This window comes from Rhipicephalus microplus, chromosome X (genome assembly GCF_043290135.1).
Source record: "Rhipicephalus microplus isolate Deutch F79 chromosome X, USDA_Rmic, whole genome shotgun sequence".
Lineage (NCBI taxonomy): Eukaryota > Metazoa > Arthropoda > Arachnida > Ixodida > Ixodidae > Rhipicephalus > Rhipicephalus microplus.
Genome location: NC_134710.1, coordinates 165,216,161 through 165,288,249, shown reverse-complemented (window position 1 = coordinate 165,288,249; position 72,089 = coordinate 165,216,161). Strand labels below are relative to the sequence as shown.

The following is a 72,089-nucleotide window of genomic DNA, read 5'->3' as shown; positions in this document are numbered from 1 at the left end:
GGTAAACGACACACACATAATCATGACACGGAAGTTACGTACGGCATCATTTACCTCCACCTCGTAACATTGGGCTGATCTTAAAGTGACATATCAACATTTCTCATTCCTGCTTCGCGTGCCATCGATTCCCACTGTACGTGGGATCTGCCCTTTTTTTCACAACAACTTGACAGAAACTACGAGCCTTTCGTATGGGTGCAATCACAAACGTGAGACATCTCGCGCTAAAAGTAAGGTACTGGGCGAGCGTGACCTTACCAGCACCTGAACGGAAGTAGTGGAAATATATACACGCGAATCCTTCCACCAGGTGAGAAACAAGTGCTAGTGTTTAAGGCGGAACTTTACCAGCCAACATGTATCGTCCCTAAAGTTCCCGTATCTCGCATCCAGGGTCACTGCCCGAACATTGCTTAGCTTGTTGCTTCCTAGCAGTGCAAACTCACCCCCTTGACATGCGCTGCATACACGTATTGCTTGGTGGGTCGTGTCCTGGGTTGATCAGCACCCTTTTATGAGACTCTATGCTTGCGCCGAAACGCCTTACGGTATAACGCTTGATGATTATTTCCCGAAAAGCGACGCTGATCCCAGTGCACACTTGACAACGGGTGAAAATAAGAATGCCGCTTGCCACAGGTAGGCAGCTTCATCGAAGTAACGTGCTAGTGGCTGGCGTGGAAGAGCACTTCAGGCTTTGAGTATTTCTGGCCTTTTCTTACCTATTTAACAGACCACTTCAATAAGCGCTCTAAGAGGCATCGGCACACCTTGAAGATGCTTTCTTCGCTTCTGCCACAGAACATTCCCGAATCTGCCACTCCTCCCACTGTCGGGAAGTTTAGTCCCGGGTATGTATATTCGAACATTATCTACTTCAGCATTGCAAGGGGAGTTAGCAGTATAGACTTCGAAATGGAAGCGAGAGAAGTGGAAACGCTGAGCATGTCTGCGATGCAAGCGTTTGCCAATTGCCAAGAGGCATTCTTCCCAAACGTGCACCATCTTCTAAAGATTCTGGCAACTCTGCCGGTGAGCACAGCTGAAGCAGAACACTTTGCTTTACCGCTGAAACACCTTATGTTCTACCTGAGAGCTACAAACACACATAAAAGATAGTTTGACATCGCTGTTTGAACATCCACCGTGAAATACAAGTCCGTCCGGAAGACATTTTCTCTGTTCTCTAACCGGAACGTAGTCGGCTTCAGCTGAATGGGTGTGTAATATCATTCATAGGTGCCAGCTCAATCAAGGATGAAAGTTAACTGAAGTTATTCATGAATTGAGTAGTTCTGAACAAAAGTAAAAACATAGTTGTTAATGATCAATTAATGGGGTTTGCCATCTGATGGGCGACTTCAATACCAAGGTACGGAAGAAGCAGTCTGGGGACCAGGCAGTAGGAGATTATGGCAACGGTACTAGAAATGCCAGAGGGGAGCTATTAGTTGAATTCGCAGAAAGCAATAATATACGAATCTTGAATACCTTCTACCGAAAACGAGGGAACCGTAAGGGAACATAAAGGAGCCCTAACGGCGAAAGTAAGAACAAAATAGACTTTATACTGGGTGCACACCCAGGGATTGTACAGGATGTGGAAGTGCTTGGCAAGGTACGAAGCAGTGACAATAGAATGGTATGGTCTCGAATTCACCTAGACATGAAGAAGGAATGACAGAAACTGATACGCAAGAAGCCAATAAATGAGCTATAGTACTGAGAAGGAAAGTACAGAAATTCAAAGTCTCGCTTCAGAACAGGTACTCGGCTCTTATCGGGGAAACCAGCCTTATGACGCAATGAATGATAGTCTGACGAGTATCATTGCGGAGTGTGCGGTGGAAGTTGGAGGTACTGTACTTAGGACACTGGCAAGCTGTCCCAAGAAACGAATAACCTCGTTAAAAAGCGTCAATGCATAAAAGCCTCAAATACAATAGACAAAATAAAGTTGGCAAATCTTTCAAAGTTGATTAATAAGCGCAAGGTATCCGATGTAAGAAGGTATAACATGGAGAAAATTTAACATGCTCTGAAGAACGGAGGAAGCGTCAAAGTAGTGAAGAGAAAACTTGGGATAGGCAGAAACCAGATGTATAAAGGACAAAGAAGGCAAAATAAGTACCAATATGGATAAGATAGTTAAAATAGCGGAGGAGTTTTACAGAGATCTGTACAGTAGCCGGGACAAACCCGACCTTAATACTATAAGAAATAGCAATAACCCAGATGACACATCACCAGTAATGTTAGACGAAGTCAGAAAAGCCTTGGATGGAATGCAAAGAGGCAAAGCTGCTGGTAAGGATCAGATAACATCAGATCTGATAAAAGACGGAGGACAGATTGTGTTAAAAAAACTAGCCACCCTGCTTACGAAGTGTCTCCAGCGAAAAGAGTACCAGAATCTTGAAGAATGCTAACATCATCTTAATACATAAGAAAAGAGATGACAATGACTTGAAGAATTGCAGGCCGATCAGCTTGCTCTCTGTCGTATCCAAGCTATTTACAAGTGTTTTGGTAATTGTATTAAGACAACATTAGAATTCGATCAACCAAAGGAACAAGCAAGATTTAGGACAGGCTGTACTCAACAATCGGCCAAATTCATACTATCGCTCAGGTAATACAGAAATGCTCAGAATACAGCCAACCACTATACATAACTTTCATAGATTACGAGAAGGTGTTTGATTCAGTAGAAATAGCAGCAGTTTTGCGGCCGCTGCGGAATTGGGGCGTCGACGAAGCATATATAAACATCCTGAAAGAAATCTACAAAGGATCAACTACCACCACAGTGCTCCATAAAGAAAGCGACAAAATACCAATCAATAAGGGTGTAAGGCAAGGGTACCATTTCCCCACTGTTATTTACTGCGTGCTTACAGGAGGTTTCCTGAAGCCTAGAATGGGAACAGTTAGGGATAAGAGTTAATGGAGAGTACCTTAGTAACCTGCGCTTCGCCGATGACATTGCATTGCTGAGTAACTCAGGGGACGAATTGCAACTCATGATTACGGAGTTAAACAAGGAGAGCAGAAAGGTGGGTCTTAAAATTAATCTGCAGAAAACGGAAGTAATGTACAACAACCTCGGAAAAGAGCAGCGCTTCGAGATAGGTATTAGTTCACTTCAAGTTGTAAAAGACTAAGTCTACTTAGGGCTGGTAATAACCGCGGAGCCAAACCACGTGATTGAAGTAACTAGAAGAATAAGAATGGGGTGGAGCACATTTGGCGAGCACTCTCAAATTATGACAGGTAGATTGCTATTATCCCTCAAGAGGAAGGTATATAACAGCTGTATCTTGCCGGTACTTAGCTATGGAACAAAAACCTGCAGACTCACAAAGAGGGTTCAGCTTAAATTGAGGACGATGCAGCGAGCGATGGAAAGAAAATGGTAGGTGTAACCTTAAGAGACAAGAAGAGAGCAGAGTGAATCAGGGAGCAAACCCGGGTTAAGGATATAATAATTGAAATCAAGAAGAGAAAATGGACATGGGCCGGGCATGTAGCGCGTTGGCAGGATAACCGCTAGTCATTAAAGGTAACTGACTGGATTCCCAGAGAAGGCAAGCGGGTAAGGGGGAGACAGAAAGTTGGGTGGGCAGATGAGATTAAGAAGTTTGCGGGTATAAAGTGGCAGCAGCAAGCAGATGACCGAGTTGACTGGTGGAACATGGGAGAAGCCTTTGTCCTGCAGGGGACGTAGTCAGGCTAATGATGATGATGATGAACATCCAAAAACCACGATATGACTACGAGATAATCCATAGTGGGGTGCTCCGGAATTTTACCACTTTGCTTCTTTAACATGCGACTAAATCAAAGCGCATGTGCCTCAAGCATTTTCGCCTACATCGAAAATACGACAGGGATTCGATCCCCTTACCTGCGGGTCAGCAATAGAGCACCATAACCACTAGACCACCCTGGCGGGTAATAAAACAGACGGTTTTGGTAAAGCTAGTATGCGCTACTTTTCGTTGACCTGTAAGGAAGTAACTTCAAGTGTATTAGACATATTGCTGAAAATCTGCCTGCATGGCAGAGTGATTCTGTTCTCTCCCGTTGCCTACTCCTTGTTTTCAGTGGCACCTTTCACTTGCAGACGTGGTTAGCGGATACAAAAGGTGTGAACTACAATGTAACAACCCAAATTTGCATGTGACAACTCTAGCAAATTTTAGTTAACACATGGGGCATATAATGTGACAGGCAATGGGCAGGGTGATCTTTGTGTCAATTGAAAAAAAAAATAATCAACAGTATTCGGCTATGAAATGTGTCTGTTTGCAGCGTGCTTGCCCAAATTTCCTTTTATTTTTTTAAATAATGGTTACTATGCATATTGCTTGTAATATTACGTCACAACACGCCCACTCATGTTTCCACATTCTGTGCATTTCTTGTCGTGCGTCAAGTCGCTAGTTGCAGAAATTGCTCGGTGGGCCCTTCTAGTCATGTCAGTGTAAAGAAACAAACAGATGAAGCGAATGAATATATATAATTTGTCGTATATTTTTCAGCTTTATGTTCCCTATTCTTCCGCGGTTTGCCACAGTGCTGAACAATAAAGCTTGTGCTCACTACAGCTGCCCAGACTGCATTTCTCATTACGCTACTTCAGGGTTATGACCACCATCTTTTTATTTATGAGCCTAAGTTGCATGATGAGTATTTTAGTTGGCCTTTCTAAGGCTGTGATTAGCCTGCACGTTTGCCTGAGTGGCACCTTCGTCACTAGACAACCCTTCAGAGTGCCTTAGACGTTAGGGCATAATAAACTCGCATACAAGCCGAGTTAGGTGTATAAACTGAATATTCTGTTGCGCGCGTGCGCGTCTGTGCATGTGTGTGCGCGTCCGTGTGTGTGTGTTTAGATGCTAGCAGAACGTGCGAAGGTTAAATAGAAGTATTATTTGGGTTGAGCATATATTAGCACACATACGAAGAGTCACAATGTAATATGCTTGAACGTCACCTATCAGACCTTGGAACTGCGTCTGGCAATTTTCATTAAGACGAACCTCTTCCTATTAAAAATTATCGTGATGATCGACTCTGGCGAGATCTGTTCCGGCGCGTACAAGTGGGACAGGCGCTTGAGCATTTATCATGTCGCTGAGCCAACTTAAAACACTCGCGGCCGAGATTCCTGCTCAAAGTGTCACAAAATGCTAAGCCTCGAGAAACACCACGACACGTTTTTCCGTATGCAGACTTTATACATTGTAAAAGCGCTCCGCAATGATATTGTGACAGCAGCAGCTCTTAGTTTCTAAATCATATCAGCGCGAAGCGACGAAAAAAAAAAATAAGTTGAGTAAGTGGCAGGGGGTTAGGGGTGTGACGAAACATTTGGGAAGGGTTTAACTCCCACAACCCCCCCCCCCCCTGGCTACGCCACTGAACCACACCTCCATGGCACACTCGGAAGCCCTCTCCACTCTGCACCAGCAAGTACAACTTACACAGCAACTATGTATGTATACAGGCCCAAAAACAGGTGCTTCAGCAGCAGCGCGTGACTATATATCGCATCCGCCGGAGGATTTTGCTGCACCTGGCTTGGGCCACACCCCCAAAGCTCAGTTCCCGTGGTCGTTGTTAACTCAGGCGCTGCTATACTGCCACGGCCGCTGCTGACCTGGCCGTCTGTCATATCGCTGTCAAGCTGCCACCATTCTGGGTGGAATCACCCGAAGTTTGGTTCACCCAAGTCGAGGCCCGATTCGCCCTGGCACGCATCAAACAAGACCACGATGTAAGATACAAACACTTTAGGTGGGGACGCATCTCGGCTTTCTAATGGGACGTGATAGACCAGATAAAGTATTAGAAACGCACGTCCGTTGGACCACTGCCAGCAGCGCACCTATCGGCAAGGCAGCGCAGCTTGAAAAAAGACAAAATATTTCACGCACCATTGCTATATCAACCGGTGAGGCTGGTGGCAACACCGGCGTTCCGAATGCGTCGCGTTTTTCACTCGCAAAAAACAAATCATTCTACCACTTCTGTCGCCACTGTGCCTTTGGCGCGTTTAATGAAGTAATATAAGTGCCGTTTCATAATATCCCGTTTGCGAAATGAACTTGTGATGTGGTGTGCAGCCATTAAGGAAATATGCGGAAAGAAGACGTCCACACAGTGAGTGGAGATGAGAAGAAAGTGCTTCGTTAGTGGTTGCCGGTCAGCTTACCATATGTGCCAAGAAAATGTAATATTATCCTATGTTCCTTCTGATCCTGCACGCCTCAAAGCGTGCACTAAAGTGGTTTCCAGGAAGGACCGTCCACTCAGCACAAAGGATTCAGTCTGCCACAAACACTTCACAGATGAGATGATTCGTCGTGAACGTGAATGAATAAGTTTCGCTGAACGAACGTTTGTTTTATGTTTATGCAAAATAAATACTTTTTTTTCCTGTTACAGGCGTAGTGAGCTTCTTTTTACTGTATTACGTAGTGCATTCACTTTTTTGTGAGCAAATTTCCAGTGGCATTCCTAAAAAGGTCCGCTGATTGTGCGAAAAAAAAATAATGTAGTCCTCTTTCCGTGCACAATAAGAAGGGTTAGTGAAATCAGCGAGAATATATGCGCAGGGTCCCCCGTAAACTTGTCGCCCGTTGGCCCCACCGTGGTGGTCTAGTGGCTGAGGTATTTGGCTGCTGATTCGCAGCTCGTGGAGTCGAATCCCGGTGGCGGCGGCTGAATTTCCTATGGAGGCGGAATGTTGTAGGCCCGTGTGCTCAGATTTCGGTGCATGTTCCAGAACCCCACATGGCCGAAATTCCCGGAGCCCTCCACTACGGCGTCTCTCATAATCAAATGGTGGTTTTGAGACGTTAAATCCCACGTATCAATGAATCAATCAATCAATTGTCTCCCGGTGGGTAAACACATGGTCATGAACTTTTCGCCGTATAGTAATCACTAGAGCCGCGCAAATAGAATTTAGCGCAACACCGGGCAGTATCTATGTAATGCACGCCAACAAATTGGTGAAAGTATTTAAGTGGTTGCTTCACTTTTTACGAGCAGTTACGTGGTCTTATTCAAGTTCTGCTTTGCTCGTCATCAAAAGCATGCGCGTCCCCCCACGCCGTTTGCGCGCTTCGCATATTCAGCTTGCCGATACGAGTGCCCCACCTAAACTCAGCGAGTGCACGAAAACTAGCACATTTAAATAAAGAACCGCTTGATACAAAATTTTGGAAAGCGTGTGAGTTATGTGCGTATCTGTTACGCCCCTAGCAGCATTGAGCTCCCAGGACGTGCGAGAAGCACCTCAAATATCGGCAGGCGTTTCATAGAGAGGCATGTAGACAGTGCTCTTCACTTGACTCAAGCCCCCGTCATGCTTGCAGACAACAGTAATCAATTTTCACTCTTTGGCATGAACAACGCTTCTCTGTCATTTAATTCATATTTCCCGCGAAGGACCGGTTGTTATAGCAACGCCTATTTCTGTCTTCAAGTTGCGTCTACTCGCCGACCGGCAGCGGTCCAACGGACGCGCGTCGCTGTTACTTTATCTGGTGGATTGCGTCTCGGGAGTGTACCCACCTTATGTGTTTTTATCTTACACCGTGAACAAGACCAAACTCGCTACGATTATGTCGTCACCCACCTGCACGCTCGCGACGCCAACAAGGTCTGGGATATCCTCGCCAACCCACTGACGGCCAACCCTTACAAATACCTCAAGACCGAACTGATACGCCGCCTTTCACTCTCGGATGACCAGAAGATGCGGCGACTTCAGTCAGCCGAAGTTGCCTGACACAAGCCATCGCAACTCCTTCGCCGCATCCGCACTTTCGCAAGCAACATGGAAGTCCAGAACTCTTTCCTGCGAACACTTTGGCGCCAACTGCTTCCATAGCACGTCCAGGCAATTCTGCAGGCACAGCATACGCTACATCTCGATCAACTTGCCGAGAAAGTTGTGCGTCATCGAGGTTACTCTGACACAGCCGTCATCCACCGTACAGGCTCTCACTGCAGCATCGAACACCGTGCAGCTTGTACACCACGTCAACAAAATCAATAGGCAGCTCGGCTCTATTCAACAAAAACTTGAACAACACCTTGCAACGCACCCTCACTACTACTCACAAACCCGTGGCCATCACACTGCCTCGTCGCTGTGTCTTCGTAAGAACAGTTGCTACTACCATTGACGCTTTGGGGACAAAGTCCGGCAATGTTTATCACCCTGTTCTGCTAGTCATAAGGGAAACGCCGACAGCTCGTAAAGACGGCTGCTAGTTGTCAACCTGGAGGCCGTCGCATTTTCATCACCAACCAGATCACGAAGCTGCGGTTCCTTGTCGACAGTGGTTCCAACATCTACTGCCCCCCACGAGCCCATCTTCAAGGTCCTCGCCCCTCAACACCTTTCGAGCTCAGTGTGGTGAACCAGTCCACGATCAAGACATACGGCTCGATGCGCCTGCATATTCAGCTCAAAAACCTTCTACGTGACCTTCACTGGAACTTTGTCATCACCAACGTCGCCGAGCCAATCATCGGCTCAGACTTTCTAGCTCATTTCAACCTCCTCTCGGACTGTCGACACGACCGCCTCATCGACGGGACCTCGGGACATTCAACACCAGGTCGTCGATGAGCATCGAACGCGTTATTCGAAGGTCGTAGGTTTGATTCCTGCTCACGGCTGGTTATTTTTTCATCCACTTTTCTTTCTTGTTATTTACATTCCATTGGTTCTAATAACTTCCCCTGTACATTCCTTGGCATTACTGTCTGTTAGATATCATTAATATTGTGTTAAAACATGGAAAAACGAGCCCTTAGGTATACACTTCTTATATATATAAATATATATATATATATAAATATATATATATATATATATATATATATATATATATATATATATATATATATATATATATATATATATATATATATATATATATATATATATATATATATATATATATATATATATATATATATATATATATATATATATATATATATATATATATATATATATATATGACGCTCTGATGAATGCGAGACGCGGCTTGGCTCATACGCCATGTTTATTCAATTCTGACTTCTTCCTCATCTACTTCTCCTAACCATCGCTTCATACATCACATGATTCCCCCTCCCCCCGAAAGAAGGCATGGATTACGAACAAGAAAAAGTAAACAAGTAGAGGTTAAAAAGTCAAAAATTGACAATTGGTTCTATGCTCCAGGGGAGTTCCGTAAACTTTCAAAGACTTCAGGGAAAGTGCAGCAGTCCGGTTAACGCAGGAGTTCTGGTGGGCGAGGCTGGTGGTTGCGTCCTGGATATCACAAAAATGCTTTAGACGTGGAGATAGGAGTAATCACAGCTGGCATTCTTGTGAAGAACGAAGGAGGCTCAAACATCTTGCAGAATCGACAGTTTCGATATTGTAGGCGTCGAATTCCTCGTCGTGGGTGATACACAGGCCGTGCAGGCAGCTTGCGTGCGCGTTGATCGAGGTTGATTCGGCGCTGCCTGTGTTCCTGCCGAGTACAAGGGGTGTTTTTGTGGCTTTTGGGGAGTTTTCTATGGTGATGACGCAAATGTTCAGACTGAAGGCGCAATCTTGAATGCTGGTGCGGAAAAGTTAATTGGCTTTTCTTTCTGCGAAAATAGCTCAGATGCGGAATCAGTCTTTTCTTTAGTGTATGTTTATCACGACACTCTTTAAGCCACAAGTATCCTTGCGATGTAGTTTTAGCTGTTCGTTGCCGATGTTGGTGTGGGCGTTTTAGCTGTTGGGGTTCCTCTTGTTGCTTTTGTTGGCATTGCTGATGTTGCACTGTCTGACGAGGTGGACTTCCTTTTGAACCATGAGCCCGCTTTTCTTTGTAAGTTGAGGTGACCAGCAAATAGTTGATACTTGTTAGGGTGTCGCGATTTGTGTCAGGCAATGAAGATAGTGCTCCAGAATTTGCAGACAAATCTGCTGAGGCTCTTGCAACGCCATCCTTGATGGATGTTTCTGGCACAGGGCAGTGCTCAAGAGTTGATCCTTCCGAGCCTCCTGTGTGGGTTGGGCTCTCAGGTGGCTGGGAATTCGACGGCGACACAGCGAAAGGATCGGTCTGGTCAGATTTTAATTGGGAATGACTGTCTTTCTATGCAACGAACGATGCGAGCCCTTCTGGAGCATGAAACTGAACTGTTAGTGCCGAGCTTGACTGAGTATGCTCCGAGCTTCTCTGCTCTATTCCGACCATAGTGAACGTGTGAGGCGCGAGGTGGGCGTTGTGAGCGACCGTAGATCCACGCGATGGAAAAGCAGGAGGTTTGTCAATGCGTGAAGGCTGCTTTTGACTGTGACGACCGAGTGCGGTTGCCTGTGGATGGTGGGTTATAAGCAAGTCTTCGTCGTAGTCGTCATTGTATTCTTTAAACCAAACGATCATTTCTTGTTTGATCTTTTCCCATGACTCGTCATTTTGAAATATATGGGTGAGGTAGAATTTGAAGGCCTCACCGGAAACGTAGTCGGTAAAGTTGGCGACCATCTCCCGTTCCGACCATGATGCAGCGGTTGCGTGGAGCTCGAACAGGTCGAACCAGTCCTGTACAGGTCCATCGTCCGCTGCTCCGGTTGTTAAGGGTCGGAAGGAAGGTCGCTGATGATGGCATCCCACCGCTGCCACCAGTTGTTGCGAATGGGGGTATACCCGGTCTCTTCTGGTAGCGTGGTGTAACCGGGTGGAGGAAACGAACGCTTACAAGAAGAGGATGCGAAAACAAACAGGTTTCTGGCACTATTTACACTTATTTTCAGCAAAGAAAAATTAGTGGTTTCACAAACCACGAGCGTGGTGGTTGAACTGTTACATGGTTCAGAGCAACGTCCAGCACTCTGCGGCGTCGTTTTAAGCCCTGTCGGGCTCCTCCTCTTCGAGTGGAACACCAATCACACACACACAACAAGTGAGGGGGATGAGCATGCACGGTCCACGTGAACGTCCAATATTGAGTCGTGATCACTGCACTGCAAGGTGGCGCCAGTGGGGCTCTTCCTCATCGTGCGTGTGCCGCTAGTCGAGAGGTCCCAAGCTCCTGACAGTGTACATCAAAGGGTCCGCCGATCTGTTCGCTCAATTAGCGGGGCGATTTGCGGCGGCCGCCAGGTCTCTTCGAAGGAAGATGCTGTCTTTGTTGTCCTCTCTCGAACGGTTTACGGCATCGTGGCGACACGACGTCTCATCCTCCGGCTAGCAGGGACAATGCCTGGCGGGCATAGGCAGCCGGCCGGTCGGCTACTTGATTGAGGATTAAAAGGAGCGCCACTTCCCCGTCAGATCTGGCGCCGGTCACAACAGCTTTCCCCTCGCCAGATGAGTCACCGAGGTCATCAGGCACCGCTTCTGCTCGAAGGAACGACGAAAGGGTCCACATTTGAAAGTCAGGAACTCGCCTTTGCTGGCCGCATGGTCTGGCTAATTGCCGAAATCTTCGAGAGCGTCCGGCAGACTGGGCGCCGAAGGGGCTGAGAGCCTCCTCAGTAGATTGGCTTATGCACAATGGTGTCTGCCCAGACGAATCGCCGGGCCAAACGTAACACGGTGTACTTGGGGATGGGAAGGTCAGTCGATCATTCTGTCATGGTGCTGGTCGCTGTGTGCGGCCAGGAGATGATTCCGTAGTCGATGTGTGGTCAGGGCGTCTTGTGGAGAACTGCGTCGATGATGAGACACTGATGAAGTAGCTGGGAGGTCTTCATCCTGTCGACTCGTGTGACGCTATGATGAATGGGAGACGTGGCTTGGCTCATATGCCATGTTTATTCCATTCTGACTTCTTCCTCATCTACTTCTCCTAACCATCGCTTCATACGTCACACACACACACACACACACACACACACACACACACACACACACACACACACACACACACACACACACATATATATATATATATATATATATATATATATATATATATATATATAATGGAAAGAGGTGTACACCTAAAGACTCGTTTTTCCGTATTTTGGCACAATATTAATGACATCTAACAGACAATAATGCCAAGGAATGTATAGAGAAAGTTATTAGAACAAATGTGATGTAAATAAGAATAAAGAAAAGTGGGTGAAAAAATAACCAGCCGTGAGCAGGAATAGAACCTACGACCTTCGAATAACGCGTTCGATGCTCTAACCGCTGTGATAGCTCAGTGGTTAGAGCATCGAACGCGTTATTCGAAGGTCGTAGGTTCGATTCTTTCTCACGGCTGGTTATTTTTTCACCCACTTTTGTTTATTCTTATTTACATTACATTTATTCTAATAACTTCCCCTATACATTCCTTGGCATTATTGTCTGTTAGATCACACACACACACACACACACACATCATATATATATATATATATATATATATATATATATATATATATATATATATATATATATATATGCTTCATTGCTGAGCCCTTTGGCTGAATAAACGCTGTCTCAACCCAAACGTCATACGGGGTGGAGGTGGATTTTCGGTCCTCGGTCCTCTCCCACTTCGCTCGACTCGCTGGAGCTGCGTTCAGGCCGCTGATTGCCCCCACTGCCTGGCAGCATGTCACAGAACGAGCCTGCCGGCGCTGCTACCATCGCTGCTGCCATCTCTCCCCCGCCGTTTTCAGCCGCGCCTCCTGTTTACGTACACAGCCACCAGCGTGATCCCCCTCTCTTCGCCGGTCTTCACGGGGAAGACGTGGAAGACTGGCTCGATGAGTACAGCCGCGTGAGTATTGCTAATCACTGGGACGATAGCGCCAAGCTCCGTTACGTCTCTTTCTACTTGACCGGTGTGGCGAAGACATGGTATTTCAACCACGTCATTGACTTACCCGACTGGGCGACCTTCCAGCACCAGCTGCGACATGTTTTTGGGACACCGGTCATTCGTTCCGCCATCGCGAAGAGGACCCTCAATACTTGCCGACAAACGTCCCGGCGAATCTTTTCCTACATTGAGGATGCCCTTTCACTGTGCCGGCATGTTAATTCATTTATGCCAGAATCGGACAAAGTACGCCACATCTTGAAAGGCATTGGACCGGTTGCGCTTAATGGCCTCGCTGCGTAAAATCCAGCTACCATCGCTGACGTCGTCGCGACATGCCAGCGCTTTGATTCGCTGGACTCCGTTCGTCTCCAAACAGACATTGGCGACCACCACTCCACGTCCCATGGCCATCTGCGTGACCTCATCCGGGACATTATACGAGAAGAATTGCGGTCTATGGGCTGCACACCTTCACCGCGTTCAACACAGTCTTCGGGAGTTCCTTTGCGTGACCTCATTAGGGATGAACTTACATCCATGACCGGCCTTGATCTCGTACAACCACCTGTTTCTCGCACCATATCTACCTACGCTCAAGTCGCTGCCGCGCCTCCGAGCAACGTACACGTGACATTGCCGCAACCATCCTACGCGTCGGTTGCTGCCGCTCCCCCGGTCAACTACTGTTCGACGCCACCTGACCCTTCTTCGGCCCACCGGAGCGCGCTATCTCCAAGTTCCCCTAACGCCTTCTAGTCCCCACCCTGGCACTCGTCCCGCCCTGTCTCCTATTACTGTGGGTATTGCGGCCACATTTCTCGTTTTGCCGCAAGCGCCAGCAAGACGAGCGCCGGGGTTACGACATGCGTGGACGAGATGTGTACTATCAAGGTCAACGCCATTCATTACCTCCACACCGGTCTCCCTCTCCGCCCGCATCGAGTGCACCTCGGAACAGCCGGAACTCCAGACGCCGTTCACCATCACCCTTTCGCCCCTCCCGGAGTCCTCCCCACTTCGGCCTGCCTCATTCGTCACTACCAGTCATTCGGAAAACTAAGTGATGCAGTTTCTGGGGGGAAGACTGCATTCCGAATTAGGACTGATATTCCTCCATCAGGCCCGTGTAACATAATTTCGGTGGTAGTGGAAGGAGTGTACGTGGATGCTCTGGTGGACACGGGTGTGGCATTTTCTGTTATGCGCGTCGATTTAGGCCAACATCTGAAAAAAGTGATGACCCCTTACGATGGACCCACGTTGGTTGCTGCGCAGGGGTATACCATTCGCCCTTCCGCTTCTGTACAGCCCGCGTTTTAATTGATGGTATCCGACACCACATTCAGTTCGCCGTCCTGACTGACTTCTCTCACCAATTAATTTTTGGGTGGCATTTTCTTTCTTCTGCTTCCGCGGCTAATTGCTGTGGCCAACGCGTCGTCCACCTCACCTACACGGACTGCACGCTCAACGACGACCCCAGGAGGCCACTTAGTTTGAGAGCTGCGGAAGATACCGAATTACCACCAGGTCAAGAGCGAATTGTAATAATTACCTCCAAGGACATCGACCATGGTGACGTCTTGGTCTCACCATCATTTAGTTGCGTCGGTAAAGGCATCATTCTCGCGGTGAATGGTTCCGCACTTGCCGCCGTTGTGAATACAACATCCGAAAAAATTCTACTGCCTCAGAACACCACGGTGGCCTGCGTGACGGATCCCGAGCCTGCGTGCATCGTGCCACTTTATGCCGTCCCTCTAACGGCAACCCTATAGTGGTGTGCCTGCTTCTTCCGCCTTTAGTGCAGCCATTAGCAACAACTTGACACCTTCACAGACGCAACAGCTGCTTGCTTTGTTAAAGAAACACGAAAGTTCCTTCGATGTTTACTCCTCGACGTTGGGCCGCACTACTACTACAACGCATCGAATCCACACAGTCGGAACACCTGTTGTACGCCACCGGCCCTACCACGTGTCTCCTGCTGAGAGAAAAATTATCGAAGAAAATGTGGCTGACATGCTCAAACGAGAAGTAATTCGCCCCTCATCTAGCCCTTGGTCGTCGCCTGTGGTTCTGGTTCGTAAGAAGGATGGCTCCGTGCACTTTTGCGTCAATTACAGGGCGCTCAACAAAATCACTCGCAAGGATCTATGCCCAATGCCTCGCATTGACGACGCCCTGTATTCTCTACAAGGCGCGAAATACTTTTCCAGCCTCGACCTGCGTTCTGGATACTATAAAATCCCTATGCTCGAAGAGGATAAAGAGAAAACGGCATTCGCAGCCCCCGACGGGCTATACGAATTCAACGTTATGCCTTTCGGGCTGTGCAACGCGCCCGCTACATTTGAGCGCATGATCGATACCGTGCTGCGCGGCCTCAAATGGAAGACCTGCCTCTGCTACTTGGACGACATCGTCATTTTTTCGTCAACGTTTCCTCAGCATATACAACGTTTGGATGACGTTCTGACGTGTCTTGCCGCCGCTGGTCTCCAACTCAACACAAAAAATGCCGTTTCGCCACAAAAGCTATCAAGGCTTTGGGCCACATCGTGACCAAAGACGGAATTCGGCCGGATCCGGACAAAATTGCTGCGATGCTTCGCTTTCCGCGCCCCGAAAGGCCGAAGGAGTTGCGAAGTTTTCTTGGTCTCACCTCCTATTTTCGCCGTTTTATACGCAACTTCGCATCAATAGCGGCTCCACTGCACCAGCTTCTTGCTTCCGACGTGCCCTTTCTGTGTCGGAATCATGTCAAACAGCATTCGACCTTTTAAAGCGTGCCCTCACACCCGAACATGTACTCCGCCACTTTGATGAGGCCGCACCGACCATCCTACATACGGACGCTAGCGGCCGTGGTATAGGTGCTGTTCTGCTCCAACGTGACACCTGTTCATAAGAGAGAGTAGTTGCATATGCCAGTCATTACTGGCATACGCCAGTAGTTGCATATGCCATATGTTAAAGAAACATATGGATAGTGACCGCAGTAGACCACTTGACACGCAACGCGGAGACAACGTCACTATCAACTGCCTTTGCTTAGGAAGTTGCCGACTTCGTTCTGCACGCCACCATTCTGCGCCATGACGCCCCTCGTATGTTGCTGAGTCACCGTGGAAGGGTGTTCCTGTCAGAAGTGCTAAATGAAGTATTGCGCACCTCTGGAATAACACACAAGACAGCTTCAAGCTACCACCCTCCGACCAACGGTCTCACCAAGAGGTTTCACCGTACTCTTGCTGACATGATAGCCGTCTACATCAGTCCAGACCACAAAAACTGGGATACTCTTCTGCGATTCCTCACCTTTGCCTACAACACGGCCGTTCAGCGCACCACTAGATATTCGCCGTTCTACCTCGTTTATGGACGTTCCCCTACTTTCTTCCTCGACGTTTCCTTTTTCAACAGTGACGTCAACTCTTCTCCGTCTTCCAGCGAGGGATATATTTCAAGACTAGATCAAGATCGTGCTCGCATCAACACGGAAGCGCGACAGCGAGATCGAAAAGTAATTTATGACGCATCCCATCGCCTTGTATTTTTCCGACCTGGTGACGAGGTGCTCCTATTCACACCTCTTCGTACACCTGGTCTGTGTGACAAGTTTCATCCCACTTCATTGGGCCTTACATAGTTATCGAGCAGACTTCGCCCGTTAATTATCGTGTGACCCCACTTGTCGTGTCCCAACAGACCACCATCACCGCACCACAGAGATCGTGCACGTGTCTCGCATGAAGCCTGTCAGGCGACGTTCTCTGTCACATTGACTTTCTACGGCCAGGTTGGCCGCTTCGATGTGGGGGGAATTAGTGTGGGCATTCGTCATGCACTTCTTTTTATATATGCATTATCATAATCGTCATAATCCACCTGGGTATCTGTCCTAGTCTTCACTGGGTGTCACCACAATCATCATCGTGTGTGTGCACGCTCGGTCTCAGACTGCCCGTTCATTGCAACGCTGTCTCAACCACAACCAAATATATATATATATATAAATAAATAAATAAATATATATATATATATATTGTGAGAATTCATTGTACGTCATCTTCCTCATCTATCAATAACCATCATCAGTCTTCGGCCCGTTCCTCTTCATGATCGGCGCCATTTTGCTGTTGCTTCAATAAAGCGTCAGCTGCACCGTTGTATTTCAAGTGGTGGAAGGTGCTTCCCGATCTCTTCGACCTCTCTCCATCCAAAGCCAGCTCCTGGAGCTCCGTTCGGGACGTCGCTTGCGCCAGCAGAGCACCATGGCCCAAGAGCAAGCCCAACCGAACCACTCGCCGGCGCAACCACCAGCCGCCAACCCCAGCCCGGTCAACAACCCCCCTCGGGAGCCTCCAATCTTCTCCGGTCTGCCTGGCGAAGATGTCGAAGACTGGCTCGACAACTATGACCGCGTAGGTGTCTACAACAACTGGAGCGAGGCATCGAAATTAGCACGCGTCCAGTTCTACGTCTCTCAGGTTGCCAAGACGTGGTTCCTGAACCATGAGAGCGACTTCCGCGATTGGTCTTCCTTCAAAGACCAGCTCCGACGCATTTTCGGTACACCGACCGTCCGTTCAGAAGTTGCTCGCAAGAAACTGGCAGAACGCGTTCAACATTGCGGTGAGTCTTACACTTCCTATATTGAGGATGTGCTTGCACTTTGCCGCCGTATCGACGACACCATGCCAGAAGGTGATCGTGTCCGGCACCTTCTGAAGGGTATCGGACCTACCGCTTTCAACGCCCTCGTCGCACACAACCCTTCGACGGTTTCCGACGTCGTCTCGGTATGCCAGCGGCTTGATACCTTGCAGTCAATCCGCCTACGACCCGACTTCTCTGAGAACCCCCTGGCAAACAGTATGGAGCTCCGATCCATCATTCGAGACATAATTCGTGAGGAATTGCAAGCCTACACTTTACCTCCTTCTAACAACGTTCCCGCTCAACCCGCCTCTAGCGATCTGCGTGGAATTATTAGGGAAGAAATGTCAGCGTTCCAAAGCATTCACCGTGCTCCACCATGCGCCCAACCCCCTTCGTATGCACAGATCGCTGCAATGCAACCCTCGCCGTCTCAAGCACCACCACCTGTACCTGATCACGAACATCTCGCACCTCTAGTCGCCCGTCCACCGAACCCTACCTACCATTCTTCCTGGCGGGCCCCACGTCCTATTTGCTACTACTGTGGAATTCGAGGACACATTTCCCGGGTCTGTCGACGTCGGCAGCAAGATGAACGTCGTGGTTATGCCGCTTTTGAACGAGACGACACATATGCTCGAGGTTACTACCGTTATGCCGACAGTCCTTCCAACCACCGATCACCGTCTCCTGTGCGCATTTCCAACACGACCAACAATACACGTGCATCCCGACCACGCTCCCCTTCGCCACTCCGACGCTCTGTTTCACCACTTCGGCCTGTCTCTCAACTGGCTGCCCAGCGATCGGAAAACTAAACAGTGCAGTTTTTGGAGGGAAAACTGCATCGCGGCGAAATGACCCAAGTCCTCCTGAACGACCGTCAAACATGTTATTGGTAACTGTGGAAGGTGTGCGGGTGTTGGCTTTGGTGGACACGGGAGCAACTATTTCAGTTATGCGTGCCGACTTGTGTTCTCGATTGCGGAAAGTGAAGACACCCTACCTTGGATCATCTTTGATTGGGGCCAATGGAGCAATAATTAGACCATCGGCCCAATGTACAGTACGTGTCTTCGTTGATGGTATTCGTCATCACATTACCTTCGCTGTCTTAATTTCGTGTGCTCATGAACTAATTTTAGGCTGGGACTTTCTCTCATCAGCATCTGCATTAATTTCTTGCCGTCAACGTGTAGTCAAAATGACCGAGACCGATCACTGCAGCGAACGCGTCGACGAAAGACCATTGCGTTTCTTCACAGCTTCCGAATCCATACTACTCCCGGGTCAAGAGCAACTCATCACCATCACTTCTCCGAATATTGCCAATGGTGACGTCCTCATCACCCCTTCTAGCAGCTGTCTAGCTCGCGGCGTTGTAGTCCCCTCCAGCCTGGTGCGGTTCAAAGACAGTGCAGCGATAATAATTGGCCTGAACCCTACCCCAGAGCCCGTCCTCCTACCCCAAGGTTCTGCAGTGTCATGTTATGTGGATACCCAACCGGTTTCTTTGGTATCTCTTGACGCCTTGACAGCTCAGCCACAACAGGCCGAGTCTGTTACGTCCTCCTCCTTTGCTCCCGGGATAAATCCTGACCTTTCTGCTTCTCAGCGTGAGGCGTTGCTGAATTTGCTCAGGAAACACCAGGCCTCCTTTGATGCCAATGCTTCGGCACTAGGACAGACCACAGTTGCGCATCATCGCATCGACACTGAAGGTCAGACTGTTGTACGCCGTCGTCCCTACCGAGTCTCCTTGGCCGAGCGCAAAATCATCGAGGAGAACGTGACCGATATGCTAAACAGAAACATCATACGACCCTCTACCAGTTCTTGGTCATCACCCGTTGTGTTGGTACAAAAGAAGGATGGATCGGTACGATTTTGTGTTGATTACCGCGCGCTCAACAAGATTACCCGAAAGGATGTATATCCGATGCCCCGTATAGATGATGCACTTGACTCATTGCAAGGCGCTCAATACTTCTCCACCCTTGACCTTCGGTCCGGGTATTGGCAAATACCAATGGACGAAGCAGACAAAGAAAAGACCGCCTATTCTACGCCGGACGGTCTTTACGAGTTTAACGTAATGCCATTCGGTCTATGTAATGCTCCCGCCACATTTGAAAGGATGATCGACACTGTTCTTCGTGGCCTCAAGTGGAAAACTTGTCTATGCTACCTCGATGATATCGTCGTGTTTTCTTCCACTTTTGATGATCATCTGCAACGCCTAGATCAAGTGCTTACATGTCTCTCCAACGCTGGACTTCAACTAAACACCAGGAAGTGCCATTTTGGCAACACAGCTATAAAAGTACTAGGACATCTCGTTACTAAAGATGGCATCCAGCCCGATCCGGACAAAATTTCCGCAGTCCTCAACTTTCCGCGACCCTTTCGCTCCAAAGAACTACGCAGTTTTCTTGGACCCGCATCGTACTTTCGCCGCTTCATTCGCAACTTTGCCACTATTGCCGCTCCTCTCCACAAGCTTCTTGCTAGTACTGGTTCCTTCGATTGGAATGATCAATGCGAAGCCTCATTCCAAGAACTCAAGCAGGCACTGACATCCCCACCGGTGCTTTGTTATTTAGATGACAAGGCACCTACGATATTACACACTGACGCGAGTGGACAAGGAATCGGCGCCGTACTGCTCCAGCGCGACCATGCCTTTCGCGAGAAAGTTGTCGCGTATGCAAGCCGCACTCTGACCACTGCAGAGAAGAGGTACTCGATAACCGAACAAGAGTGCTTGGCTGTTGTCTGGTCCATCCAAAAATTTCGTCCGTACCTACATGGTCGACATTTTACTGTTGTGACAGACCACCATGCTCTTTGCTGGTTGTCCACAATCAAAAACTTGTCGGGACGACTTGGCCGCTGGATTCTCCGATTACAATCTTATGACTTTGACGTCATCTACAAGACTGGAAGACAACATCAAGATGCCGACGCTTTGTCACGATGCCCTTTGCCGCAGTTTTCGGTGCACGTCACATCCCCTTGTCAAATTGGCTATACGGAGGACGCCTCGTCGATATCATCCATTTCTTCCCTACCTTCATCCACCCGTCCGTCAGCACTTGCTACTCACCAGCGAGCCAATTCTTATTGCACTGACATCATTGGTCGGCTTACCGGTGCTTCCTCTTCCCCTAATGCCAGGCTCCGGAAACAACTCCGACTATTCAAGTTGGAGGACGATGTGCTATATCGATACATTTTGCACCCGGAAGGCCACCGATGGGTTCCCGTCGTACCACGCGCACTACGCACTGAAGTTCTGCGCGCTTCCCACGACGACCCGACGTCAGGACACTTGGGTTACTACAAAACATACGAGCGCATCCGCAGTCGATTTTTCTGGCCAGGTCTTTCCACGACAGTAGCTAAATATATTGCCTCGTGCGCACTTTGCCAACACCGCAAGCGGCCCACTACTCTTCCAGTCGGGACCCTACAACCACTTCCTTGTCCATCAGAGCCGTTCTCTGTCGTCGGAATTGACCTCTTCGGGCCCCTCCCAACTACATCAGACGGCAAGAGGTGGATAGTCACCGCGGTTGATCACTTGACCCGGTACGCTGAGACGGCCTCAATCACTTCAGGAAGTGCTTCGGAAGTAGCAACTTTCTTCTTGAATGCTATTTATCTACGTCATGGAGCCCCTCGTGTCCTTTTGAGCGACCGGGGAAAGGCATTTCTTTCAAGCACGCTCAGTGAAGTTCTTCAAGCATCAAAAACAGTTCATAAAACAACATCTAGCTATCACCCGCAAACCAATGGCTTAACGGAAAGATTTCATCGCACTCTGTGTGACATGCTGTCCATGTATATCCGACCGGACCATCGCAATTGGGATGCCATACTACCCTTTGTCACGTATGCATATAATACGTCAGTTCAACGAACCACAGGCTATTCTCCATTTTTCCTAGTATACGGACGCCAACCGACATCACCACTCGACGTTTCATTCTTTTCTGGCCCCGTCAACTCTTCACCATTCGTTTGCGACCAGTTTCTGTCCCGCGTTGCTCGATGCCGTCGTCTTGCCCGCGTAAACACCGAAGCTAGCCAAGAAGATCGCAAACATCGTTACGATGCCACTCACCGCGTCGTTCTCTACCGCCCTGGCGACAATGTACTTCTGTGGACTCCTGCGCGAACGCCTGGCTTATGCGAAAAGTTTGAGTCACGCTATCTTGGCCCTTACAAAGTTATCGAACAGACCTCACCGGTGAACTACCGTGTCACACCTGTTCATGTTCCCACTGACCAACGCTGCCGCGGGACAGAGATTGTGCACGTTTCGCGTCTCAAGCCCTATTGTATGCGTTCCACAGCGTAATTCGCGGCCAGGCTGGCCGCTTCCGTCGACGGGGAAATTAGTGTGAGAATTCATTGTACGTCATCTTCCTCATCTATCAATAACCATCATCAGTCTTCGACCCGTTCCTCTTCATGATCGGCGCCATTTTGCTGTTGCTTCAATAAAGCGTCAGCTGCACCGTTGTATTTCGATATATATATATATATATATATATATATATATATATATATCTTCTACTAAATGGCTCGATTTTTCCGTGTTAAACACCATAGCCCCAAATACCACACACACTCGTGCGTAGGCGTCGGCAGGGGAGTGCAAAGGGGCACTGTACCACCCAACCCAAGCGCACTCTCCCTCCCCCAACTGCGATGCAACATGGGTCGGCACCCCCGCCCCCCAGACAAAATCCTTTCGACGCCATTATTACATGTTTTCTGTTTCTTTCTGTACCCCAAGAGAGAGTATAAACGTTATTATACTATAAGGTGCACGTTCTTTGTGTCCAGGGGTAGGTGCACTTCATTATTCCAAGGGATTTGGAGCCGGCACGCGGGCGGACATGCAGCTGATTTCCCTGTTGTTCACGCAGGTTTTCGCAAGTTTTGGATTTGCCTTCCGGCTCGCTGCGATTGTCGGCAGCGCGGATCTACACTCTGGCCAAAACCAAGCTTCAGCGGTGCTGTCATCTTCGGCGAGTATCGCATCCCACGCCTTGTCGGACCACGCAACGAATTCCGAGCCCGCTATCTTCGATGACGAGCTCGGCGCGTGGCGGAACTTCAGTGATTACCATCGACCAATAACCTACGGACATTGGCGCCCATGTGACCAAAATGAACCCTATTTAGACGAGCAACGCTTCTGCCTCGTGGGATTTGGAGCCGGCACGCTGGCGGACATGCAGCTGATTTCCCTGTTGTTCACGCAGGTTGGTTTGCATTATCCCATTCGGGCTTCTCAGCTATTGTGTGCGTTGCCGGCTCCTCCCACTTTGGCATTTGCTGATGCTCATTGTCGTAAAAGAGCGCGAGCGCCTCGAAGAACGTCTTTTCTGTTTGCTAAAAGGGTGTTTTATTTGTTCTTACTGTTGTTGCTTTCCGGCGATGTGGAACTTAACCCGGGCCCTGTTGAAATGGATATCTTACAAAGCCTGCAAAAAGGGCAGACTGAAATCCTAAATAAGCTACATTCTATTGAATCCCGGATCGCGAAGCATGAGGGAATGATAGCGGACATAAAGGACAGCCTTGGAGCAACTAAGAAGCAAGTCGAAGACTTAGGCAAAATAGTTACAGAGCATATTCGATTCTGCAGAAAGAGTTGAGGAATTTGCAGGCTAAAAACGTTGACCTGGAAAACAGAAGTCGTAGACAAAACCTTTTGTTTTATGGAGTAGATGACAATAAAAAAGAAACATGGGACGAATCCCAGGAATTGATAAAAAAAATCGTTGGTGACAAGCTTGGAATCGAAGTGGCATCGTTAGAAAGGGCACATCGCATTGGTGTATACCGAGAACAAAAAAAGCGACCTATCATCGCAAATTTCGCTTCGTACAAAGAAAGGCAAGAAATTTTGTCCAACGCAAAAAAATTGAAGGGGTCAGGTTTCAGCATTGATCAGGATTTTGCGCCAGCTACTCGGGAAGTGCGAAAGCGGTTATGGGAATACGGTAAAGCCCACAAAAGTGAGAGCACAAAAGTAAGACTGAACTTTGAGAGGCTTTCCCTTGATGGAAAAACGTACGTATGGGATGACGAGAAGAAGGAAGTCGTTCCATTGCGAAAAAAATGACGCGCACTTGAAAAAAAAACACGCCCGACACAGCTTCGTCGCTGTTTTAATAAATTGTAGAAGCATAACGAAAAAGACGGACGAATTGGCGGGGCTTATCGAGTCTGTTAAAGCTGACGTAGTTATCGGAACGGAATCGTGGCTGCACCGTGATATCAGCGACTGTGAAGTATTTCCAAGTGACTTTGTCGCGTACCGCAAAGATAGACCAAGCCATGGGGGCGGTGTATTCTTACTTGTGCGAAGTTCTTTGAAATCTGCTGCCCTCGACATTCAGTGCGATATTGAATCTGTTTGGTGCACGATTACCCTAGATGATAATTCTTCATTCGCTGTAGGTGCATTTTATCGACCCCCAAACTCGGACTACAAAACACTTCAGTCGTTAAATGAGATTATCTCGGAAGTTTCAAACCGAACATTCCTTCTTGCTGGGGACTTTAATTTGCCAGACTTAGAATGGCATGATGGAATATGCGTAAGAGGCACTGGGTGCCGCACAAACATAGAAATGAAAAATATAATAGACAACTACGGCCTTACCCAGTTTGTTACTTGCCCAACTAGAAATAATAACCTTCTTGACCTTGTGTTCTCAAATTCACCCAGTTTGGTGAATAATGTCAATGTTATTCCAGGAATCAGCGACCACATGGCTGTTGTTGCAGAAATCAAAAAAGAATGTAAAAACACCTCAAATAGTGCGGCAAGAAAGGTTTTTCTGTTCAGTAGGGGTGACTACACAAGAATAGTTGAAAAGCTAGAAGATTGTTTGCCCGTGTTTGAATGCCTATCTGAACACTACAGTATGAATGATTTATGGCTTAGCTTTAAGGACAAGTTGTTAGCAATCGTAGATAAGTATATACCTGCGAAACAAGCCGGAGAGCTTCGTAAACGCAAGAGGCCATGGATGACGTCCGGTATTTTGAGATTAATCCGGAAAAGGCGACGGGTTTTTGGTAAATTAAAGAAATCTGGAAGCAATGACCACGTGAAAGAATTACAAGCATTAACGAAGCAGTATAAATCATGTGTGGAAAGCGCAAAAACGAAATATTTCGAAGGGCTCAGCAATAAAATGAAAACTAATTCAAAGTGTTTCTGGCATTATATCAAAGAGTGTGGGACTGATCATGTTGGAGTGGCTGAACTAAGCTTTAATAATATGGTTGTAGTTGATGAGGAAGCAAAAGCTACCTGTTTAAACAAATATTTCCAGTCTGTGTTCTTGCCCAAGCTTGACGTTCCTTCAAAACCACCCCCAACCACGATTCCGCTGATGCCACCGGTAGAACTGAGTGTCCGTGGCATATGTTCTCTTCTAGAAAACCAAGATGAATCCAAAGCAGTTGGTCCTGATGGCATCTCTCCTCGTATTCTAAAGCGATGTGCACTGCCAATTTCCCTTTACTTTTATATAATTTATTCAAAATCCCTTTCAACGGGAACTCTACCCGAAGATTGGAAAATTTCTCATGTTGTTCCGGTTCATAAGGGTGGCTCAAAAAAAGATGTAACAAATTATAGACCCATTTCATTGACGTCAGTGGTATGCAAAATTTTCGAGCACATTTTATCCAAGCACATATTGACCCATCTTACTGCTAATAATGTATTAATAAATGAGCAGCACGGTTTTCGTAAAGGTTTTTCTTGTACGACGCAACTTGTAGAGTTCTTTCACGAGCTGGCTTCCAACGTTGATGAAGGTGGACAAACAGATTGCGTGTTTTTAGATTTTCGAAAGGCCTTTGACACCGTGTCACACTCTCTTCTCCTGGCTAAATTACAGACTCTAAATTTCGACCCAAATGTGTTCATCTGGATAACCAATTACTTGCTGAACAGGCGTCAATGCGTTCTTTTAAATGGGAAGTGTTCATCCTATGTTAACGTTACATCAGGCGTGCCCCAAGGCTCTGTCCTTGGGCCTCTCTTATTTCTTATTTTTGTAAATGATATTTCTGTGGGTATTTCGTCGCGCATGCGTTTATTTGCCGACGATTTTGTGTTATATCGACAGGTTCAGAACAAAGGTGACTGTGCTTATTTGCAGAACGATTTGGATTGTATTGTACAGTGGTGCCAGAAGTGGCAAATGACGCTAAACCCCAAAAAGTGCGTTCATATGCGTGTTTCCAAAAAAAAGAAACCAATAGTAAGTAACGGCGTACACTATAGATACGCATATTGTTATTACCGAACCAACATGCAAATATCTTGGCGTTGTTTTGTCGCATGATTGCTCATGGAATGCCAATGTTGATCACGTTGTTAGCAAAGCGGCAAGGGCTCTAAATTTCATTCAGAGGAACCTAAGATTGGCACCCCGAACATTAAAAAATACGGCCTATCTCACATGTATTAGACCGATTTTGGAATACGCATGTCCTGTGTGGGACCCGATGCAGGCGAACTTGATTGATAAGCTTGAAAAAATACAAAACAGAGCTGCGCGGTTTGTTTTAGGGCGGTACGAGCGGAGAGACAGCTGCAGTGCTATGAAAGCTGAATTGGGTTGGGAATTGCTTTCTTTACGCAGGAAAAAACTGCGTTTGAAGTTTTTCTTTTCTGTTTTTCATGGGCGGACTGGGATTGACCGTCATAACTATTTCAGTGAACCCAGCTACATATCTAGTCGACATGACCACCGACGCAAAGTGAAAGAGTATCGAGCAAGAACGACCATGTTTTATAATTCCTTTTTTGTGATGACCATTAGAGATTGGAACCAGCTGCAAGACGAGCAAGTGTGCTGTATAAACGAAGAATTGTTTTATTCCAGTCTGTAACCCCCCTGCTGTAACGCCTTTGAGCAAAGCGGGGTACTCACTGAATAAAGAAAAAAAGAATAAAAAAAAAGCCATGGCTTGCAGCTAACGGCTAAGCCCTGTCCATCAACCGGAGCTGGTTCTCTGGGTTTAGTGATGTCAACAGCGTCTCTCTCTCTGGTCCTGCGGATTTTCTTGTTCGCTTTGTTCGTTTAAGAGTGGAATACTTGGGTTGTTTCGGCATCCCGAATGACACATTACAGTTCCAGTGAAATAGCGGGGTGCATTAGTTGCATGGAGTAGTAACGTGCGGATACCGCTTGGATACTTCTCTTTTGCTCTAGTGAAACTTTTGTGAGCAGATGGATAGTGACGTCGGCACTTCCTTTAGTGCGCGAGTATTTACGAGTATTTTCTGGGGCCTGAATACCGCTGCTGAGTATACACCTTTTTACACGAGAAAAAAAAAAAAAAGTCATGTTGGGCTGAGCGCCGGAGTACAAAGGTCGGCGTCAAAGCCTCGGCAGAGGACGGCATGGTGGTGGTGGTGGTGGGAGTGTGGCAGCTTGGGCTAGTTGGTATGGCATGACGATAGTTATAGCGCGAGAACAAAACGATGACACAGAGACAGCGCTCGTGTCTTTCGTGTCCTTCTTGTCTCTGGGTGGTGGTGGTGGTGGGGGGGAGGGGGGAGTTAACGCCTACTTGTTCAGCCCAGAAAGGGCTATGGCGGCGCCCAAGGAACCGTTTTTATTGCCCTGCTACTCCGTTACCCGGCCGCTAGAGATTCATGCCGCTACGACTAGCTTGCGTACCGGCGGAGCGGCGCGCCTTATCCTTAAATCGCCTAGAGAATTCAAATTCATTAGGCTTTTTATATGTTGTTCAGTCTTGATTGGGATCAACGCTACATCACTTCACAGCTCACTATTTAGGATCTAGATAGTGCAATCAACAGAACTTTTTTTTTTGTTGTTAAAAAAAACAACAAAAAAAAAAAAAAAACTCGTACTTGCCTTTTCTGTTCCTCGACACAAAATTGGCATACCTTACGGCATCGACATCGTGGGCACCAGCTGCGCTCTATTTTTCTTTTTATCAAGTCGTCGTCTGCACGTGTTGTTTTGCGAGTTCTAGCGGCGAAATTTTTTGCGCTGTTGTGTCGCTAGAGCTTGACACAATGTTGATTAATGCTCTCTCCCTCTAAGCAGTTGCTGGTAGCTCCAGAGGAGAGAAAATGCTGCCCGCCGCATCACTGCTGGAACGCTGTACGAGGTCTCTCGTCACGAAGTCGAAAGCGACGTTATTTCGCCGCGCCATCGCGTCCAGTTCTTCGCGGTTTTGCCGAGACACTTGTGCCAAAGACAACGAAGAAAAGATCCCCAAGGATTCGCAGAAGGTGGACTACAATAAAGGGAATGTCGCCCAACTGTTTCGTGAGTCGGCGTCGTTCGATGCTGGACAGCCTCAAAACTCGGATATGTGGTCATCGCCTACCTATCCCGTGAGCTTCAAGGTTCCCGCTGAAGAGAAATATGAGGAGACGATTCGCATCGACCCGAAAAACACTAGTGTCATTTTGTTTCCAGGCCAGGTTCGTTCCGCTGCTGTTGGTGATGTGCATGTATGAAATTATAGGTCGTCTTGTACTACGGCAAAACCTCAGGGTTGAGCTATACTTATACGCTTACACCACTTGTACGATGGCACGTACGCAATAGCAGGGTTTAAATAGAGAAATGTTTTTGCTTCAGCCTTCTATCACAATGTAAATATTTCGACTTGTAAAATACAACGCTTCCTATCTTACGACAGCTTACTAAACGTGTTTCTTTTTTCTCTAAGGGATACCTTCCATTCACCCATGCATGGTGGCAGCATCAACCATGTATCCCTCTGGAATTCGAAAATTGGAGGTGGTTTTGACAGAGTGGTAACCAGATAAGCCTAATACTGTAATATCTGCGATCAACCATGCAAAGCATTTGCGCCCGTGTAAACAAAAGTGAAAATTTAAGGCTAATTAACGTAGTAAACGCTGCCTTGGAGAGCCTAAATGTTCACTTTCGTAAAAAGGCAATCAGTTGCCTCTAATAAAGTACTGTTTTTCTCTAGAAGAAACACAAAAGCAAGGATATAGATCGGTTTTCTCCTATTGTTGTAGTTTAACTTTTTGGAATATGCACACTAACAAATGCTGATGTGTCCATTCAGCATTAACATAGTATATACTTCTGTTTAAAGAAAATGTAGGTAGGGTGGGAGATAAGCCATCACAAAAGCCATATAATTGGTTGTAGTTGTTGGTTGTAGTGGTTTGTAGCATGTTGTAACCCACTGAGTATATGTGCGGTTAGGTTACTGCACCTGCAGCAGCCAGAGTAGAGCTGTTTTAGTCATGAATAACAAGCACAAAGCCACTATTTTAGATATGTATAGATAAAGCCACCATTTAAGATATGTGTAGGTGCCAAATACTATCTTTATGCATGGATACATTTAAGTGATAGCTTGCAAATGTAGCTGCCTCACACTATGTAGGAGGTATTTATGTGACATCATCCGCAAAAAGTGCTAGCGTGGCAGCCACCATATTCAGGGAATCGCGCACGAAAATCATCGTTAACCCACAACCAAAGTTCTCGGCAGCATGTGTTATCTTGATATTTTTCTAAGAAAACAGGTTAGTGAGATGCAGCGCAGCCAAAAATTCGGCTGTCATAAGCCGGATGGCTGACGGACTATTGCTACGGTGGTGCACTTGCTGGCGCCGTCATGCGGAAAGAGCGCTCTGAATATATATCTCCTATAACATTGAGGCTACAATGTCATGAATGCAGCATATTAATCTTCAGCATTAGAAAGAAATGGCTAGAACCTGCATGCTATGTTCTCATAACATTCACATGAGATCATAAACCCTGCTTTCCACCATGCTATACAACATGCTGGCTTCAGTGATGCTAATAAAAGCTACCTAGAAAAACTTCTGCTGTGCATAGTACGGCAAATTTAAAATTTTTTTCTAACATTTAATTTTAAGCCTTTTAAATGTCTGGCTGTAATTTTTTTTATTTACATAGAATAGTGTGTGTTTCAAGATTACTCCCTAGTCGAGTGCGAGAGACCATGACAAATATAAGTGCCATTGCGAATTTCTGTCCTTTTTTTTACAGTGGTACTGTTCAGACTTGTGTAAAAGCCACATTTATTTCGGAGTTGTAATGTGGTATGGCATCCCTTACTATTAGACTGAGCCATTTGGTTTAATCCTTGTCAATATGAATTCTTCCATGCACACTCACTGCCACTACTGGTTACACACTATCCATCAGCACATTCGTGATCTTACATGCTGCCCTTCGCATTGAAGATCCATGTTACTGTACGGCTCCTAAAAATTACTAGAAATTTTCGGTTGGAATTGCTCAGACTTTATTCTTTTTGGTCAGGTTTTTTTGCTCCAAATAGAAGTTTACTAAGTTGGAAGTGCAACACTGACACGAGGCTTTACACTAATCTTCGTACTGAAAAGAAACCTAAATGTGCACTAGAGTTAATGGTGGATGCTTATACTTTATAACATATAATAGTCCAGTGCCCTCAGGAATTGTAAAATGTTCACTGATCAGAACTTCATTTTTATTTCAGTGTCAAAAGCCAGAAAATTATTCAGAGACAGATTCAAGTTTTAAAGTAACTGTCAGCTACTGGTATATCACATACAGTGGTGAGCCTTTCCCGATTGTCCTGAATAATATCCATTTCTGGGGCCAGATTTGTGTTCAAGCATTCATGTTTCTCATTAAAATTTTGTGAAGTGAGCATACTAGTTCATTTTTAAGTGTATCCTAGTAGAGAGCAGTTTGAGCACATTTAACAATGAATGTTCTGCAAAGCTAATAACAGCATTTTGCTGGCAAAGTGTTAGTAATAATAGTTGGCTGCCTTTGGCGAATAAAAAAAAGTGCTTATTTAGGCTTTGTAAATTCAATATAGGTGCTAACATAGACCAAGGCATTTATAGGCACTATAAAGGTGCCATTAAAATGTGTCTAGACTTATGGTTTCTGTCTCTAATTGTCAATCTAACATTTGTTAGGTGTGTTCAGTATAGCAGGTTTGATTATTCTTACTTTAAATGACTCTTACTCTGCACGTGTATGTATAAGGTCATCGTGTGTAAGCTCATCATGACCTATAAGTTAAGTGCACTCTAAAAAAATATCGAGTAAAAAGGGTGTCTTTTTGTCCCACAACAATAATCGTCATCAGGCTTGCATGCGCTTCCTTTCTTGAAAACTCGGCGCTGGTCACTTTCCTATCGAGAATGCAATATAACCCTGATAATGGCCATGTCGATCGTGACCGGAATGTACCGGGCGCAGGGCAATAGCACAAGGATGGAACGCAATATAGATGACGATTATTGTTGTGGGACAAAAAAACGCCCTTTTTACTCTCTCTTTTTTTAGAGTGTGCATCATTCTCTGCTCGTCTCGCAGGGCTCACAGTTTGTGGGCATGGGCCGTCACCTGCTCCAGTACCCCAATGTGAGTGAAATGTACGAGCGAGCCAGTGACATCCTCAACTACGATCTGCAGCTTCTTTGCCTTGAGGGCCCCAAGGAGCAACTCGATAAGACTGTACACTGCCAGGCAGCTGTGCTGGTCACTTCACTGGCAGCTGTAGAGCGTCTGCGAGCCACGCAACCCTGGGTGAGCACTGCACAACAGCATGAATAACACCACTTGTTGCTCGTTTTGAGCTGACTCTCTTGCTACTTGTGGCTTGGGATTTCTCTAAGCTGGAAAACTTTCTTCCTAGTATTATTTTAATATGTTTACAGCAGGGGTGTTTTGGTACTAGTATTTTCTTACCAAGTTGAATACAAATGTTCGAAAAATGTCAGAATATTGAATTTTGTGTTTAATATCTCTCTGCTTCTAGACCAAGTTAGGGAGCCATCATGTGTGCGCGTCTCTGTGTTTTAGGGTGGTGACTACTTGGATCATGGTTGCTCATGAACTGGCTAAAATGGCCGTCATACTTGACGGGCCGCCATGTTGGTTCTCAGCGGTCGCTCATTTACATTGAAGACAGCGTGGGCTTCAACGAGAAGGGGGTGTTTTTTAAATTGCAAGTTATGAAAGCTGAAGGGTTGTTTTCTGAAGTTAGCCTCCGTTTTGTGGAACACGAAAAACGTGTTTGTGACTCGAGTTGGTGTAAAGTACCGTTAAAACAGTTCGTTTCTCTCACCTGGTAGCCCCACTGCATTGGTGTAGTGAGGATATTTAGGGAACCTTTATTTGGGAGGGCAAAGAACCTTGATGTCACTGTGAATGGACTTCAGAGTGACATCACAGGACACAATGTCAGCGCAACATTCCTGAAGCGAATTCATCTTATCACTGCTAACACCTCAAAGGCCTTCTTGTGCAAGGCTCGAGACCGTACTGTATTATATTACGGTACCTATAACGACAGAGAAGGCAGATCAAACAACCGGGTAGGTCGTGATGTTCTCTGTAAACCGCATAACTCCGCTAGCCTGTTTCTCATACCCTAAATATTGCTTTTGGCGGTAATATAATTTTCTGCAGCAAGTTTAGTTCCTGTGAATGATTCTGTACAATGGACTGCCTAAAAAGCTTACAAGCTGTAAGCATTGCCAGAAAATAGGGCACTGAATGATATTACAGCGACCCTCCCCCCACAAGCTGGTATATTAGGCTAGAAGGAAAGCAAAGGAGACCAACAAAAGGCAAATTAAGTTTTTGCAGGTCAACTTTTATTGCAAACAGGATCCAAACAGCATCTGGCTTTAATTTCTTCAAACGGTCCGGCCTTCTTTGCTGGAAGCATGTGTCCTCGCAGTGGGCCTATGATAAAGCAACAAGGCGAAAAGTCATACACGACGCCGACCACATATACAGAGTCTATACACATTTTTTCTACAAACACTAAATAAAAACTGAGCTCACGATATCAAATCATCTTTGTGGCTGGTTACGAAACAAAGAGACGACAAAAATAATGATGCAGCACCAATCCCCCTTAGGGCATATTTGAGTTATGGGCCAACAACCGACTTGCTTAGTGCACATATACTTCACTGTTCAGGGCTGACAGACAAACAAAAGGACGGATGGACATGAACAGTAAATCTGTGGCATTCTATATTGTTAAAGCAAAATCCTTTTTGCCATTCTTGAGCGAGTTGCGGTGTGGTTCCGCGTGTCATTGAAGGGAAGAACAAATACCCCATGACAAGCCGCACAAAATTTAGTTGTGTTGCAACTATGCAAATTTACAGCCCCGCCGCGGTGGTCTGGTAGGCTAAGGTACTCGGCTGCTCATCCGCAAATCGCGGGATGGAATCCTGGCTGCGGTGACTGCATTTTCGATGGTGGCGAAAATGCTGTAGGCCCATGTGTTCAGATTTGGGTGCAGGTTAAAGAACCCCAAGTGGTCGAAATTTCCGGAGTCCTCCCACTACGGCATCTCTCATAACCATATGGTGGTTTGGGGATGTTAAACCCCACATATCAATCAATCAACTGTGCAAGATTACAAGTCTACAGGGAACGCGTTCGTCGGCTCGTCTGTCTACCTCTCCTGATGCCCTTCCTCAGCGACCGAGGTGAAAGTGCAGGAACGCAAACATCTGTCAGCAAAAGAAGACGCGATTGCCAGAATCTGTTAGTGGTTTACGGGCCTGGCGTTTCCCATGACAAATGTGGTGATGGCTTCGGAAACCGATGAAACCCAGATAATGAATGCATGCAGAACCACACGTTTGACTAGTCATATCACTCGATTGGTGAACTGCGCTTCGACTACGAGGATAAACAAACATACCAGCTTTTGCTCGCCTAACCCGGCGTAACCGAACGAAGCCTGATCCACTTTTTATTGTGCAAGTTGTCGTGTTTACTTTACTCAAACTGCTTTTTGTCGCATGAATAGGTCAAAAACTTCACGAAATATAAATATGCAGCGATATACTAAATCCACTCATAATACAACGGGTACTCACCTCACAAACACAGGAAGTAGTCGGCTCCAAGCAATCTCGCTTCACTTGTGTAATCCAGTGTTTCGGGAGGCAGAACAGTCTCCAGATGGTTTTGCATTGCAGAACGCTGCACCCTGGCATTTACACTCCAAAGTTCTCGTAGGTGCGCTTAGTGCGAGGATGGTGTCATAGCGAAAGCTAGGTCTACGGTGTAGTCGAACGCAGCTCATACCGCAGCTTGCACAACCGCAGCTTGCACAACCGCATCAACATGCAATTCGTGCAGTGCGGCGGAGCAGGAATGCCTGGCCCTGGCCGCGAGAACCAACATGGCGCTTGCCGGGACTGAGAACATTGTGCTCTGGTGGGAGGCAGCAAGTGGTGGGTCAAAGGCTGACACCCCCCTAAAACACGGAGACGCGCGCACATGAAGGCTTTCTGGACCAAGTTAAACAAAGTTGGATGCAGCTTGTGTGATAAAATATGTCACATTACTGTGTACTTATGTGAACCTCAAAGCAGCTAAGGATCTTCACTGTCACTGCAATAATGAAGAAAACAGACAGCAATTAATGAGAAGGGAGGGAACTGAAGGGCCCAATTATCATTTGCCAGCACCCTTTGCAGCCAACAGATACAGAAAAAAGCATTAAGGGAACTATTTATTGCTGTTTTAAGGGGAGTGTAGGAATCTAAAGTAAGATAAAATGAAGAGAGACAATAAAATAGCTTGCTGCTTATGCGAGATGAACGACCAGAATTGCACAATTTTCAGACGGAGTGTAGCTGATTACTGTTATAATTGCTTCCCTTAAAAAAATGACTGATTAGTTACTGCCCCAAGAAAGTAATTGAGGAATTACTGAAGTGTAATAATTTTTTCATTACCTCTTTCTATAGTTTCATAAACTGTACATTACTGTATTTTCTGCCACTCCTTACATCTTTATCTTCAGTCCTAACAATTGCTTTTTTTTATTTAACTTGATTTCTTTTTTAAAACAACGGTGACACAGAAATTCTTCTTGATGTATGTACTGAAAGGAAGGGTAGGGCTGTTTCGTACATGCCCCCTTGCATGTAAGACTGTGGTTACATCAATGTGAAGAGCAGCGCTTCACAATTCTTAGAGTGTGAAGAATGCACTCCTACTGGTGAAAAGGCGAAGTAGCCCAACGAGTAAAAATATAGAGCTACATATCATGTTTGCCTCTTCGAACATGTGTAGCTGTGAGACTGCTTGTCGTGTATGACCATCGTTGTTCTACTGTAATACCCTCAAAGTTCAAATTTACAAAGGTGCATTGCCTCTTATACTTTCTCGTCAATGTCACTGGGCTGATTATGTGTTACCAATTTCTCCAAAAGTAATTTAATTAGAGTGGGTGTGGCTGAGTAAAGAAAAGTAACATGTATAGTACGAGCAAAGCATTAAAGAACTTTGGTACGTGTAATGAAACCAAAGTCCTTCAATCCGTTGAAGGACTTTGGCGGAGCACATGTAATTCCTCATGTACAGTATAAATTTTTGTGAAAGGGAACACACGAGCACGTGTCCTGAGCTCTGCTGTGGCAGCCTACAGCACTATCAGCCAACAGATAAAGAAAGCACGTCTGCTTTTGGTAGCATCGCCCGTTGCGAGACCAAAGCGGTAGTACAATTTAGCAGTGCTTGTCCAACGGTCACGACTTATTCTTTCGTTTGCTAACAAATGACGCGAAAAGCGGACGCACTTTCTTTATCTCTCGGTTGATGGTGCTGTAGGCAGCCATGACAGAGTGGGGCCACATGCTTGCGTGTTCCCTTTCATAAAAATTTACACTGTATGTAGTATGTATGTATGTAAAAATTTACACTGTATTTACACTGTATGTCGGATACTAGGGGGGTCAAATGAAACCCTAACAGTGGCAAGCCTTCGCGATGGTATAGTGTGTGTCATTCAGTTTTCATCATTGACAGGCGCGCTCATCCTATTCAGCTGCTATGCACATATCAGTGTTGCGGAGTTGCCACTCCAGAATTAAAATAAATCCGGAATCATTCCACATTTTCTCGACCCTACAATGGAATAGCCACAAAGTTTGGAGGAATGGAATAGGAAGGGAATTAAGCGCATTTTCCATGGAATGGAATGGGAATGGAATTACGTCTTTTTCCGAAAATAGAGCACATTTTTGTCAACATGCTGTTTTTCAAACTTCAAACATTAGTAAGTCAGACCCTCGAATTTGACAATACAGGAGTAATTTAAAAAGGCGTGGCTGATTACAAGTTTGGTACATTTATAAGCAACGCACCTACTATAATTCTGTCCTTATATGAACTGTCTTGCTCCGAAGTTTTTTCTCTATTCTTCGCGTAACCATGGCTCTATGCCATGGTATCCGTGTTGCGGAACTATAAGGTGGCGGCATGCCCACCTTATAGCTTGTGATTTTTTGCTCCTCGGTGGCGCCTCAGCTGCCTGTATCTCTCCATTCTTCACTTTGTTTTTCCTTCTTCCATCGACGGTAACTCGGATGCGTATTCGAAAAAGTACTTCCCGAAGTTGTGATGTCTATTGACGCAAGCACTATGCTTGTGTTTACTGCAAGCTTTTGTGTACCAGCTTGTGCGCAGTCTCACCACATATTAACCCCCACACTTTTTTTTTGCAATACTGGCCCCTTGTCTACATACATGTGTGCCTTTGCCTGAAACTTTATCGCAATGACCTGTAGGCCAGCGCAGCATATATTCGCAGACAATGAACTGTGTGTGCGATGAGCTGTTCTACAAGATGAACCGTACAGAGGGAGATAGACTAGATTTTTGAAAGCATTGGTTCGGGTAGCCAGCCAAAGCAGGCGATCCCACGTAACCTAGGCAGTGCCTCCTCGAATTCCTATGCAACGCTTGGCTAAGTCGTCGTATTTAGCATTAATGCATTTAAGCCTCAACAATATTAAAACATTATTCGTTTAAGCATGCACTCTTATAAAGACGGCCTGCTTATTCTACTAACCAAATACTACCGTTTAGTTGTCACAAAAAGCACTCACCTTCTATTAAGTGAAGGTAGTAAAATGCTGAATAATGAAACTTGCTAGTTTGCAAAGTAGTTCGTGAATAGTGCTGACTTGAATAATTAATACATTACTGAATTTTAGTTAACAGGTGTTTATATATGCATGTACATTGCCACATCAAGATAAATCAGTTACAAAAGTATATGTGGAATAATAAGTGAAGTGCGATTGTCCACGTAGATTAATTAGTGACCACTAACTACTTCATGTAACCACCAAGGCAAATACGCATCACCGAAACATACATAGAAGCATGAACGAATCACAGACGAAGACATACATGCAAACGCACATATAGAATATCAAGACTTAGCCGTTGTCGTATCATGTAGCAGCCGTCAGAAGGCTATTTATGCCCTACTTTGGAATAGCACACTGTGTACTGGTTAGCAGCCATAGAATTTTGCACACATCATCATCTGCCCTTCTATATGTGTCTGTCATCACTTAGCACAAAATTTTCATTAAGGGCCAGTAAACAGCCCTGAGGTCCAAAATGAAAAAAAAAAGATATATGTGCAGTTTTTTTTTGCGAACATGCTGCCACAAGAATTTTGCGAATACATGCTATATTAAGGAAGTTACATTGGTTAGAACATCGCTCTAAGCAGGTTTCAAATTTTCGCACGGCGTCGCCCCCCCTTCTCCCTTCCATGTAAGGGAAGGCGTAGCCCATCGTCGTGACTCCACCCACTTCAGAAACGTGACACCACGTCAGTGAGTGACGTCATCGGCGAACTCGATCAGTCGCAACGCACTTCCGCTTGCTGCGAAGCGTGGTTGTTTGTTTACCGTTTGCTGCACCAGCCGCGGGTCAACCATGCAAGCGTCAGGTGCGAAGTGTTGACCAAAAATGATCAGGTCCCCGACGTACGTCGCTGGATGGCTGATTCACTTCAGCCATGCAGCGCGCAGGGCCCCATTGTGAGGCACCCGGTGCTGATGCTTCTCTGCTGCCCTGTCGCTCGATTTGCAGCCGACGACAGAGCAACGCTTTTTACTGGTGTTGCTCATGTCAAGGGCGAAGTACGTTCGTATGTGCGCACAGGTGCTGTAGTTAAACACAGAGTGTCCACAGGCACACGACAACTGCGAGGCTGGTTCTTTCACCGCAGTTCCAAGAAACAAGGGGCAGTTTCGTAGCTGTGCGTGGGAACAGGAACTGACGTTGCCTTCACTACTGTTTTTTCACACCTGATTTAAACCAATCGGCGAGCTGCTTTGGTGAGCTGCGTGCTACATCACGTCGCCGATTGCCGAGTTGACGTCGCTGCGTGTGCAAGGGGGTCGATCACGCGTAGGAAAGATGCACGGGAATTGTTTTTCGAAATAGAGGTTCTGCGCGGCACGCAGTGCTGTAATACTCAGAAAACCTGGTCGCTGCGGTCTAATCTACGAATTGCCGAGCTTGTATGGGGGTGTAAAAAAAAAAAAGTCGGAGCCTGTTTACTGGCCCTTTAAATGTAATTTGCAAAATTGAGATTGGTCAAAATTTTTCCTAAGAGTGTCACGATTACTGCAAGATATGCGGTGGTGTTTACGAGAGATCTGGCAACGTATGTGGCTTAGTAGTTACCAAGTTAAGAAGACCGAGAAAGCGTTGTAGGCCCGTGTACTCAGATTTGGGTGCACGTTAAAGAACCCCAGGTGGACGAAATTTCCGAAGCGCTCCACTACGGCGTCTCTCATAATCATATGGTGGTTTTGGGACGTTAAACCCCACAAATCAAATCAGACCGAGAAAGCATTCCTGGTCATTAACGGCAAAAGTGTCAAGCTTTACCGGCTGCTTGCTATAGTAAAAAGATGCCGCGAAAGTAGTAAAATACGCTCGAAACAAGTAATTGCATGCATTTGCAACTATTTACCAACTTTTTTTTTAAAGATTGTGCTGACCATAAATACTATAGGTAGCGGGGGAACTGCCCCTATGGGAACTAGTAGTGTGGTTGTACTGCACGAGATAACTGCTATCCCTCGACTATGGGAACATTTTTAGCATAGTTTTGCAGCTCTTATGCATCCCATAATATCAGCTTTATGTTATTACAATCATTCTTAGCTCGATAAATCCTTCAAGATGTGCCTTTTAAATCTTGAGAAATTGTAGGAATGGAATGGACCTGATTGGCCATTCCCTTAGCGGGAACAAGCGAAGTTTTCCTATTCTGAGGAATTGAAAAGAATGGAATTACGAGTTGCAATCCCCCAGAATTGAAATGGAGATGCCCATTCCTCAACACTGGCAGAAATATGCGTGCCTGTACATAGTGATAAGTGGATGGCGCGTACTATTCCATCATGAAGGCTTGCCACTGTTCGGCTTTCATTTGTCGCTGATAGTACATACAGTAATTATCACATGCATGGATGGAAAGTTCAAGAGCTGCTACACTGTAAATTGTTTTACAAGGATGGATATATTGTAGGACAGGCCTAATAATAAATCAACACAAATTGATATATAGGTTGCTCAAATCGAACCACATTTATTGAAAACTAGAAATTACTAAGCAGTTTTATTGTCCTGGCTGGAGGATTTCTGCTGCTGCATGTAAATCTGTTGTGCTGAAGCATTCATTTGGAACTGTTCTCACTGTGGTCATCCCTTACATCCAAAAGACAGGAGTAGACAATTATGTGAATTGTACTATCACATACAAATGCAAAATATAATGGTACCTGAAATGCCAGATATTCATGCACCCTTCGTTGATAGAGAATGGGGGTTTCTTACAGGAGGGTTGTACAACTTCACTGTATGTCCTCAGTATCAATATTGTGCATGTTTGTACATTATTGTGACCGCTGTGCATGTTTATAAGTCTTTGTTTTCTCCCGTTGCATAGGCCATCGAAAACTGTGTTGCTGCAGCTGGATTCAGCGTTGGAGAATATGCAGCCCTTGTATTCAGCCAGTCCATTTCCTTTGAGGATGGTAAGGCTTTCCCACATTATATCAAAACATTAGAACTATAGTGTACTTCATAATATATGCCTTTATTGTGTGTGCATGCATGTATCAAGTAAAAAAAATAATGGTGTGTGTTTGTTGTGGCCCATGGTACAATGTGGTTTTATTTAATATAATTTCTTCACATAACTGTGACAGCTGAACATAATCTTAGTTTATGAAGGGGTCTCCGTTAAGCCAGAACTTAATACTCTCAGAGCTATAAACACTGGAGGTGATTATTTGTTTATATCTGGTTTACAAGTAATATTATGTTGCGCAAATAATGCGTGTGTCTAAGGTTTGGTTTCTGTGGTCACTCATGAAAAATATTGAGCAAAGGTAAATGAGTAAATTCACGTTCTACAATAACAGCTCCACATTTGAGCCTCCTGTAATGAGAAGACAGTTTAATTTAAAGAAAAAATCACCGTGCCACTTTGAAACCGTTGAACTAATTTCTGTTAATGTACATCGTGCCCAATACAATTTGTCAGGAATATTTGTAAAGTCAAGCCACATTGTATATGAAGGTGAAAGAGGGGCAGCTTGATCAAAATTGTTTTTTATTTTGCTAAAGAAGTGCTAGCAGATGTTACTTGTTTTTGCGACACGCAGTTAGCGTTGTTTGCATAAGGATGATGCCATCTTTGTGCTACTAACTTACCACCAGGATATGTAGCAACTCGGAAGGCACAACATTCGTTTTTGCCAGTGCGGTACAATGTTTATACATTTTTTTTTTGTTGAATGAATCATGATTACCATCTTCCACTTTCTCAATGTGACTCAAATTGGGGAAAAGTCAGCCCTATCTAACTTGCGTTTTTTTCATTTAATCATCTTTTGCCCCATGGTAACAGAGAATTTATTTCCTGGAGCATGGCATAACACTTCAGTAAAGGCTGCCTTTCATTTTGTCACTGTTGTGTAATTGTTATGGTGATCGGTTTGCTATTGCCATCCATTCACTTGTGTCATATTTAGCTTTGATAGTCATGAGCCCGTGCCGATTCGATGGATAAATTGGCAGAATAAAAACTAAGGTGTTTATATTTTGTTGTTTAGAAATTGGTTTGTCAATTTTTTCACTGGTAATTCACCTGGCAGTTGAATGGCGGAATGCATAGGTCATGTTTCACTAGTGCTATGCTTTTATGGGAAATTTCTACAGTTGTGCACTCATGAGAAAACTCACACTGGAAAGGCGTTCTAGCTACAACCGTTCAGAAAGGCCGGTCGATCGCAAAAAGTACAGTAGCGCTTTCAGGGCCTTCTTCAGGGCAAACCGAATGCCAATATCTGGTTGACCTCCCGGCTTTCCTTTTTCTCTATCTCTCTCTCTCTACAGTTGTGGACAATCATCATCATCATCAGTCGGACTATGTCCACTGCAGGGCATAGGCCTCTCCCATGTTCCGCCAGTCAACTTAGTCCTGTGCTTGCTGCTGCCAGTCTCCCCCTAACCCGCTTGTCTTCTTTGGGAATCCAGTCAGTTACCCTTAATGGCCAGCGATTATCCTGCCTATGCGCTACATGCCCGGCCAATGTCCATTTCCTCTTCTTCATTTCAACTATGATAACTGTAATGCCGGTTTGTTCCCTGATCCACTCTGCTCTATTCTTGTCTCTTAAGGTTACACCTATCATTTTCCTTTCCATCGCTCGTCGCGTCGTCCTCAATTTAAGCTGAACCTTCTTTTAAGTCTCCAGGTTTCTGCTCTGTAGGTAAGTACCGGTAAGATGCAGCTGTTATGTACCTTCCTCGTGGGGGATTGTGCAAAATAAAATTAGATTTTTCATATTTGGTCCAGAAATGAATGGCTGAGCAGACTCGTAAAAAGTTAAAGTGTTCTTCATAATAAAATACATGACGTATGCTTTATTATAGATCTTCTGACTATGACGTATAGAAGTGTGAAGCTAGCCTGTCTGCCCATCACGTTTGCATTTGTCAAAGGCTGTAGCTGTATCAAGACGCATACATATTTACATAACTTAAGATTAAGACATATTCAAGTTTCTGTTTCATGCTGGTCATGGCTGCTTATACTGGGATGCTGTAACAATGTGCAATGACAAGTTTCTTGATTTGCTGAAGATTGTACAGTTGATGCTCTGCTTGTGTGGCTTGTTCAAGATGATGAAAGACATTTGTTCACTATTTTGTACTGTTGGCTCAGTTCTTTTATGTGTCCAATTTGCTTAATTGGGTTTACCTGTCATTATTCTTTCCATAACCTTGCATACAGGTTGAACAGGGATGGGAAATATGACCTGAAATATAGCAAATATGCTGCAAATAAAAAATTCTGGCATAAAATAAATGATGAAAACCTAAATTGCCTGTGTCGGTCATGTGCACAGGATGTCAACTGCAATTTTTGTTTCTTTTTATTTTGACAATGCAATATATAGCTGGGTGACACAATTTACACTCAATCAAGCAACCTCTATTGAATACTATCTTGCTTGGCATACAAAAAAGCACTGATATTTGTTATGCTAGATAAAAAAGAGAGCCTACCAAGCCATAATCTAGTTGAGAGATGTAAATTTTACTCACTTGAATTAATATATTCAAGCACATTTTTTAAATTTTATTTTAAGGATTACTAGCACATGTTTATAACATGTTTTAGTCAAGATAGGCTTTAGTTACATTATCTTGGAGTGTCATCTTTATACAGAAATGTTGGATCAAAAGGATCATGTACACAAGTGCCTTGCTGAAATGGTTCCTGATAGCTGTTTCAGGACACTGGTCGACCATGCTGTAACATTCTTTTAGCAAGTGACACTTAGATGGGCTCCTGTCAGCCTTATTCAGTGAAAGTACAGCTCTGTGAGCAGAGCTCAGAAGTATTTGAGCTGAAGGAGCTACCTTGTTGTACATGAAATAATTTATTAGAAGTGCTCTTGTGGTTGACCACCCCAATCTTCGGTGTCTATTGGTTATCTGTGGGCACTCAGGTAGCCATTCTTCTTCTGTAAGCATTGTTGAAGTTCTGGGCACAAGAAAGGACACAAAAGTGAAAATATTAGATTGCTTGCACATTGGTTTTCATAGTGACAGTGACAATGAGAGCTGATCTAATCATTGAGGGTGCACTTACTATTTAAATGTACATTATTACTCTCCAGCATGGAAAGGAAGGTCAAGTCAGCTAGTGGAAAAATTTGTGTTGCTGCTATTATATGTGTACAGTCGAGCCCGACTATATCATACCCGTTTATATCAAATTATCCCGTATATCGAACAATTCCTAAACACGGTAAGTCTACATTCAGAATATATAGCAAAAGTTACTGTTTTATCGAATGAAAATAGCAGCGATAACTGATATATCAAACTCTATGTGCCTCAAAAGTGCCCCAGCAAGTTGGCTTTCCCTCGCGGTGGTGGGGAAAACTGCCGGCGCCACCCTAGGAAAAGTTGGTTAGACCCGGTTGTGCGCGGGCGAACACCCCCCTCCAAGAAATGATCCTGGCCCGCTCACAGCGCTTACAGCCAATCAGAGGCCGTCGTGCTTTCTTCGAAACGCGGAGGCGGTAGAAGTGAGCGCCATTTTTTCTTTCTTTATGCTTGTGTGCCTGCTGCTGCCCATTCAGCGTGGTCTGTGGTGTTGCCTGTTGGTGCTCTGTGAACTGTATTGGCGCGCTGTCATCATGGCTTGCGCAAAGAGGCAAAATTTGCCATTCACCGCAAAACTCGAAATCATCAATCGGGGGGAGGTAATTAACCGTAAGAGAATTCCAGGTATTATTTTGAATAATCCTTCGGGCGGGGAAGTTAGTGATTCTGAATGCGCCGAAGTATTTAACTCAGCATTCGCTTCCGTGTTCACAAACGAAACTAACAGTCCCCTTCCGATTTTTCCGTCTAGCATCGTCTCTGTAATGCCCAGTATTGATTTTTGTCGCTTCCGGAATAATATCGTTAATAGACAAACTCAAACTCTCTTCTTCAGCGGGATCAGACGATATTACCTCAAAATTTCTGAAAAATACAAAGCACATGTCTGCCATATACTTATCACTGTTGTTCTGTCAGTCATTATCCACAGGTAACCTACCAATAAACTGGAAAATAGGAAAGGTCATTCCAGTCTTCAAATCAGGCGATAGATCATGTCCTCTCAATTATCGCCCCATTTCCTTAACAAGCGTGCCTTGCAAGCTCATGGAACACGCCATTTACACTGAAATCATGCACTTCTTGGACTCTAATAACTTTTTTCATTCCGCACAGCATGGATTTCGAAAAAATTTTTCCTGTGAAACCCAACTTGCTTTTTTCGTTCATGATCTGCACACTAACCTGGACAATAACACAGACTGATGCTATCTTTCATGACTTTGCAAAGGCATTCGACAAAGTACCCCACAACTGCCTGATGTTAAATCTTTCGAAATTAAACTTAGACCCTAAAATTTTAACTTGGATTCGAGAATTTTTCACTAATCGTTACCAATTCGTTACCGTTAATTGACATAACTCTCACCCTCTGGCAGTAACATCAGGTGTCCCGCAAGGATCTGTTCTTGGACCCCTATGATTCCTAATATACATTAATGATCTACCTTTTCATGTATCCAGCAATATTAGTATGTTTGCAGACGATTGCATAATATACCGTACTATTACTAACACATCAGCCCAAGTTGCATTGCAAGATGACATTAACCATGTGCTTAACTGGTGCAATCGTTGGCTAATGACACTAAACCTTAACAAATGCAAGTCCCTCTCGTTTTACCGTCGGCGCAGCCCCCTCACCTATTCTTATCAAATCGGTAAAGTTGCATTGGAAAATGTCATCAAATACAAGTATTTGGGAGTCACTTTGAGTAACGATTTATCTAGGCGCGTCCACATTACCAATATCATATCATCAGCTAACAGATCGCTTCGATTCTTAAAGCAACACTTATGTCATGCACCCCCTCCTGTAAAACTACAAGCTTATAAATCTTTAATTCGCACCCAACTTGAATACGCGTCGCCTATCTGGAGCCCTCATCAAGTGTACTTAACCGATCCACTAGAATCACTCCAGAATCGAGCAGCTAGATTCATTAATTCCTCGTATTCGTATAACGTGAGTGTTTCATCTCTTAAACAAGAATCCAATCTTTCAAACCTCAACATTCATCGCCGAGTTGCCAGCCTCATTTTGTTCCACAAGCTCCATCACAGTCAACTCGGCCACCCGCCCTATATCTTGCCTCCTGTCCGCACATCTCACCGCACCACTCGTTCCTTTCATGTCGGCCGGCCACGTGCCCGTACCACGACAATTTCCGCCTCCTTCTTTTTTCGTGCAGCTTCCGACTGGAATGGCCTTTCCACTGATCTCGCCACCATAATGTGCCACTCAACATTTACACAAAATGTCACTCCTTTCTTTTCAATTTGAATACATTACATTGTTCCTTTTTGTGCCACTGGTTCTCACTTTGTCTTCTTTTTTTTTTTGGCAAGGTGTTACGCCTGTTAATATGTATACTGAACCTGCACATGTATTATTTTATTTCCGTATTGGTTACCCCTGTTCATATTTGTACCCATCCTGCATATGTATTACATTTGTTGTATGTTTCCCACCCCTTATGTAATACCCCCTCTAGGGGGTCTTTAAGGTAATAAAGTGAAGTGAAGTGAAGTTGAGCGCGGTGAAAAGAAATCTGACATCGCCGCCGCATACAAAATTCCAAGGAGCACCTTGAGTACTGTCCTGAAGAACAAGGCAGATATCAGGGCCAAGTCGGACAAAAGGCCAGATGCCCGTGGCGCCCGATGTGTGCGCGCTGCTGTGTACGAAGATGTTGAACAGCCGTTTACAAAGGGTTTGTGGACGTTCGGTCACGAAACATCCCCGTGTCCGGCCCTATGATTGAGCAGAAAGCCAAGGACCTTGCTTTTCTGCTTGCCAGGAATGATTTCCAAGGCAGTTCAGGCTGGCTTCAGCGGTTAAAAGAACGGGACGACATCGTTGGCAATGCTGTTACAGGTGGTAGCAGAGTGGCAGACCTAGACAGCGTAGAAAAATGGCTCAAGGAAAACTGGCAAGATATCGCAGCAAGATATAGAGCCCAAGATATCTTCAATGCGGATGAAACCGCTCTATTTTGGCAAATGTTGCCAAACAAGACATTTGCGTCTTGTGGCGACAAGACAAGCAGCGGCAAGGCAAACAAAGCTCGTGTGTCGTGCTGTTGGCAGCTAATTTAGCCGGATCGAAAAAGCTTCGACCTCTGGTTATCGGGAAAAGCACGGCACCGCGGTGTTTTCGAAATGTGCTGTCGCTTCCAGTTACCTACCGAGCAAACTCAAAAGCGTGGATGACCGGGGAGCTTTTTAGCAGATGGCTATCGTTGTGGAATGATGACTTGGTAGGCGAAAATCGCAAGGTGTGCTTGCTCGTGGACAATTGTTCATCGCACCACTGCAGTACGACCATCAGCAACATTGATCTGCGTTTTTTGCCCCCGAACACTACGTCTGTACTGCAACCACTGGATCAAGGCGTTATACACGCAATGAAAGCCGGCTATCGGAAGCGCCTGGTAGAGAGGCTGCTGCAGAACCTTCGTGTCGACAGGGAGCTTAAAATCGACTTGCTCGGAGCTATTTTTATGTTGAGTAGATTGTGGGCAGATGTCAAGGAGACAATCCAGAGCTGCTTTAGGCATGCCGGCTTCCGCATGCCTGGTGATGACACCCCAAATTCTGACAGCACTGAAGACACCGCAGGTGTTTCCGCCAAAGTTTGAAACGAGCTGGCAGAGTTCCCGGGTGCTATTGACGGATTGACATTCGACGAGTTCGTCAGTGCGGACGATAATGTCCCCATCATGGGCCAATTACAGGATGAGGATTACATTGCAGACATCGTGCCGACCACGAGTCAAAGCGACAGCAATATGGAAATTGACGACAGCCCATTGCCTACATCCTCCGAAGTGATTAGCGCACTTGCGTTAGTCCGGCACTATTGCTTGAATGTGGAAGGTTGCAGCCTCAGCTGCTCCGACTCGTTGGACAACATGGAGGCGCGTGTGCTGTCGCAGGCAGCGAAGTCGTTGACACAGAAAAAAATCCGGGACTATTTTGTTCCATAGTAGGGCACGCAAGTAAGCCACCATATTAATAAAGTACTTTTCTTCTAGTTTGTTATGTTTCTTTGTGTCAAAACCTATACCGGGCCTATATCGAATTATGTCATATATCGAACTAATAAATGTTTTTTGGCGAGTTCGATATACCCGGGTTCAACTGTATTCATTAAAGTACTTATTAAATTTAAATCACTGGCAGAGGTGTTCGACCTGTAGTTGAAAGGACTGAAGGGAAATGAGAGGTCAAATGCACAGCTCATACTATAACTTACTGAGTATTGACAATGGCCACCTCAGAAGATTTCAAAATCATAATGCCTTGTAAAAATTGTAACCCTACAATTGCAATTGCTAGGAACTTGCTCTCCCATCGGCATTTTGCCCAACAAAAAGATTTCCCATGAACATCTAACTGGAGAAGAGGACGTCAGTCGGAGAAAAGTTCTAACTGGGGTTTATCCCCACATAAAAAGATCACAAACGTCCTATTGTGGTTCTAACTCTTGGTGCGGTGGAAGTCTTGCATTATATACCACATTAGTACATGGGGCTGCTCAGAGCAGCCCCAATGCCTGAAGGACTCGTAAATAGCACCAACACACAAGTTGGTGCAGCATGGTGTGGTTAGTGTGGCCAGCTAGCATGTGCTGATATACAAGCTTGGATTTCTTGAGCACTCCCAATCGACATTGTGGCCTCCTTTATTTGGTAGATCAGCATACTTGCCAAAGTCTTCTAGATTTTGACCAGTTCGTATGTTTATACGGTTCTCAGGAAAATCTCCTGGAAATTGAAATTTCTGTGCGTGAGCTGGCCACATTTACAAAAATGCACCCCAATCCAATCCAGGCTTTTTGCGAACCCATCGCATTTTATTGTGAACGAATTTAGGAGGTGTTCTTCTGAACATAAAGTAGAATCTCATTGATGGAAAATCAGCAGATATAAGAACTCGCGATATTTTCCAGCCAAGTCCCCCTATGTCCATTGGGCCAAAACTTGACCAGTTAAAGCAACGTTGCGTTCCACAAACGCTGCAAACAAAATTGCGGCAGATGCAATCATAGATAGCAAAAAATGACATGGTTTTTGAGGTACATGGGCAGCCAGCGCTCGGGGATTGAAAACGAAACTACTGGTTTTTGAAGCCGCCACATGTGAAACCGCGATTGTGGACGCAGTTAACACAGCGGTAAAGGCGATAAAGATGTAAAAAATGCTAAAAGCGTTTGGTGTTTCTTTTCAAAGAATAAGTAACGTTGTTTCTGTCGATTGTCACAGGTCCCGTTAATTAGGGGGCGATTGCTGGGCTAATTCCAAGGGCCGAAGTATCGGCTCCCCGAACTGCACCACGAAAGCACGGACAATTTATTAGTGGTGCTATTTGGCACCCCAGCGGATGCAGGCTGTGGCCCAAAGAACAAGTCAGAGCCGAGAGTTGATAAAGAAAACAAAATTATATTCTCAAATATGGTAGATCAAACTGTACATCAATATGCACACTCGACAATAGTTCAGTGCAATATGTCACCAATCAAGCAATGTACTACACAGTACAATCAGCTACACTCGAAACAACGGACACAAACAACAATAAGCACTACGATGCAATCACATGCATCAAACAACCAAGACACTGAAAGACTAACGAGTTTAAAAACTTATTGAGTCCAAAGTCCTTGGAACAAAGTCTGAATGATAAGTCCAGCGCTGTTGTCGAGCCGCTGTCCCCGAAGTTTCTCTTCCAGGAAACCTCGGGTCTTCGATTGGCCGCTCTCCAAGCACCAAGCTTCTTCATTGGTAACACATCGACTTCCCACGCGTTGCGATTGCAGGATGCGTCTTCGTTCTCAGGTGGTAGACTCACACTATTCTTCTGCTGGTAGCACCAGCCTTCACCCTTCAGGTGGAAATCCTCTTCATTACCTGCTTTGTCACTGAGCACAGAAGCCTTTGCCGACACGGCGGAATGACCCTACGCACACTTGCCCAAAACTTTCATCTCCTGCCTATGCACACGGGTGCAAACTTTCTTCTTCTCCTGATCTCCTTTCTCCGCTGCTCGCTTAAATACCTTTCGCGCTAGATTCCAGAAAATTCTAATTGTTTCGTCGGCGCGATGAACATTCAAGGCTGGTGAAAGAGCGAGATGTTTCGAGGACCGTCCGCGACACGTGACACAACTCTACATCACCACGCCCCTTTCCTTCCAGATCTTTCCAGGGCTTGCTCGGCGGCTGATGTGAGGAGGTTGGTCGGCGAAACTACGTTTCTGAGGGGGAGAGAGGGCGTGCCCAGGGAGTCTTTGGATGCTTGTTTTCTTCTTTAGCATTGACCTTGAGGCGTCTCTTGGCGCTTGGTCTCCAGAGCTCGGCAGCGCGCTCTTTTTTGAGCGCCCATTTTTGACATCGATCTGGGTGCTTTTGCTATACTTAGACATTAAGTTTTCATTTTGTCTTAAGTGAAACTTCGACCCGCGCTTTCCCGGCAAATGGCTGCATCGTCCCATCCGTTCGCGTGTGTCCCAGGAAGACGTACACGAGTTCTTTCAACAGAAATAGATTTTGCTAGTTGTTTTGATGTTGGAAATTTTGTGCCATACAAGCAGTATGTTAGCTCCCTTTTGAGACTCGCACTTTTTATTGTATTTAGGAAACCCTACCCTCGGGTGTTCATCCACTCTAAGTCAGTATGAGACCGCGCAACGCCAATGTTCACCGACCCGCCCCTCTCCCCTCGTTTTTTTTGCGAGATTTTTTTTTTTTTGCTGCAAAATAGAAAGGAGGAAACAAATCAGCCCGACACCCCCTCCCTCTCTTCCCATTGCGGAAATCTTCCAGATTCAGAATCTTTGAACTTGACAGGTATGGATTGGAATCGACCTGACCAACTCTCCATTTCTGAACAGTAGCTTAGCGTGTGTTAATATGGTTTTGTTTCCGAAAACTGCATGGGGAATAAAGTTCTACAGCGTCGAATCATGAACAGTCAGAGTGAGAGGCTCTTAATGCTCTTCGTTGCTGGTGAGCGGGGAAGCTAGTGATGCTAAAGGGAGCTAAAGTGCAGACTAGACACGTTTGTTATAAGTGCAGTATGCATGTACTATATAAGTGCAATAAAAATGAGTCAATTTTGAAAAATGTAGAGCAAAAAATTTTCAACATTGTGTGCTGCTTTTAGTCCTTGAAAAACCTGTGACAGGTCCTGGAAAGTGCTTGAATATTCTTGAATTTTCACTTTGAAAACCTGTGCAAACACTGTCCTTCCTACAAAAAATTAACTTATGCATCATTCAACCTTTTTTGTTCAGTTCTTTATGTGTTAAAAGAAATGACCGTGGCTTCTAAGAATATTTACAAAAGATCCTTTTTTTGCTTTTTTTGTCTTCTTTAGTGAAAGGCACACTTAAATATGGCACTTTTTGACTAGTACTTTTACATAATAAATTTATGATGCAAGAAGTGCTACAGAACCCACAATTTCTTGAGTATCTGTTGTATTTTGGTTGTATAGTAGTACATTTAGATATGCAAGTGACAGCTATGCAACTTAACTGTTGTTTTTTTGGTATTTGTCCTTTAGCTGTGCGACTGGTAAAAATTCGAGGAGAAGCAATGCAAGCAGCCTCTGAAATGGTACCCAGTGGCTTGATGACTGTCTTCCTGCTGACAACGGCCAAAGCAAGCTTTATATGCAAGCTTGCCAAGGAGTGGTGCATTCGCAAGGGCATCGAAGACCCAATATGTAGTGTGGCGAACTATTTGTTCCCTCATTGCAAGGTCATTGGAGGGCATGAGGAGGCAAGTACTGCACATTGTCGGCTGAATGGTGTACAAATTGCCTTAGACTAGAAAATATTGAAAAATTGACCAGTCCGTATAGATAGACCCAGTGCCTCATGTGCATCACAGTACTAGAACTGGCTCGAATGCATAATAAGTATCAGTGAAGCATTAGCTGTAAAATTATCAATGAAACTGCACTATGATAAATAGCTTTTCATATTGCCATTCACTTAATGTCAAAGAAAATACTTGAGATCAGTGCTCCGTATACCATATTCAGTGTATGGACCGAAAGTAATTATTTGTTCCATAAAACAAATGCATCTATCATTAGTGCAAAAGTGAAATGCAGAGGATGTTATATATATGTATTCTAAATTTTAGGCTTGTGCGAATAGTAAATTTGAGGTTCGAAGCGAATAGTGATTTTGGTCAAATAATTTCGAATCGAATTCAAATAGTATATATGACTCTTAAAGAAAAATGTGCATATTTATCATCACCAAACTAACCTGCACAATATATTTTTTTTTAATTGAAATAGGGCCTCTATGCAAATGCCATTTCTTTTTTTGTTCAATAGAAGTCGAAACAACTTTGAGTAGTAACAGGATTTGACTTTCAGCAAGATACGAGGCATAACCCTTCCAATACGTAGCATTTCAAAATTTATTATACTTGAAGCATATAAGCCGTCATAACGACCTTTTAAGCTTAATAAAATGAATTGATTTGAATATTTTTATTTAAAGGGGCCGTCTGACTTTCAAGTAGCCATGGAATGGATTCACTAAAGAAGCTTATTGCCTCATGAATTCACTGCTGCAAACATTTTTAGAATTCATCAAGTATGCGCGGAGTTGCAAAAATTTCTCGCACGCTGCAGGTGCATTTTCTCTTCTTGTCCTGACGAAAACTCTGGAAGCTTAGCAGAAAGGGATGGCACGGGAAAAGAAAATATGTCATGCGTGCTTTCCGATTTTGTGGAGTCATTTGCCGAAAGAACAAAGCAATTTTCAGCTGACTTTGAGAATTTATTGTGAATCGCACGTTGCGTGCTGCGCTATAATATTTGGCTTGCGTGTCCTCGGTAGCCTTGACTACCGATCAGCAGCATTTTTTGACAATGCTCAAAAAGTGTTACAGGGCTCCTATAAATTTGTAGGGGGGCTTTGCGGCAGAGCGGATTTTTTTTGGATAGGTGCTCTCACGGTTCAGCACCTTTACAATGCAGTAAAACTACCTTTAAAGGTGGTACATTCAGATTATTATGTATCATTTGTTCCTTGTGAATACTTTGAAATTTTCAATATAATTTAAATTAGAATCAAAGTAAATTCTAATACCCTACTATTCGTTCGAATATTCGAAGCATTCGAATGTTTGCACAAGCCTACTAAATTTTTTTACATGTAGCGAAAGGGTTCTTGAAACCCTATGGGTAGGGCTGACCCGGCACTCTAGAGCTTGACAAGGGGTAGAAAAGGCCCAGGCAGAGATAAGGTAGTATAATGAATAAGATTTTTAATTACATTGCTATATAAAGAACGGTCATAAGCAAGCTGCTCGATGAAGAGTGATAGCGGAGGCTCAATAACCTAAGCTGTATGCTGTATAGATTAGATCCAATGCACACTATTTAAATTGCCCAAGGAACATTCCCACCCAGGAGAAGCAGAGAATGAATGCTGTGCATTGCTATTTACCAGGGATCACAGCTGCTTGAATATTATCATTTGAATCATGCAGAAGGGAAGAAATCTCTGCTTGCAGTGTTAATGTGCACTCAAGCACCAGTGCCTGTGGTTACACTTGTCTTTAGCTTGCATGATGCAAAACTTTTATTACAGAGATCAGGAGTATGAAGCAAAACTGCTAGCTGACCTAGTTGGAACAAAGTAATCTCTTAGCCACTTCGTGTGAAACAAGCAAAAACGAAATTTGTTCATACTCCTTTCTTCATCCTTGTTTGTCTTCCGCAAAGTGGCTAAAACATGGCCTAGTCTAATTCAATTGCCTGTACCGATCGCCTTTGCAGGTTTGAAAGTGAGCATGAATGCACTCAGTATGTGTCCAAGGGCCGTTGAATCGATAGTGCAGCCTAAAAGAGTAGTTGTTAAATGGTGATTGAGCTGATCTTGTACTTATCATGATCTTCGGTCTAACATGACTACATGCTTCTGTACACTGAATGCATTTCCTCGTTCATGCAGGCACTGAAGTTCATAGAGTTGAATGCCCGTGATCTTGGCATAAAAAAGATGAAGCGATTGCCTGTGAGTGGAGCATTTCACACTGCACTTATGAAACCGGCTCGTGCACCTCTGGCCAAAGCTCTGCAGGCCGTGCACATCAATGCGCCACGCATAATGACCCACTCCAACCTTGACGGAATGGCCTACCGCAACGCGGATGAAATACGCCGAAAGTTAGAGGAGCAAATGGTCAGTCTTGGTTCATGTGTTCATTCTCTGCAATGTGCAAGCTGCTATCGTTATTATACTAAGCAAGCAACCCCCCCCCCCCCCAAGGCAAAATATAATCGGACATTATTTTTTTTGGGGGGGGGGGGGAGAGGTCTTGCTCGGTCGCGCACCAGTATTCAAGATGGTGGTAAAGCAGACTCTGAGAAGAATGCACACCTGTGCCTCTAATGAAATGTTTTACATACGCTTGATTTCCTCTTTTTGCTCAACTTGGAGGAATCTTGATGTGAAGTTTCATTTGTTATGCAAAGGGGGAAAGACTTTTACATGTTGTGACAAATTGTGATAACTCGGAATGCAACCCTGGAGCACCACAATGTAAGAGTTCTGGAAAGTCAGATGGATGGCTGGGCAATTTGGTAACACATCTCAGATAATTGGTACGCAAAAGAAAGGTAAGTATCACAAGAGGAAAGAGGAAAGAACACGGACGTGCTGCAAAATATGAACTCAGAATTTATTGAAACAAACGTATGTATGCTAGTTAGTTGAACTAGTACTAAAACAACTTGTAATGTGCTTCCAGGAAAGCGGTAACTCTTGACCAAGTAACGTGACTGTGAGGGTTTTGCGTCACGAGTAACCCACTTTATTAATGAGGTATGCTTCTTCAGTTTCGCGTGCTACCCTATCTGACGGTGCATTCCAGGTTCAAAGAAGCGCATCACTGAATTAACCTTTGCCTGCTCATAGTTTTTGACATGTCCTCATCTAACCACGCATGTATATACTATTAGTTTCAATAAATTCTGAGTTGATAGTTTGTGCCGTGTCTGTTTCTTCCCCTTGTTCGCTCATGGTAAGATGATTGGAGGTACTGTTTTTTAGCACACCACCGATATAATACTTGTGCACATATCTAAAGACTCTCGGAACCTGTCCTCCTAGCTACCGCTGCTGCAGGATACTGTAGCAAAGAGCAGGTTGAAAAAAGTGGTGGTAGGAGTGGGGCACCGCCTCTGTCATTGGCGGTGCGTATTTCAGTATACCTAAAAGAATACTGCGGCACTCACTCGGGTAGGGGGCTTGCTCTAGATTTTGCGGTATGACTTGGGAAGTGGGTTATTGTAATTTTGATGGGCTGAAATATTTTCCTCTGTCAAACTGTTTATATAGAATTGGCAAGGTCACACATCCCTTAGCCTGGTGTAACTTCCTTTTTTAGTTTAAGTACACTCTAAAGTCTGAACCTGATAAAGCGGACCTCAATATAAAAAATTGGGCAGATCCCACGTATCTTGGGAATTTATGTAACGCGAAGCATGCGGAGAGAAGGTGACTGTGTTGTAAATATTTATTTAACGAAACGTTACGAAATGGCACTAAAGATATGTGCAAATGTATGTGCAGACGTATGTTAAGCAGTCGCATGTTTGCTGTTGCGTAACGATGCGAACAGCAACGTGGATCTGTAAAGTGTAAAATGCTGATCTGTAGTGCTTCTGCCTGCGAGGATGGCGTCCCTGGACATGGCTAAATAAATGAGCTTCAGTGGATGGCGCCTCACTATAATTGTTGCTAACTCAATGTGACAACTACGTAATTACTCGAATCTAACACGCACCTTTTTTCCGGTTAAGCGAGTTCATAAATCGCATGCGCGTTAGAATCGAGTACGAACAAAAAAATTACGGTCAATCTATTGCCATCGGCAAATCCAAAATGGCCGCCCCCTACGTGCGTCGGCATGGCGCGTCGGCCATTTCTGCCTATGTGTTTCCCATGTGCGGCACTTCGTACGTGTGCTGAGGAGTTCGTCATCTGGTAGTGCATTAGCATCGACAGCTTGGAAGGGCCGACTCCAAAAACTCGAGTGCACCACGATGCCGCTTTTAAGAGAAAAGTCATCGCGTGTGCAGAAACGGACGGAAATCAGGCCGCTTCGCAGTCGTTCGGAGTTCCCGAAACGTGCGTGCGGGACCGGCGGAAACAAAAGCAGAAGATTGTCAACAGCAAAGCTTTACGCGAAGGCTTCAGTGGACCACAACAGGGTCCGTTTCCGCAAATTAAAGAGCTGCTCGGCGAGTATGTGCTTGAGCAGCGAACGGCACAGCGGCCCGTGACGACAGAACTGCTCCAAGTGCGGGCTATGCAATTAGTCTTAGAAAAAGGTCTAATTTGGAGCCAGTTTAAAGCGAGCAGGTGCTGGCAAACTAACTTTATGAAGAGGAAAGGCTTTTCCCTCCGAAGGGGAACATGCATATGCGAAAACTTTTGCGGAGGAGTACGATGAAAAGCTTCAGTTTTCAGAGGTTCGTCCTAAACTTGCGGCGCAACAACGGCTACCTGCTTGGGCAAATCGGGAATGCCGATCAGACGCCTCTTTACTTCGACATGCCTGGCACCACAACCGTCGAGAAGAAGGGGGCGAAGCAAGTTCGCGTGCTGACATCGGTCCATGGTAAAACTACAGTGACGGCAATGCTCTGTTACACGTCAGATGGGCACAAGGTTCGCCCGTACCTCATATTTAAATGGAAGACGCTCCCGAAAGGAGTCGTTTTTCGGGCCAGCGAGAAAAATGGGTGCGCGTTGCAATCGATGTCTTACTTTTTTTTTTTTTTTCGCGGTGGAAATCGGGTGCGCGTTACAATCGAGGGCGCGATAGAATCGAGTAAATACGGTATGTGATAGTTCTAGTACTGTTAAATAGGATTGGATAGCCAGCACTTCAATCACAATTGGCATTTCACAAACATTGTGGTCTACTTGAAAAGCAGTTCTGAGACCTGGCATGGCTCTGTGGTGAAATTCTTGTTTGCCATGCAGAATTCTGGGGTTCTATTCCTGCTGGGATTATGATATTTATTCTATAAGTTTGTTAGGTCAGCGCTGCCAATGCCAGCTTTTATCGGCAAAGCTCATTAGGGTCGACCTAGTTGGCCTTTATCATGCCCCACAAAACCCAAAGCAACATTTAACACCTGCACAAGAAAAAACTAAAACATATGTGGAAACAACAGACATTATGTGTAATCAACTGTACGACAGCATAATACGTGGTCACCCACGCTGTCTGTCTGGCCATCCGTTCATGCATCTGTGTGTCCATCCTTAAGTTCATTCATCGACTTGTCTGTCCATCCATGCATCCCTCCGTTCGTCCATCCATACATCCACCTGTCCGTCCTTTATACTAGTTGGCAACTTTAACATAAACGTTGTGGACCTTAAGACACATTGCTTTGCTCACTCGTCATTCACTTCATGGAGATGCACCGATTTTTCTTAACACTCTCGCATTGAAAAAATTACTAATGTCTGTTCGTACCGTTTCTTGGTTGATATAAACTGTCAATCACCTTTAGTGCATTACGCTTGACTACAGTTAATCTTAGCCTGACAGGATGGCTGTATCGTAATAGCAGATATGTAACGTTTATAAAATTAAATATCAATCACTGCATCCCCAATAGACCCTTCACGAACATTATGGTCTTCTTGAAAAGTGGTTGCAAAACCTGGCGTGGCTCTGTGGTAGAATACTTGGTTGCCATGCAGAATACTGGCGTTTGATTCCTGCTGGGAACCTGGCATTTTTTCTTTACATTCAGTGGGTCAGCACAGCTGATCTAAATGCTCATGTGTTAACCTTACCCATTAGTGTTCTTGCCGTTCCTGGGTAGATATGAAGTGTCAATCACATCTGGTACATACCCGCTTACCAGAGGCACATACCTGCCCACGGGTATGTGCCACTATCTGGCAGAAAATGTGACTACATACGTCACAACACTGACATTATTCATGTCATGACCAGCGAGTCTTATTGGTCAAACCATCGTACCCTCCCATACTAGTTTTGGTTTACCCCAAGGGGTGTTCACGAGAGCTCCCAAACGTAGGCGGCTAGACAGACAGACACATAGACAGACACAGGCAGACACCAAAAATACTCGCAGTATGCAAAGAAATGCTTCGCATTTAACAAAGTTAGCTCACTTGTTTCATTGCTGTTTCTTGCTGTCACTTTCTGTTTAAAAAAATAGTTTTGTTGTGCAGTTTTGGTGCAGTGAAGTTTTCACGAGAACAAAAATAAATTTGGGTGATTTATACCAACATGAAAATCTTTAAGGTGCTTGCTGTATAGGCAAGATGGGTATGAGAAAAATATTTTCCTTTCTCTAGCATCCCATATTTACTTGTCTTTGAATAGGACTAGTTCTATACTCTCGCATGATACAGAAAGCAAGCAAAACCAGTTGTGGCATTATTGTGTGGTGTTCCTTTCCGTGTATGCTTATTCACATCAGCCCTCAATTTGCATGTTGTGCTTAATATGGTTACTTGATGTCATTTATGGGCAGTGGTTTCCAAGATTTGTTTTTGTATTTGTTGAACGTGCCCAATTCTTAGGAATCGCTGAAGTCTCTTACAAAGCTCCCAATGTCTCGTCAGTAACTGTGCTATGCTCGTCACTTGTTTTGCTTGGTGTTGCTTATAATATCTTTACAAACGCATGTGTACTTAATGAAGTGGACTGGAAAGGCTTTAAAAGCATGTGCAACACATACTAACACATATTCAATGAATAAAAAGACAAGTTTGCTGCAGATATTTGTCGCTACTTTTATTTTTCTTTTCCACTGCTGTGCTGCAATCCTTTCTGTTCTGCTCAAGATTGTGCTGCTATGTTTTGTTGTTTTTACTGTCAGGCTCCTGGTGTGGTGCTTTAAAATTAAAAGGCCCTTGAATGGCTGTGCAAAAGATTGTTGTGTACTGCAAGAAAAATGTTTTACATAGAGAAAATGTGGAGCCACAGCCTTTTCAGGTGACGTGAGTGTTGCCAGATACTAGCCACATTATTATACCTACAATACATACCTTTGCCAAGCATGCTACATAATTTTTTTCCCCTTTTACAACTTGCCCTCAGCGTGCCAGGTGGTGACATGTTTCCACTGCTGGTGTCTCGCAAATCTTGCCAGCACAATAAATATTTTCTCTATGGCCATTACAGTGTGAAAATTGAGGCTATAATTGCGTGCTGGTCGTAAATCTAGAAAATGTCATAGTGTTTCCTCTGGGGCAAAGCAATCAGCAGGGTAGCAATAAATTTGGATGATATACGAAATTAGGCTTGTGGTTTACTCCTTGAGCATCCAACTTGGCATCACTGAAAAAAAAAAAAATTCTAGCATAAGGAGTGCTAGTAAATGCAACTGCTGAAGCATGGAAAGCGAAGTTCACACTGTATTGCTTCAACGCAAGTAGTGGTGAGCACACAGCACATGCAAAGGTATGAGTCATCTGCTGATCTTTATCATAATGGGGCATGACCTCACCCGGCGTATCAAAGTGCAACTCGGCCTATCGACACCAGTGGCAACTGCATAAATACACCAGAAATGCCCATAAAAATGCAGTCGTAATAAAGGTGCAAAAAGTGGGCGTTGCATGTCCTTTTTCTAGCATGCAGTTGTTTTAAAGAAAGGTCTGTGTGTGCATAATACCATGCTGTGCCTAATTTTTTCTCTTTAGAACAACCTGTGGCACTGTATTCAAAGTGCTTCATACACACTTCACATATGCACTCAATGCACACTGATAGGTAAAATATTGAAGGAGTAGTATTTAGGTTCCTATTCCGTAGGCATGCTTCACTTGCTAGTTTACTGGAATGATAGTTTGAGGTAGATGGCAGAAATTGCTTAGTCTTAAGTATCATGGTTATTATGGATCCTTGCGCCAGGCCGTATATATTTTCATGAAAAATGTTACTCTTTTGATGCAGCTTTAACATTTATATTATTATAGCTTTGTTATTTCTATTATTATAATTGGAAAAATATTACTGTTCATTTTTATCTGTGGTGTTGAACAGCTTTTTTTTTGCTTTTGTTTGTACTTTGGTTACAGATGATGCCAGTCAAGTGGGAACAACTTATTCAAGTGGTTTATAGTCGAGAAGTTGGTGAAGAGTTCCCTCGGACTTTTGAATGTGGCCCTGGTACCACACTGAGAGCTGTGCTCAAGAATGTGAATGGCAAGGCTTGGAATGTCTCCGAAAGTATCAGTGCTTGACTGGTTTCTATCCCTGTTTCCTTCAGACACTATATACTGTAATATATTTTGTGCCACTCCAGTTTCTATTTTTTTTTTTATCCCAATATTTTTATATGTTATACGGTGCCAGAAAAGTTTTTTTTTTCCTCAGATGTTACATGCTTCCTAGCACTGTATTTGTAAAGATGGCTTAAATATTTCCTTGACATTAGCTCTGAATCATCTCGTGGTGACATGTTGTCCTTACCTAGAATTTACTTTTTGATAAGTAGCAGGGGTGGTGCCAGGGAGGGTTGGGGAGGCAGGGGGTGCTTCTGACCTAAAATTTAAACTTGCCTCCTTCTCTGCCCCAGCTCCAGAAAGCTGACCATATGGCTAGCTCTTTCAGGGGGGCCCTGTCCCAATGAAAGCCCTTCCTCAGTGTAGCTGCCCTTGTATGTATGATGGGGATGATTCTACCGATAAAGTGAATATGCATCAGTAAACTGTTTTGCTTGTCTATTTTTTTACAAATGTGCCTAGAAGTAAAGTTAAATGTGTGTCTGTGTGGAGTGTTCAGAACCTTACAGGGGTATTTTACTTTAATACCATATTTACTTGAATGTAACGCTAGTTTTTTTCCAGATTTTTGCTACCTACAGTTGACCCTCGCGTTACATCCTAGACACACTGACCCTCACATTATAATTTGTGGTCGTGTTACAGTCGAGTAAATACGGTGCATTGCCGTGTTGCGTGCTTAGTAGCAAAACAGTATGTTGTAGTTTTGTGCATAGTTCTGTACATTTTGGTATTATAAACATTAGCAACCGCATTGTTCCCAGGCTCTTTTTGTGGCTCGTTAGTGCTACCGTTGGAAATTTTTCATGGGCAACTCCATGCACCGTATGAAATAAAGAGAACTTATTTTGGCTTTATTTGGAACATTACTGTCATCAAGGTTGACCAGCAATGCTTCTCGTTGACTGATTGATATGTGGGGTTTAACGTACCAAAACTACCATATGATTAGGAGAGACGCCGTAGTAGAGGGCTCTGGAAATTTTGACAACCTGTAGTTCTTAAAGGTGCACCCAAATCTGAGCACACAGGCCTACATCAAAATGCAGCCACCGCAGCCGGGATTCCATCCCGTGACCTGAGGGTCAGCAGCCAAGTACCTTAGCCACTACACCACAGCTGCAGGTTTGGCAGTAGTGCTTATCGCCATTCTACAATCAAACAATGCAATATGTGCAATTTTACAGCAAAAGCTGTTGTGAAATTGGAACACATGTCACGTGCAGCGCCGTAGTTGTCCGCCGCTGCTGGTGTCCCATAACTAGTATCGCAAGGAATAAGAAAAAGAACTCAGTAAATAACACCAAGGACACTGTAGAATTCGAACCCGGGTCCACTGTGTGCCAGCCCAGTATTCTACCACTGAGCCACGCCGGTGCTTGGAACTAGTTTCTAAACTGGCCTTTAGCAGGCTTGATATCGGGAAAGGAATCACATTAATGAGTAATAAAGCATTTTAGAACATCAAAGGAACAGCCAGGTGTCACACAATGCGAATTGCATTACGAGCGAGTTGTCCAATGCTTCAACCCATTAGAAAACTTGTTCTTGATCACCTATCAACTGTGGTGCATACCCACTTCAGGCATAATTCTTCGTCACCCTCTGCATAAAAAAATTGCACAAAAATCCTTTGAAGAATTACTAAGGACGGCAAAGTGAATGCTGGCCTACTACACAAAAATTAGCAATTACCCAAGTGTTTAGAAACGGCTCTGAAAGGCCGCTCTACCAGCTTTCGCTGTGACTCTGCTGTACGTTCTGGGCAGGCCTGGTGTTTTTTTCAGGGGCGAACCTCCGTATGGTCTAGGGCAGTTCATCCCTCTGGTATAGCCAGCACAGCATATCCACAGATAGACAGACGGATGGACTCTTCGCCCCACTCATCATCTCTGTTTGTATGCTGTCAATCTTTTTTTGACTCAGCAGATTCATTTTTTACATGTGCAAAGGATGACATGAAAGCATCTGCAGGATTGTATAATTTTTCATTGCAGCATCTATGCCGATTTATTGATGCCTCAAAGGCTGGTAAATGCTTAGGAGTGCCCTTTGTTTTTGTTTTTTTTGTTTTTTTTCCTGTAGCCGTCACGGATGTCTTTATTCATAATATAAGTAACGAAGAAAGCATATAAAGGTCTCATCATCCGTTCAAAAGGCACAACTAAGCCCACTTGCATCTAGGGAGAAATGCATTGAGCATGACTGACATCGTTGAGCTAATTATCAGGGATTCAACATTTCCTGCAGAAAGTGTAAGGTGGATGATGAATGTTTTCCAACCTAACTGCTGCCCCATAATCCTGAATAATGCAGAAAGGAGCCCGGTATTTGCTGTGAATATTCGGAGCGAATGCTCCCTGTGAAGAAAGCCCATACCTGTAAGCGCATGCCTGTGAAGCCAGAGATTTCTTGCGGATCATGGCATTGCCATGAGCAATATTAACAGCACCCCATTTGTAAAAGTTTGTGAGAATTGTGTTAGTTAGGAAAGCTGGAAATAAGGAGCAGGGCATTCGGCAGCATTCAGCAGATTCTTCAGCAACCAGTGTTGCATTCTACAGACCTTTTTTTAGCTTGTCTTGCCACACCAAAAATGTTCCACCCATAAATTGGATTATCAAGCTGACTACAAAATAAAAATATTGAACATCCACTGTTAGCTGTGATGCCTTACTGCAGCAAGACAGGGCAATATGGTCTTGGCACAACGCTAAGCCACTATGTCTCTTCTTCCTGGGGAAAAAAACAGCAAAGAACTGTTTTTGTTTTTTTACAGTGAAAGCTGTGTGAGATCACAAAAAGGGTTGTGTGTGTCACAGTTATGTGCAGCCTGTAACCGCTATCTCAAGGAATGAGAAAAACAGCAAAGGAAAAACACCAATGACACAATGGGATTTGAACACGGGTCCCCTGCATGCCAGCTCGGCATTCTACCACTGAGCCACGCCAGTGGTTTTTTTTTTTGGTATTTATTAAAGTACTTGGGCAATAAAGACAAAATCAAGCGAACAAAAGTACAATCAAATCGCGAAAGTAGGCGTTCAAGTGTTACTCATAAACACTAAATGGCTAACACAGCGCGAGTTCCTCACATGGAGAGTTCTTCACATCGTGTTATACAAACAAAAAAGGGGTGAGGTCAAACAGTTCTCTAAGACGGAGTACCATTCCGGTCTAAAGTCTAGCTCGTCGTAAATGTTTTTGATGTGGATAGCCATTTGAATGAAGTGAGCGCTTGAAGAGGTGGTGGGCTCTGCATTGCGGTCTTGCATTCGTTTCTTCCACAAGCTGTTCATACCCATGAGGAAAAACATATCATATGGTACTTCATCAAGCGTTGCTGGCAGAAGATAACGTATTGTGTGAGAATTAATGACGAAACGCTTTTTCAGTGCTCGCTGAAGGACATCCCAAAATAGTATGGCATCTTTGCAGCTAACAAAGCAATGTTCAATCGTTTCCGGCACATCACATAGACGGCAGTTAACAGACGGAATGAAAATACCTTTTCTTTCTAACCATGTGTTTACCGCCAATGTTTCAGAGTGGAGTTTATAGAAGAATGTTTTTGAATTCGGAGGAATGTACATTTTGCGCACTCGCTTCAACACATCGTGACCTGGAAGATAGGCGTACAGTGAACGGTACAATGGAGGGGGGAAGAGTGTACTCAGTAGGTCTTTATACAGCACCTTGCGCGATACTGTGTACAGGTATTCTACAGAGAAGCGAGCTTTAAGGAACTGAACTGCGAGGTAAACTTCCTGCATGAATCCCCACAAGCATGGGCGTTCGGAGAAGTTGGATGAAACAATTAAATCTGGTAAGCAATCAACAAGTGTAACCTGCAAGAAGGAACGGATTACAGGATGGGAATTGTCTCGAAAAAAGAAGAATTGGGACACTATTTGCCATAGATAAAGGTGTTTTAGTCCTAACCCACCCTCACTAACTGGCTTGAATATATTATCACGACGCATAGGCTCAAAAGTCGAAGACCATATGAAAGTAGTGAAAATCCGATGAAAGCGTTGTATATAGAATCTTGCGCAATGAATAAGTTGCAGTACATAGTAAAGTTTTGTCACTAAGAAAGTATTGCAAGCTTCAGCTCTCCCAAATATCGAAAGTCGATAGGGCACAAATGTCTTGGCCTGTCGTTCAAGCTTAGGGACGCGTTCCTTCCAGTAATGCGCACTGAATCTATATGCATGCAATGGTACACCGAGGTATGTTGGAGGAGTTCTTGTCCAATTAATCCCTGCAAAGTGGTTCGGTGTGGTACCCCACAAGCCAAACCGCGGTCCTAAACATTTAGAGGCATTTAAACGAGCTCCTTATACTACGCCAAACTTTTCAGTAGTATATACCACATTTTCGACACTTGGTTTATCTGTGCAAAAGAATGCGACATCGTCTGCATAAGCCAATATTTTAACCTCACTGCCTAATATGCTAAAGCCACGAATGCAACTCGACTGTATTATGCTTAAGCACAGCGGTTCTAGATAAAGTGCAAATAAAAGAGGCGACATCGGGCATCCCTGTTTTACAGAAGAGCGAATAGAAACTGACTTGGAGAGTTGACCATTAACTATCAGACGAGTTGAGCATTCATTATAGCATAATTTAACGCCTTTAAGAACAACTTTGCCAACATTAGCTTGTTCGAGAAGAGAAAAAAGGAAGGAATGACGAACACGATCAAAAGCTTTTGCAAGGTCCACCTGTAGCATTGCAAGATGTTTTTGAGAGCCATGACAGTATTAAAGCACTGTTCGAGCGACATGTATATTGGTTTGTATGGATCGACCTCTAATCCCACATGTCTGATGGGACCCAATGAGGATCGACATAGCAAATTGCAACCTATTTGCTAATACTTTTGCGAAAACTTTGTAGTCCACATTTGACAGCGATATTGGTCTGTAGCCCTCGACAAAGCGAAGTTTTTCCTTGTCAGTTGTTTTCGGTATTAACACAGTGTGACTTTTGCAAAAAGATTGTGATGAGTCATAACTCATCTGAAAAATATTCAGCAATATAGGAGCAAGCGTTTTCTTGAAAGCTTTGTAAAATTCGCCTGAGATGCCATCAGGCCCCGGTGTTTTCAATAAAGGCAAGTTGTCGATTGCTTGCTCGATTTCCTGTATAGTAATGGGCCCATTAATGACTGCACAATCATTGTCCTTCAAGGGGTTCACAAGAGAAACAAAATTAGCCTTGAGGTGAGCGTCAAGATCATCAGAGGGAGAGCTAAATAAGCTGTTATAGTACGTTTCGAACGCCAAAGTAATGTCTCCGTTATCTTTTATGAGCACATCGTTAAAGTACAAGTCTGGAATAACTTTAGAAATCGCATGGCGTTGCTCATCAAGTAAAGCTTGGCGCGTCGGTTGCTCAGAATTTAAAGTGCGCTGGTTCCGAGATCTAATACGTGCCCCTTGGTAGCGAGCAGCATCATATCTCTGTAGTTGGCACTTAATATTCTCAATATCTTTGATGTACTTTCCCGGCATTTCGCATTCTATCTCATAAAGATTGCAAAGACTTTTAACTAGTATCTTTTTATCATTCTTTCTATAGAAAGACTTAACAGCCCCAATTTCTAAAGCTATAGCACGAACTTCTTGTTTAAAAAGCTCCCAAGCAGCGAAGATATGAAAACCAATCGAAAAAGATTGCCTCAATGCCATCTGGACGCGATTCATGAATTCCTGATCACAGAGGAGCTTCGCATTCATTTTCCAAAGGGCCCACTGGGGACGGAATTGTTTGTGACGATTTTCACCAATTTGCGCTATGACAATACAATGTTCTGAGAATGATACAGCTTCGATGCTGCAGGAAATTTTACGAGATAGGCGTGATGAGGACACGTAAATCCGGTCAAGGCGAGCATGAGAGCTGCCTTGTACTCTTGTATATGCTGTTGCCCGATTCGAGACCCCAATGTCAATTAGTCCTGCATTATCTACAATACCGGATAAAAGCTCAGCACTCCTGTCTCTCTTTCCAGACGAATTATAACGATCAATAGGTTCACATACGCAGTTGAAATCTCCTATAAGTACCGTGCATCTGTCGACGTCAATTAAATTACCCACTTTTTCAAATAACTCAAGTCGTTTCGGAACATCATTAAATGCATATAGATTGATAATTCTCCATGGCACTCCTTGCAACAAAAAATCACAGCATATATATCTGCCCTCTTCATCAACACTAGTGCAGAATGCTGAACACGGTAGGCTTTTTCTCAGAAACAACCAACAGCCCGCAGATAAACCTCTAGCATGTGAGACACACACATTAAACTGAGACAGAAAAGGCCGCAGGGCCTTCTCGGTCTCTTCCTCGCTCTCGATCTTTGTCTCTTGGATGGCGACAAAGTCGAGACGCTTCCGATTGAGAAGTCTACGGAGCTGTGCTTGTTTCTGCGAAGACCTAAGGCCGCGTACGTTCAAGGTGGCAAATATGAGTCGCTCAGACTGCGCCATGGTGACTACCTTCTAATTCGCTTATCGTTCCACTTGATCAGTCCCAAGAGTTGGCGCTGAGGCTTCCCGTGAGCCCCCAGCAGGCCTCCTAGATCGGGATCGTCGACACATCCCCTTTGGCATGGACTTTCGGCGACGGCGTGACTCCCTAGTCACTGACGCTGGGTCACTCCCTTTGCTTGAATCCGAGCTGCACGATGCGCGACGTTTCGGTATTGCTGCATCCATAGAGATCTGCATATCATCTTCCGACACTGCATGCACCATGATGAAAAGGCTGCTGCCGAGCTGCTGCCGAGCTGCAGCACAAGCAGGTGATGAACTTTCTGCGGCATTCAGCCCAGAGTCTCTATCTTGTACTGGTGGTTCTTCGGCATCTTTATGGGTCAGCGCAACAGCACTCTTCATAGGAACTCCTACTTGTGCTAGGGGTTGTGCGGAGTCGTTTTGGGTATGCTGCTTGAATGATTCACTTGGCTCTTTGCACGCAGAAGTTTCAACTGTGTCAACAGCGAGTGACTTTCTTTCCTCTTCTGGATTCCTTGTGGTAGAGCCTGCAGCATATGACATTGACGGAGTGTCTCCCGTTGCGTCCAAAACCTCGGCGGCATCCATAATATGCTCTTGTAGGTTATCATCTGGCTGTTTTGTGTGCTGTCGCAGCTTGTTGGCGTATGTCATAACACAATCTTCGGCCGAATGACCGAAGCGTCGACAGTTGTCACAGCGAGGGGTTCTGCAGTTTCGACGGATGTGTCCAGCCTTACTGCACCGAAGGCAAAGTGGTGGGCGGCCAGGTATCAGGACGAGGCTTTGCACTCCGCAGACAACAAGAATATGAGGAATATCCGCAATGCGAACTCCATCAGCAAGGGACAAAACATCCCTATTTAGCGTCCGCATTTGTTCCATGTCCGCTACTTTCCAGCTTTCTTGTGATATTGTCTTGACCTTCCCAAAAGCTTGCAGTGCCTCGCATACATAGGCGTCCTCCAAGCGCTCAGGAAGCCACATAAGCTTCAACTTCACTTCCGTGGGCTCCGGGTCTATAACGAGGCATCGACGACTTTTGACGAAAAATTCGCCTCTTGTGACCAACTTTGTTTTCGTCAGCGTTGACTTGCATGTGACCATCCAAACATGAGACATTTGAAATTGACCTATGGAGCTTATTTCCTTCAAGTCAATGATGTCCCGAAGAGCAACTCTAAAATCTTGAACCCTGTAGGGGCGACCAGCTAAGTCCGCATGTAGAAAAACAGAGTCCACAACAAGCTTACCGGTGGGAAGGCGAGGAAGTACAACACGGTAGTCATTGCCGCTGGCTGAAGCCTGAGCAGCACCTCGGCCCATGGCCGATAAATACTTCGAAGCGGAGAACATGAAAGAGCCACGCCAGTGCTTCAAACTTGGTTGTAAACTGGCCTTGGGCAGCCTTGATATCGTGAAAAGAATCGCATTGATATCAGTAATAAGGCGTTTTAAAAAAGTAAAGGAACAACTAGGTTTCCTGCAATGTCAACTACATAAAAAATGGAATGTTGAGTGCTCGAACTAATGACAAAAGCTTCAGGTATAGTTCTTCATTTTGCTTAGCCACAGCATTAAAAATGCACATAATCTCATGCAAGTATGTAGCGGGTACCATGCTGCTCTGAAGAATGACGAAGTATGGCATAGTGAATTCCTCCCTGCCACACAGAAATTACGATGATTTATGGCATAGTGGGTACCCTGCAAGTGTGCCTGTAGCAATTATCCAATGAGTGTTTAACAAAAGCTTTGAAAGGCCGCTCTTCCAGCTTTCGCTGCGACTGTTCTGCGCATTTTGCGCAGGTCTGGAGGTTTTTACTGTGAAAGCTGTTATGAGATCACAACTCGGGTCACACGCAGTTGTCCGCCTCCGATGTCCGATGTCCGTAACCACATCCCGCGAAATTAGAAAAAGAAACCTAGCACCAATGACACAGCCGCTGGGTGCCAGCCCAGTATTTTATCACTGAGCCACACCGGTGCTTGGGACTTGTTGGCAAACTTGCCTTAGGCAGGATCGATGTCGGGAAAGCAATCCCGTTAATACGACTTATAAGGAGTTTTAAAACAGTAAAAGAACAACCAATTGTCGCACAATGCGAATAGCGTAATGAGTGGGTCGTCCAATGCTTCAACCCATTACAAAAGCTTGTTCTTGTTCCCCTATGTGGCGCATACCCACTTCAGCCATAATTCCTCATTGTCGTCAGCCTCTGCATGAACAATTGGTGCAAAATTCTTTGCAAGTGTTTAGTGGATACAACGCTTCTCAGAAGAATGATGAAAAATAGCATAGCGAATGCCGATCTACCACCTAAAAAATTTTATTATTACTAACCTAGTGGGTATCAAGCAAGTGTGCTTGCAGTAGTTACCCAATGAGTGTTTTGAAAGTCTCTGAAAGGCCACTCTTCTAGCTTTTGCTGTGACTGTGCTGCACCTTCCGTGCAGGCCTGGCATTTCTTTTTTGTTTGATTTTTGTTTTCAAGGGAAAAGGGAATGCGATCGCATGACCACTGCTTTGTAGCATATGCAGATTTTGATGGAAGTATAAGAAACGCCAGGCCTGCACGGAAGGCACAGCACTGTGAAAGCTAGAAGAGCGGCCTGTCAGAGCCTTTTCAAAACACTCATTGCACTTTTCAAAACACTGCAAGCACACTTGCTTGATACCCACTAGGGCATTAATAATAAATTTTTTTGGGTAGTAGGTCAGCATTCGCTATGCTATTTTTCGTCATTGTTCTGAGAAGCGTGGTATCTGCTAAACACTTGCAAGTAATTTTGTGCCAATTGCTCATGCAGTGGCTGACAATGATGAGGAATTATGGCTGAAGTGGGTATCATCATCATCATCATCAGCCTGACTACGTCCACTGCAGGACAAAGGCCGCCTCTCCGATGTTCCGCCAGTTAATCCGGTCCTGTGCTTGCTGCTGCCAATTTATACCCGCAAACTTCTTAATCTCATCTGCCCACTTAACCTTCTGTCTCCCCCTAACCCGCTTGCCTTCTCTGGGAATCCAGTTAGTTACCCTTAACGACCAGCGGTTATCCTGTCTATGCGCTACATGCCCGGCCCATGTCCATTTCTTCTTCTTGATTTCAGCTATGATATCCTTAACCTCCGTTTGTTCCCTAATCCATTCTGCTCTCTTCTTGTCTGTTAAGGTTACACCTACCATTTTTCTTTCTATTGCTCGCTGTGTCGTCCTCAATTTATGCTGCACCCTCTTTGTAAGTCTCCAGGTTTCTGCTCCGTATAGCTAAATACCGGCAATATATATATATACAGCTGTTATATACCTTCCTCTTGAAGGATAATGGCAATCTACCTGTCATAATTTGAGAGTGCTTGCCAAATGTGCTCCACCCCATTCTTATTCTTCTAGTTACTTCAATCTCGTGGTTCGGCTCCGCGGTTATTACCTGCCCTATGTAGACATAGTCTTTTACAACTTGAAGTGCACTATTACCTATCTCGAAGCGCTGCTCTTTTCTGAGGTTGTTGTACATTACTTTCGTTTTCTGCAGATTCATTTTAAGACCCACCTTTCTGCTCTCCTTGTCTAACTCCGTAATCATGAGTTACAATTCGTCCCCTGAGTTACTCAGCAATGCAATGTCATCGGCGAAGCGCAGGTTACTAAGGTACTCTCCATTAACTCTTATCCCTAACTGTTCCCATTCTAGGCTTCTGAAAACCTCCTGTAAGCACGCGGTAAATAGCATTGGGGAGATTGTGTCCCCCTGCCTTACACCCTTCTTGATTGGTATTCTGTTGCTCTCTTTATGAAGCACTATGGTAGTAGTTGATCCCCTGTAGATTTCTTCCAGGATGTTTATATATGGGATGTTTATATATAGTGGGTATATACCACAGTTAATAGGGGAACAAGAACTAGCTTATGTAATGGGTTGAAGCATTGGACGGCTCACTTGTTACTCTATTCGCATTGTGCGACGACTGGTTGTTCTTTCTCTGTTTTAAAACGCTTTATAGGTCGTATTAATGCGATTGCTTTCCCGACATCAAGCCTGCCTAAGGCAAGTTTGCCAACAACTCCAAGCACTGGTGTGGCTCACTGGTAGAATACTGGGCTGGCACCCAGCGGACCTGGGTTAGAGCCGCACTGTGTCATTTGTGCTAGGTTTTCTTTTTTTCTAATGTCGCACAATGTGCTTAGGGACACCGACGACAGTGGTGGCGGCGGACAACTGCGCGTGACTCGAGTTGTGATCTCGTAGCAGCTTTCGCTGTAATATTCTCAACATTAAGAAATTGCTATCTCGATGGTCCCCACATACACAGTTCACATATTATATTTAGCTTGTCGGCCTAACCATGCAAAGCTGCGAATAAAGTTTGCATAATTATTGTCATACACAAAACTACAGCATAATGATTGTTCTTTTGAGTTATAAAATGGAAATAATTGTTCAGAACTCATAGGTAAAACAATCAATGCATACCAAAGACTTCATTGGCAAAAGCAAGAATTGAATTCTGGCTTGCTTTTATATTGCACTCTACACTGTAAAGCGAAAGTTTAACACTCTTTCAGCCATATGATGTACACAAACAATAATTTTCATTTTCCTTACTTGTGTTTCCTTTCTCGAAAACTCTGCATTGACTACATTCTTGTCATGTATGCTATGCCACACTGGTAGTATGCATGCTGTTTGTGGCCTGGAAGCATCGGGCACACAGTGTCAGAAAAAGGAAAGATGCAAGAGACACATACGAAGAATACTGCTTGTGTAGTCAAGAAGAACTGCGAAGAGTACAAGCCTTTCTTTACATTTGTAAGGTCTTCTTTTTTCTTACGGCTTCCCTTTGTGCTGTAACTGGAAATCGTGTTTGCCAGGGACGATTTTTGAAATGATGTGAACTGCATATGGTCAGAGTGTGGATGGCATGCAACTATAGCTTGTACTTTTCAGGTTATGGCTCTGATTGTTCTGGCCGTTTACTTTAGAATAATAATTTCATACTTCCGTCCTCCCAACTATGTTACTTGTCCGTATATTAGAGTTTGGGCAAATAGCCTGTGGGAAAATACGTTCAAGGAAATCAGAGCATGTTCATGCATAGGATGCCCACATTCACTTTTCTTGTATATCATAGGTTTTGGTGCCATCTCCCCGCCTTAAAACGCTGCAGTCATTTTTTTTTTTTTTTGCAGAAAAGGAGATAAATTTTTGAGATTCTTATGAATGAGAAAATGGGCATCCACACGTGTGTAGCACAAAGCTACAAGGAAATCTATTAGGATTTCTCTGAAAGCAAAGCTTCCCATTTAAAAAAAATTCGTCCTAGTTGCAGAGACGTTTTTACCAACGTTTCTAGACTAGGTAAGTTGCAAAACTGAGCGATGTTGCGCGGCGCGGCCGCTGCCAGCGACAAATGTGGCGCTGCTGTCGCATCCAGATTCACTCACTGCATGCTCGCTCACAGAACAGCTAGCTCGCTCGTGTCACTCCCGTAACGTCCATCGCTGTGCATGTTGCAGTGCGTCGATATCTGTGGAGGCTTCTTTCTGCGTGAACATTTTTGTGCTTCAGCGCGCCCTGTTCTGCTTTGAGTGTGTTGCGTGTTTTCATCTTGCCCGGATGTTGCGTTTTCGGCTGTAGAGTAGCTACGGGAAATGAGAGACACCACGACATTTCTTTTGTACCCATGTGTACCTGAGCAGCGAGAGGTATGGGACCACGCTATTCCTTGTGCGGATTAGAAACTGCCCAGCACCTCACGTCATATGGTAAGAAGGTACAAATCGCAAGAGGAAAGTGGGACCTCGTCGAAGGATGCGTTCCACGAATATTCCCGAATTCGCCCGCTTACCTTTGTCGCGGGGCCCGCGACAAAGAAGCGAAAGCTGCCCGATAGGAGTGGAGTATTTTCCAGAATATCATCGACGAAAAAGAGTAGACTATCTCCGAGCACTGAGCTCGAAGACAGTGAAATAAGTCTCGACATGCCGTCAACTAGTGGCGTCATTTCGCTTCAAGACATAAAAAACGTTTTTCTTTTTTTGCATGCTGGCGGAACGTTGTTGAGAATGGTGAGACAAAACGTCTTGTGGTGTTTCTAGGGCTCAAAGAAAAAAAAAAGAGCGCTATTAGTGGAGAAATGCGTTGTCGTCGCAGAAGACATGACAGTCACCATTAGCAGCTGTCACTATCGCTTAGCCAAGTCGCCTAGCTGGCAAAGCAGATACCATCATTCAATGGGCAGAACTTCTGGAGGACATAGAAAAGCTGCAAGTGTGTTCATGTCGTCCCAATACGTCAGCAGGCAGACTCGTGAGTAATGACTACGAAGTGCTCACCGATACCCCAAAGTGCGGTCTCTGCTCGAAGCTTTGGCTGCAGCTGTGTTAACAGGTTTTTTTAGAGGAACTCCAGAAGAAGCAGAGGGAAGACATGCTCAAGAAAATGGCCGCACGCGTAGCTTTTCGACGGTCTAAGTTGCTAAAGAATGTGACTGACATGAAAAAAAAAAAAAAAAGCTGACTACTTAACCAGACAAAAGCCACAAGATTGCGCCACTTAGTTGTAATTTATTTTCAAGCCCGAAAAACACAGCCACAAAAGAGGATGCCAGACATTGTAATTGGGTTTT

General features: G+C 44.7%; 1 protein-coding gene and 1 long non-coding RNA gene across 2 annotated transcripts; one reads left to right on the top strand and one right to left on the bottom strand.

The window, feature by feature from the left end:
- The first annotated feature begins 27,485 nt into the window (after positions 1-27,485).
- On the top strand, positions 27,486-59,782 carry beg (malonyl-CoA-acyl carrier protein transacylase beg). The gene is made up of 6 exons (XM_037428511.2): positions 27,486-28,018; positions 30,930-31,142; positions 39,364-39,451; positions 50,171-50,388; positions 52,587-52,817; positions 58,719-59,782. The coding sequence occupies exons 1-6, from the start codon at positions 27,662-27,664 to the stop codon at positions 58,881-58,883; spliced, it is 1,272 nt and encodes a 423-aa protein (XP_037284408.2). The 5' UTR covers positions 27,486-27,661; the 3' UTR covers positions 58,884-59,782.
- Positions 31,223-39,349, bottom strand: LOC142775854 (uncharacterized). Its single transcript, XR_012887085.1, has 3 exons — positions 37,307-39,349; positions 33,464-33,846; positions 31,223-32,306 (listed from the first exon to the last, which is right to left on the bottom strand). It is a non-coding gene; the product is annotated as an uncharacterized LOC142775854 (long non-coding RNA).
- Positions 59,783-72,089: the final 12,307 nt, after the last annotated feature.

What these genes read in the sequence shown, in the direction of transcription:
- beg (XM_037428511.2), top strand. Translation starts at nt 27,662, where the DNA reads ATGCTGCCCGCCGCATCACTGCTGGAACGCTGTACGAGGTCTCTCGTC. An exon ending in TCATTGGAGGGCATGAGGAG is followed by an intron (nt 50,389 to 52,586) that starts GCAAGTACTGCA and finishes TCGTTCATGCAG; the next exon opens with GCACTGAAGTTCATAGAGTT. An exon ending in GAAAGTTAGAGGAGCAAATG is followed by an intron (nt 52,818 to 58,718) that starts GTCAGTCTTGGT and finishes CTTTGGTTACAG; the next exon opens with ATGATGCCAGTCAAGTGGGA.